The sequence below is a fragment of the Benincasa hispida genome, chromosome 1 (genome assembly GCF_027475165.1).
Source record: "Benincasa hispida cultivar pf3 chromosome 1, pf3_genome.v1.1, whole genome shotgun sequence".
Taxonomy (NCBI): domain Eukaryota; kingdom Viridiplantae; phylum Streptophyta; class Magnoliopsida; order Cucurbitales; family Cucurbitaceae; genus Benincasa; species Benincasa hispida.
Window position 1 is genome coordinate 68,135,902 of NC_143478.1, and position 72,089 is coordinate 68,207,990.

The 72,089-nt window shown below is 32.3% G+C and overlaps 5 protein-coding genes and 1 non-coding gene across 7 annotated transcripts; 5 read left to right on the plus strand and 1 right to left on the minus strand.

Moving 5' to 3' along the window:
• Positions 1 to 20,021: 20,021 nt before the first annotated feature.
• On the plus strand, positions 20,022 to 22,251 carry KUOX1 (KAR-UP oxidoreductase 1). The gene is made up of 3 exons (XM_039033569.2): positions 20,022 to 20,273; positions 20,502 to 20,749; positions 21,385 to 22,251. The coding sequence occupies exons 1-3, from the start codon at positions 20,022 to 20,024 to the stop codon at positions 21,959 to 21,961; spliced, it is 1,077 nt and encodes a 358-aa protein (XP_038889497.1). The 3' UTR covers positions 21,962 to 22,251.
• Positions 22,252 to 23,169: 918 nt separating this feature from the next.
• LOC150038659 (uncharacterized) lies at positions 23,170 to 24,740 on the plus strand. The gene is made up of 2 exons (XM_090310153.1): positions 23,170 to 23,615; positions 24,560 to 24,740. Exons 1-2 carry the CDS (start codon positions 23,351 to 23,353, stop codon positions 24,619 to 24,621), a joined length of 327 nt encoding a protein of 108 aa, XP_090166279.1. The 5' UTR covers positions 23,170 to 23,350; the 3' UTR covers positions 24,622 to 24,740.
• Positions 24,741 to 31,963: 7,223 nt separating this feature from the next.
• Positions 31,964 to 34,651, plus strand: LOC120084491 (uncharacterized). The gene is made up of 4 exons (XM_039040546.2): positions 31,964 to 32,342; positions 32,542 to 32,680; positions 32,785 to 32,949; positions 33,707 to 34,651. The coding sequence occupies exons 1-4, from the start codon at positions 32,155 to 32,157 to the stop codon at positions 34,463 to 34,465; spliced, it is 1,251 nt and encodes a 416-aa protein (XP_038896474.1). The 5' UTR covers positions 31,964 to 32,154; the 3' UTR covers positions 34,466 to 34,651.
• A 1,607-nt stretch (positions 34,652 to 36,258) lies between these two features.
• Positions 36,259 to 36,330, plus strand: TRNAH-GUG (transfer RNA histidin (anticodon GUG)). Its single transcript has one exon. It is a non-coding gene; the product is annotated as a tRNA-His (tRNA).
• A 1,890-nt stretch (positions 36,331 to 38,220) lies between these two features.
• LOC120086504 (Flavodoxin family protein) lies at positions 38,221 to 48,524 on the minus strand. 2 transcript variants are annotated; one of them, XM_039043189.2, is made up of 13 exons: positions 48,171 to 48,524; positions 47,837 to 47,983; positions 47,336 to 47,413; positions 47,143 to 47,247; positions 46,867 to 46,958; positions 46,419 to 46,597; positions 42,500 to 42,597; positions 40,619 to 40,693; positions 40,420 to 40,530; positions 39,943 to 40,071; positions 39,497 to 39,616; positions 39,068 to 39,284; positions 38,221 to 38,987 (listed from the first exon to the last, which is right to left on the minus strand). In XM_039043189.2, exons 2-13 carry the CDS (start codon positions 47,972 to 47,974, stop codon positions 38,458 to 38,460), a joined length of 1,872 nt encoding a protein of 623 aa, XP_038899117.2. In that variant the 5' UTR covers positions 47,975 to 47,983; positions 48,171 to 48,524; the 3' UTR covers positions 38,221 to 38,457. The 2 variants fall into 2 exon arrangements, with proteins under 2 accessions (XP_038899117.2, XP_038899126.2); XM_039043198.2 differs by having other exon boundaries at positions 47,336 to 47,364; positions 48,171 to 48,507.
• Positions 48,525 to 58,849: 10,325 nt separating this feature from the next.
• Positions 58,850 to 59,461, plus strand: LOC150038660 (uncharacterized). The gene has a single exon (XM_090314055.1). The coding sequence runs from the start codon at positions 58,850 to 58,852 to the stop codon at positions 59,459 to 59,461; it is 612 nt and encodes a 203-aa protein (XP_090170181.1).
• Positions 59,462 to 72,089: the final 12,628 nt, after the last annotated feature.

Consider the following 72,089-nt stretch of genomic DNA (forward strand, 5'->3'; position numbering starts at 1 on the left):
AGCGACAATATAATAATAATAATAATAATAATTGAATGGGTATTTGTCACATATATTGACTCAATTAATTTAATATATTTTTATGTAGATCATTAAAATATGTACATATAAGTGAGTAGAAATTTGAATTATCAAACTGTAAAAAGTTACGCGATTAACTAATTTAACCATATTTAAGTAGCCTGTAATTCCCAATTCAAATTACGAAAAATATTAATTTATCCTTTAAATTTTGAGAGTTAGTATCAAGTAAAATTTTAATAAGGTGTTTGAAATTCCTCCATTTTGGAGTGAGGAGTGAATTGGGTGGACTATAATAACTAACTCGGTGTTTAAAGAGTGTGGGTAAAATCATGGAAACTAAAAGTTATTTTAACCTCTATTTTACTATTTACTACTAAACGTGTGTTTGGGGCAAGAATCATCCTAAACTATAATAATCACATCTTGTTACGGTAAATACTATTTTACATTCTCCAATTAGCTACAGTCAACATTATTTCAGAACCACCACTTGCTACGGTATTTACTATTTGTTACAGTTTTTATTATTTTACATTCATCACTTTTTTTGTTACAATGTTTACTATTTCATTCTCAAACTAAAATAGTTTACACCCCAAATATATAATATTATAACCAAAATTAAAATAATCTACATCACAAACACAAACTATAATAACCTAGAATTATAATAACCAACTCCCTGCCCTAAACGCCCCCTAAGTGTTTATAATAACTTTATCCACTGATGACCAATTCCGAGTCTCCGACGGCCACCTTCACCAACCAATTCCGATGATCACTTTGACAACCAACTCCAGCAAAGACCTCACCCACCATATTTGCACCGTGGGAAAAAAAAAATATATATAGGGAAACATATTTTTATTTTGTTCTATAAAAGAAGAAAATAAATCCTAAGGTGGAATACACTTTTGAATCCTGAAACTTGAAGTTAGTACCTATTTAGTCTTTGATATTTGAAAACATACATTTTAATCTTGGATGTTTTGAAAATTGTTCTAAATAGTCCCTCATCTCAATATGATGGTTAGTTGACTAATGAAAAAATGACATAGGTCGTTGAAACGACATAGCTTTAAAATTTCTTTCAGCTTCCTCCATCCATTTCCACTCCCAATTTCTTCTCTTTTGTTTGCTTTTTTTGATTCTCCCAGTCATGAAAGGTTTGCAATTTGACTTACTAATTTTAACTTCCATCAAATTGATGAATTGCAATATTTTTGGGGTTAAGATATTATCATCAAACTTTCAATGAAGTGTGCAACAATTAATAGAAACCCTAATTGAACTAGTATATAAAGACACCTTAGGATTATGGTCCTCAATATACTAAAACAATAAGCACTCTGGATCCCACTAAGGTCATTCGGAGTTTTGGTTGAAAAAGACCATAGTTATCCATCATCATCTTGAAGCTATCATCAATTTTGCAATGGAATCCGGTATGTTATTCTTGACAATTTGGCATGAATGATTCTAAGATTTATCTATTCAATATAGATATTAAGAATTTATGCTAACAAGTGGTATCAGAGCATAAATTTCATGTTGGATTGTTAGTTTTATGCGTTTTTTTATTGGTATTGTGATTAAGTTTTAGTTTCTGTTTAAAGAATTTAAAGATTAAATAAATACACTGCACCGATTTTCCGAGCTCAATCGACGATAGTGCATTCGTGCAAAAATTAATTTGATCATGATCCAGTGCCACAATTCATAGATATGTGTTTAAGAAAAAAAATATTTCCGCACACGGCCAAAGAAATCCACTACCGGTCAATTCAATTTTGCACTATATTAAATTTAAATCTGATTTTTTGATTAATGAATTTAGGTTTAAATTTGAGTAATCACATTGTGAATTTAAGTTAAAGATTTGAATAATCATATTCTGGATTCAAGATTAATTGATCATGTTGTGGTTTAAATTTAAATATGATTGATAATGTGGTAAATTTACATTTAAATTTAATTGATATTTTGGTGAATTTAAATTTAAATTTGATTGATGATATTTGACGATATTCACAAATTTATGTTGCTTTGATTGTATTATGTGTATGCAATTATTGAGTGAATATTGGTAAAGACTATTTCGTGTTCTTCCTCCTTTATTTTTTTACAATAATATTTTTATATTATTGTGTCTTATATTTTAGATTGAATTGGTCAAAATAATATGTTACCAAAGTAGTCTCTATTATCAAGATTAATTTAGTTCTAAAATATAAAATGTGCATATTCATGAATTTATGCGGATAATTATCGGCCCAAAGGAAGATAATTATTTGGCCAAATTATGGGCATGCATGTGGTAATGAGTACGTGGTAATTATAAGGATTGCTCATGTGAAAAATAGTCGGTCTAAAAAAAGACTATTCTTTGACACAGCTAATTGTCAGTACTTTGATTACTATTGATGTTTTTATCCAAAGGTTGGACATCAATGTTGTATTAGGTATCTTGTTAAAGAGGCCCACCACATATGTGAAATAATTTTGTTATATTTTAATTGTGAGTATATGTTTTGTTGTTTATTGTTTCAGTTGGTCTTACTCAAATATCTGGAAATATGAGTTCAATCCCTAAGTTGAATGGATCGAACTTCAAGATTTGGAAGGAAAGCCTAGAGATATTTCTTGGATGTATGGATTTGGACCTTCCATTAAAGACCGATAAAATACTTACTGAGGAACAGCCAAATACGGCTAATATAGAGAAATGGAAACGGTCAAATCGCATATGTTTGATGATCATTAGACACTTCATTCCGAAGTCTTTTCGGGGTTCTATCATGGAAAGTAAAATTGTCAATAAGTTCCTTGCTCAAATTGAGAAATATTTTGCTAAAAATGAGAAAGGGGAAGCAAGTAGTCTTTTGACTTCTTTAACTTATATGAGGTATAAGGGCAATGAAAACATAAGGGAGTACATTATAGAAATGTTCAATCTCGCAGGTAAATTAAAGGCATTTGATATTGAGATAAATGAAAATTTACTCGTGCATCTAGTACTTATCTCTCTTACTGCACAATTCACATAATTTAAGATAAGCTATAATACTTAGAAGGATAAATAGAGTATTAATGAGTTTATCTCACAATGTGTGCAAGAAGAAGATAGGATTAAGAGAGAAAAAACAGAAAGTGCTCATTTGGCAATAGGCTCTTGTGATAAGAAGAAAAGGAAAATTGTGGATGTTGTAGAAGGGACATCTCAGCAGAACAAAAATAAGAAACAAGCTACTAAAATCCTTGTTTTTTCTGCAAAAGGAAAGGTCACTTCAAGAAAGATTGTCCCAAGTACGCCAAGTGGCATGTAAAGAAGGGTAAACTTCTTACTTTGGTTTGTTTTGAAGTTAATTTAGCTTCTGTACCTACAGATACTTGGTGGGTAGATTTTGGTGCTACTACTCATATAAGTATATCAATGCAGGGTTGCCTGTGGAGCCGGCCGCCAAGTGATACTAAAAGATTCATCTATGTGGAGGATGGCAAAGCAGTTCTAGTTGAAGCTATTAGAAATTTTAGATTACTTTTAAAAACTGGTTGTTATTTGGATCTGAATGAGACTTTTGTTTCTATTTCCAGTTTGGACAAATTTGGTTTTTCTTGTTCTTTTGAAAATAATAAAGTTAGTCTTTTTCAAGATTCTAAGCTTATTGGAACCAGTCTATGCTTGATTCTTTTGCTTCATTTAACAAGATCCTATTATCTAATTCATGTGGTACAAAGCGTAAATTAAATGAGAATTCCGCTATGTTATGGCACAAGCGTTTAGGTCACATCTCTAAACAGAGAATTCAGAAACTTATGTCAGATGGAATTCTTGATTCCCTTGATTTAAGTAACTTCAATGTTTGTGTGGAGTGTATTAAGGGAAAACAGACAAACATAAGAAAATTAACAGATGCTCAGACGTCTTAGAACTAATACATATAGACATTTGTGGTTCATTCCCTACGACCTCTTGGAATGGACAATAATATTTTATTACGTCCATAGACGATTATTCAAAATATGGGTACCTATATTTAATTCATGAGAAGTCTCAATCTTTGAACGTTTTCAAGTATTTCAAAGCTGAAGTTGAACTTCAACTTGGAAAGAAAATTAAGGATATCAAATTTGATCGTGGTGGTGAATATTACGGTAGATATGATGGATCGGATGAACAATGTCTAGGGCCCTTCGCCAAATACCTAGAAGAATGTGGAATCATCCTACAATACATTATGTCGAGCAAACCCATCATGAATGGTATAACGGAAAGGCGAAATAGAACACTTAAGGATATGTTAAGAAGTATGATTAGTCATTCTTCTCTATCAGAATCCCTCTGGGGTGAGGCACTAAAGACTGCAGCATATATTCTTAATAGAGTACCTAGTAAAGCAGTAGCCAAAACCCCTTATGAGTTATGGACAGGAAAGAAGCCTAGTATTAGACATATTCATATCTAGGGTTGTCCAGCTGAGACTAGGCCTTATTTGCCTAATGAAAGAAAATATTTTGAGAACTCTCGGGGTTTCAAGTTTTATGATCCAGTTCTAGATCATTGTTTGAGACAGGAAATGCAAGATTCCTTGAGGATGTTGAGTTGGGGGGGGAGAAGATAACATAAGGAAAGTTATCTTTAAAGAGGAATTAGTTTCTTTTCCTTTTGTGATTATAAATGATGTTCAAGCTCCAATTCCTGACTTCTTTATTGAATCAATTATAGAACAAGACAACATTGAAGTCCTCGTTGTTGAATCTGAAGTTCAAACTCAACTACCTCAAGAAGCGCTACTAAGAAGATCTACTAGAGAGAGAAGAAGTGTAATTCCAGATGATTATATTGTGTTTCTTCAAGAACATCAGGATGATGTGGGCGTAATAGAAGATGATCCAATCAACTTCCAACAAGCTTTACAAAGTTCTAACTCTCAAAAGTGGATAAGTACTATGGAAGAGGAAATAAAATCCATCAAAGACAATGACGTTTGGGAACTTGTCGAACTGCCATTAGGAGTGAAACCCATAGGTTGTAAATAGATATTTAAAACCACAAGGGATTCACATGGCAATATTGAAAGATATAAGGCTCATCTTGTTGCAAAGGGTTTTACTAAAAAAGAAGACATTGATTACAAAGAGACTTTCTCTCCGGTTTCATCGAAAGACTCTTTTAAGGTAATCATGGCTTTAGTAGCTCACTTTGATTTAAAGCTACACTAGATGAATGTCAAAACTGTGTTTCTCAATGGGAACATTGATGAGACGATTTATATGGTGCAACAAGAAAATTTTGTGTCTAGTAATTCAAAGTCTATGGGGTGCAAATTAAAGAAATCCATCTACAGTCTTAAGCAAGTTTCTCGTCAATGGTATCACAAATTTCATGAAGTGATAACCTCATTTGGTTTTGAGGTAAACATAATAGAAGATTATGTATATCACAAGTTCAATGAGAGTAAATCAATTTTTCTGGTGTTATATGTCGATGACATACTCATAACTAGTAATGATGTAGGTTTATTGCATGACACTAAGAGATTTCTCAAAAGAAATTTTGAGATGAAGGATCTTGGTGATTGATGCTTGATTTTATGAAGTGAATTTACGAATGATATGCGATGGTGAAATTGCGTTGAGCACTCAAGTTTCCTCAGCGGAATCCAGGTGTAGACTCCACTGAGTTTTCTGATAAGTCCAGGGTCGAACTTAGGGACTTGGAAAAACAGATTGTGATGGTAATTTTTATGAAAACTTTGCAGTAACCGGTAACTCAATTAATTGTGGGTTTGTTGTTGATTGCGTTAATGAAAAAAATAAACAAATGCGGCAGATTTGAAAAAAAAAATCATTTGTGTGATAGATGCACTGAGTATGCGGATGAATGGGTTGAGAAGGTCTTTAGCTAACGTTACTTGGGAATGCGTCAAACTATGCGATCATGCTACAACCATGCACAACAAGTCATTTTCTAATGCAAATGCGATGCTCCTAAGTCTAGGACGCACGTGTTGAATGCAAAAGTGTCCATAGAGCTTATTCCTCAATCTCTACTCTTTTCCTATGCAACGATGCAAAATGCATAAAGGCAAGGTGATCGCATACAATCATATCCTATCTCTAGGATGCATGTGATGCGTTAATAACAAACAGTGCTTATTCCTAAGCTCCTATCTCTTGATTATGCATTCTAATCTGACTCTCCCGAGCCTAGATTCTAACCTGATCTTCTCAAGTCTAGATCCTGTCCTTAGACTATCCTCCAAAGTATCTCTAATGGACGAATGAAGCATACATAATACAAGATAATCGCATAGAATGAAGATTCCATAGTTGTGCTAGCTAAATGCTTCTCAACCCATTCAACTGATTTAGCTACTCATGCGTAAATAACAGAGAGTGAACAGATATAGAGAAGTAGATTCCATTTCGATAAATGAGTGGAGTACAAAATAACAATGGAAGTTAAAAGTAGAGAGCCTGGTAGCAATTCCTTGCTAACCGAGGCTTTTACACTATAAATCTCTATTTGGTTCCCAAGATGTTCCTGTTTTCGCAGGCTCCGGCCCTCTCTCTATCCTTGAAGCTTCCGGTGCTCTCCCCAGCTTACCGAAACGATCTGTCGGCACAACCTTCTCTCTTGTGTTCGCCTTAAAATGAAAAGGAAACTATGAACAAGGATGTGCGAACCGAACGTATGAAATTTCAAACTGGTGAACCCCTTTTCTGAAAAATGCCTTTGGTATTTATAGAACACCCAGGATGAACGGTGGCTTCTTTCTCATGATTGCACAGATGGGACGACTTTAATTCCCCTGACTGATGCGCCGAATATTTGTCACCGAAAAGCTGAATGTACTTGTATCGTTAGCGGATGTTAATTTAATTCGGATTCGACTGTCATCAGCTTTCTGTTCCATCGCGATTAATTAGCTTTTCACCCAAATACGCCCACCATGTTGCGCTGACCAAGTTGCGGCAATCCTTCTTGGGCGAATGTTTGCGAACACAGTCACCACAAAGCTTTGTGGTAATGCTGCGGTCGACCAATGATTTCCTATGATCGCAATTTCCGCCTTGCGTCAATGCATATTCTGCAAACACAAAAATCAACTGTTCCTATGCGATGAACACATGCGGCCGCAATATAATAAACTTAATGTTTTTTGGACGCAATTTAACATATTTTATCAACGCAAGCCAACATTGCTTAAGAACTTAGTACTATGATAACGTGCATTTCTGCCCGTTATCAGTGATGTTTCTTTTGTATTAGAAATTGAAATACTGCGAGATCGTTCTTAAGATATTTTGAGATTGTCACAAAAGAACTACATTGAAAAGATCTTGAGTAGAATTTGCATGAAAGATTGTGTACCGGGAGATATCCTGATCGCAAAAGTTGATAAATTTCATTTAGGTCAATGCCCCAAGACCATACTTGAGACTAAGGAGATGCAGAAGGTTCCTTATGCATCGGCCATTGGAAGTCTAATGTATGCTCAAGTATGTACGCGTCCAGATATTGCGTTCATAGTTGGAGCATTAGGCAAATATTTGAGTAATTCGGGGATGGATCATTGGAAAGCAACCAAACGGGTTATGAGGTATTTACAGAGAATGAAATATTATATGCTCACTTATCGGAGATCAGAAGTTTTGGAGATTATTGGGTAGTCTGATTCTGATTATATTGGATGTCAAGACCCTTTGTGATCCACTTCAGGCTATATCTTCATGTTGGCTGGAGGAGCTATATCCTGGAAAAGTGGTAAACAAACACTTATGACTTCTTCTACCATGGTTGCGGAGTTTATAGCATGTTATGAGGCATCCAATCATGGAATATGGTTGCAAAATTTTGTCACTGGGCTGTGAACAGTGGTTGGCATAGAAAGACCACTAAAATTATTTTGGGACAATAAGTCGGCAATGATGTATTCCAACAACATAAGCAATACGAAGTCAAAGCATGTAGACATGAAGTTTCTGGTTGTTAAAGAAAGAGTTCAGAATGGTCAAATTTCGATAGAACACATAGGAACAAACTCTATGGTGGCAGATCCATTGACTAAAGGTTTACCCTAAAGTTTTTTATGAGCATGTTGCTCACATGGATGTTAGTCACTTTTCTGATTCCATGGTTTAGTGGGAGTTTGTTATTGAGAATGTTCTTTGATCTTATTTTGTTTATTTTCTATATAGAATAAAGCTGATGGTTTATGTTTTATTATCTGAACTCGTTTATCATGCATGCAGTTTAGCATAAAGTTTTTTACAATGATCTCATTAAAGAATTTGGACCAGTTGGAAACAGGCATGATCTAGATCACTTTGCATGTAGTTTCCATGTTATCCATCCATACTTGATCTATGTCATTGAATGTATTGGAATTGGTGATCAAGGAAGGTTTAGTTACAAGGGTAGTGACGAAAGCCACCTTGATTCCGTGCTAATACAAGAGATGGACCAGATTGAACTAAAGGGGAATTCTATTATTGAAATAACCTGTTTATGCACGCTTAAGGTTTATGTGATTTAATTATATCAGGTAGACAGACATAGCCCAAGTGGGAGATTGTTAGACATATTTAAATAATAATATGTTTAATTAAAGTATGGACTATGTATGCAGATTAATAATTTATCACATTGGGTTATTTTATTAGATTGACCCTATTATGTGATCTAATTAATTAAGGCCCTAGATTCCTAATTGTGTATGTACTTAATGGGTAGAAGCCTACTCCTAGTTAATTAAGGTTTAATGGGAACCCTAATTGAGCTAGTATATAAAGAGACCTTAGGGCTATGGTCCCCAATATACTAAAACAATAAGCATTCAGTCTTTCTTGAATCTCATCTATAGAAAGATCCCACTAAGGGTATTTGGAGTTTTGGATGAGGAAGAACATAGTCATTCATCATCATCTTGAAACTATCATCAATTTTGCAATGGAACCCGGTATATTATTCTTGACAATTTGGCATGAATGATCCTAAGGTTTATCTATTCAATATAGATATTAAGAATTTATGCTAACATGCCATAGTTTAGGTATTGGTGGAATTGAATTGTATGTGCAGGCATCATAATGCCTGACCACAGTGGATAAAAAGAGACAAGAAAATGGAAGGATGGAAGGGAAAAAGAGGAGGATGATTTCATTGGAGAATGAGAGGGAGAGAAGAAGTAATAGAAAAAATTAAAAGGTATCCACTTGTTTAAAATTTAATACCTCAACATATCATGTCATTTTTTCGTTAGTCAATTAACGGTCAAATTGATTGATGGATTATTTAGAACTATTTTCCAAATGTCGAGAACTCAAATATAGATTTTGAAACTCCAGGGACCAAATAGATACCAACTCAAAACCATAGGTACCAAAAATATATTTTGCCATAATAAAAATAAAAACTCATTTTATCAATGTAACTAAATAAAAGTTTAAGGGCCAAAATTCTATAACTTTGCAAGTTTTGGGGCCAATTTTAATAATTGTATATGTTTGTGTGGCGCAATTTTTTATCTCTAGTTTACAAATATGTTTAAGTTATTTACAAATTAAGAAATAAGTTGGATTAATTTATGTGGTTAACAAAACATGATATTTAATGTAATATTACTTGTATAATAAAAAAAATAGCGGAATAGCTAAAGTAGCTTGTACTCCACACACAGATTATTATAACCTAGAATAAAATAGTTTGCACTACAAATGCAAACTATTTACTATTTTACTCTACACCCAAAACACAAATTATTAAATCAAAGCTAAAATAGTTTATACCCCAAGTATAGACCATTACATCGACCCACAAACTATAATTAACCACAAATTATAATAACCAACTCAGCACCGTAACAACTCCTATGTTAATGTTGCATCAATTTAAACTCTAAATTTTCACGAGTACATCAATTTACATCATTCTTTAATATCGTTGCAAAACTATCACGTGAGACTTATAATAGTTTCAATTAACCTCCTAAATTATCGTAAGTGAATCAATTTAGATCCATTACGAATGTTACTTTTGAAAATTGTCAATCCATCCATTCTTCACATGTGTGATTGTCTTTTAACATCAAATTAAAAAAAAAATAGACGATTTCAAATAAAATTTTATCTAAAAGTACTTCAAATGAATTCGCTTATAAAAGTTTAGAAGTTTAATTGATACAATTATAAGTCCCACACTATGTTTATTCAAATGTAATGAAATGAATGGTATGAATTGATATACATATGAGTTAATTAAAGTTATTGTTAATTAGAGTTTAAATATGATTATTAGCTCAAAGTTTTTAATTAATACAACTCCCAAATTTAGAATTTTTGTTAATGGATGTCTTTCTTTTTTTTCAATGTTTAATTACATCATTGAAACTTTTCAAAATTTGTAAAAGTAAATGGTCACAAAGTTAACTTTATAATTTAACCGAATTAATTATCAGAATATTATTGTTTTTTTTTTTTTAATTATTTGTGACCTTTCTCTTCCAATTAAAAAGGAATATTTCTAAGGAAATGAAAGAAAAGAGAAGACTCAACGGTTAATTAAACATAGGCTAAATTAGTCAAAATATTCTTAAACTTTCTACCTTTAGATAAAAAAAAAAATTGTTGAAGTTTCAAAAGTTTCAAAATATTATTAAACTTCTAAAATGAGTTAAAAAATACTCTTACAGTTAGTTGAGTTAAGAAATACTCCTACGGTTAATTTTAGATAGAAGTAGTTAGTGTTTTATATAAAAAATATTCTTGAATTTTAAAAAATTACAAGAACACCCTTAAACAAAAAAGAATGTTTGTTATATGAACATAAACCATTAATATCATCCTACTTTCTTATTTTCCATCTTTTTTCTCTCATCCTTTTTTCAATACCCTCTTACTCCATTTATTTTTGTTAATCGTTTGACATTTGTTTATCCAAATAAGTAAATAAATAAAACTACACACTTTAATTAAGGTATATGGACTATAATAAAAAGAAAAAGCACTAAAAGATTTCCGGGTTTAAATGTTTTAACAAAGTTGTACGTTAGTAGTGGATTATGTGTGAATAGCCAAATATATTTTTTGTTTGACTATTTATTGTTTTGGTATATTTTAAAAGGAGATTTTGATTTTAGAATTTTGTGAGATTTTATATTTTAACTTAAATTTTTTGTTGTTGAGAAAATTGGTGTAAGCCTAAGAAATGAAAAAGATATGGGAAAAAAAATGAGAATATATGTATAATTTATTTTAAAATTTGTTCTTTTCGAACTTAAAACTTCAAACACATTGATCACCATATTAACAATAGAAGCATTTTTAAACCTTTTTTTTTTTTTTTAATTTTAATGTTATTTTTGTAACGAAATATTAACGGTTTTTGTTCATATACTAACGGTGAAGATATTTTTTAACTTTATTTTTTAAGTTAAGGGTATTTTTGAACCTTTTGATAAAATAGCAGTATTTTTTAAACAAACATATAGTTTCCATCCAAAACTCACGTGAAGGGCATTTTTGAACCATTTTTTAAAGTTTAAAGATTTTTTTGAAATTTTTGAAAATTTAAACGTATTTCTATCATAAAATATAAAGTTCATGGCCTTTTTATAATTTAGCCTTAAATATATGTATCAAAAAATAATTTAATTATATATGGTCCTTTTCTACTTATTTAATTGAAGAACTTTGTTGTTACTAAAAAAAATTATTATGAAGATCAACTTTGTATGATAGGCAGTTGAGTCATAGTTTGCTGTAAAAGGTGTATTATCAAACTTTGATATCAGATGTTTAATTCCAGGTTGTATAAGAAAATCTAATATATTTTATTTATTTATTTATTTATTATATACCATTTTATTTTTCTACATTTGGTCATCTTTCAGACATTTTTTTGGGTCTATTTTTTAAAATTAGTTTATTGTTTTGAGTATTTAGTAGGTTTGGACTTTGTCAGAGTTTCAGTGTCAGATTATACACATAAAACTAAATATATAAATCAATGAAATAACTTTATTTTTTTTATGAGTTTTGACTTTGAAAAAGTTTCAAAGTCTTGTATTAATCAAACATTGGGATTCTTTTATTGAAAAAAAAAAAGAAAATGTAAATGTTGAAACTGATTTAATGATCAAATTCAAATATTCACTTAATTTCAATAGTTAACATTTTAATTGGGAAATAATAAAGTTATTTCATTAATTTATAAATATTGTTTTTTTGTTTAAACCATAATTTTAAATTCATATCTATGTTTTTTTTTTTAAAAAAAAAAAGAATCAATATTGCATCATGTGTTCACTAGATATTGTTGCTAGTATTAAAAAGTGATGAAAATCTAATATGAAAAAATGTTTGTGGATATTACAAATTAACTTCAATTTGTCTACTTAATTTTAAAAAATAATATTAATTTACATTATTAAGTTTTTTTTTTCATCTATTGAATTCTAAGAACGAACAAATTAATGGATCCAAAAGTTTGAGATTAAGACACAAACAAATATCAACCATAAGAATGATAAGACAATAACGAAACAAAACAATCCAACTCACCAAATAAAATCTAAAAAAAAATAAGAATAAAGAAAACAAATCTTAAGAGAAAGAACTCACAAGAATCTCATCAATTAAAACGATGGAATTTAGAAGAATATATCGAATTTAACAACCTCACAAATCAATTCCATTTTGCTTTAATGACTGCTTCGAATAATATTATAAAATTCTATTGTTTGAGAATTGAAGTATCAAATATGATTTCAATTCATTGTGGCTACATGTCTAGGATTTTATATCATACGGATTTTCTTGACAATCAAATGTTGTAGGATCAAGCAATTTATCCCATGAGATTAGTTAAGGTGTGGATAAACTGGTCCAAAAAGAAAATCGATATATGTAATTAGATCTTTTACCTCTTTAAAAAGTTTCACCTATACATCATTTATTGGAATTTTATTAGTTCTCATTACTAGGTATTTAGAAATTTAATCTGCTACACATGTAATAAAAAAAATTTGTTAGGAAAAAATTAATTTCAATTGTAATAAGTAATTGTTATAGGTAGTTTTTGGACTATGTGAAAGATTAAACAGAGAAAGTCAAAGTTTGACAATAAAACTGTAAAAGTTGTCTCATCCTAAATGGATAAATTAAAAAACGAGTTGATGACAGGTACCAATGAAGAGTGGACAAGGTAATTGGGTCGTCTTAGCCCAATGCCTCGCCTCACCTCACCCCTTTCTTTGGATTGTATACTTGGTAGGCCCTTATTTTTCACCTCTGATCTAGCTTTCTCAAGTCTTGTTCATAAAAGGATTAAGGAAATTCTAAGCTTAGCTCTCATTGTATACAACATGATAATTCCACATCATGTAAGTTTATCTTCTTTTCTAAAAATTTTGATTTAACCCCTTCCTGAAAACCAACTTAGAGTTAGAATATATGTGGTAAGGATCAAACTGATGTGTGTGTCTGATTATTTTGTAGATGACATATTTTTCAAAGTAAAAATTCATTGATTGCAATATGTAAAGGTATGTGAATTTCCTTTACCACATTTCGCCATTAATATTAATTTTGCCACTAATCTTATCAACATGTATACATATATATTTTATCATAAACTCTTAACTTTATCCAATTGCATTTCAAATTAGATAAATGTTCCAAATCTTAGACCTAAATTTGAAGGGAAAAAATTGTGCAATTCCGACCATTTGATAAATTTTCGTTTGCTATCGCGAAAAAAAAAAAAAAAAAATTGTTAAAAATGAATTCTCGTATGTATTCAATTGATAATAAAACACATCATGTAAAAAGAAAAAAAATATATAGAAATTGACAGGAATTCAAAGAAAAATAATATTAGAGCTAAATTTTTGTTGAAATTTGTAAGTTTGAATAAATTATTCGATAGTTAATTTATGTATTAATCCAACTTAATTTTGTGCAATTTTTATTTAATAAATTAGTGAGTCTACCTAGATTTTACATGGTTATATTTGTTAAAATTAGTGACTTAAATAGAAAGACTAAAGAAAAGATAAAAATTGTAAAACTTATTTAAGATTATATAAAATTTGACAAAAATGGAAAGTTTAGAGTAACAATTGGTTCATGGCTTTTTGGTAATAATTTTTTTTTTTTTAACTTTTTGTTTTTGAAAATTAAGTTTATAAATATTCCTTTCTTAGGTTTCTAAGTTTTATTATTTACTTTCTATTAATATTTTTAAAACCTAAGTTAAAATTCGATGGGAAAATAGTTTTCATAAATAATTTTCAATGTTTTAGAATTTGATTTCGTATTCAAGTGTTTTTTAACTAAATTTTTAAAAATTTAGGAAATAAAAATTGAAAAATTGAAAAAAAAAAAAATCATAAATTTCAAACAGAAAACTAAAAATAAAATTCTTACCAAACAAAGCGTTAAAAATATAAATGAATTTTGATGTCTAATTTATAAAAACATAGATATTTAATTATTAATATAGTTATATTACAGGACTAAATGGATAAATATGTTAAATCCACATCATAACTTAATATAAAGTTTTCTGTTTGTAAGAAAGGGAAACAAAAAATCATATGAACTTTACTTTTTGAAAGAGTCTATTACATCACACTAAATATTAAATCTAAATTAAAAATATCCAATAATCTATGTAAATGACTCCCTTTTATGTTTAAATACTATGGTATAGTTTCTTATAACCTATGATTTTATTATTATTTTATATATATATATATATATATACACACACATATACACAATAAAGATAAGTATTGAGATTGAATGAGGACATAAAAAGTGTGTATACATATATTTCTGTATTGCATAATTATTTGTAGTTGATAATTATAAAAACTTACTCATGATGTAACAATATTCTTCAACTGAATATAATAGTATTTCAAAGAACTTATTACCAAAATAGTTTATAAATATTGAAGTATCCATGTACATAAATTACATAGGTACAAATTCATCAATAACATGTTATCTTTATATATTAATATAAGAGTTTATTTTGAATGCTTCAAACTAATAATCTGTACACAATAGAAATAAGTATTGAGATTGAATAATGACATAATAAATATATACATATATTTTTTATTTCATGATCATTTGTATCCGATAATAATATAGACAAAAGTTTATTCATGATATAACAACATTTCATGACTTAATATAATAGTATTTCAAAGAGTTGGTTATTATAATATTTTGTATATACATATGAATTATTCGTATACATAAATTATGTAGATACAGATTTATCAATGCTACGTATTAATATAAGAGTTTGTTTTGAATGCTTGAAACTAATAACTTGTCATAGATAGTCCGAGTTTGTGTGTCTATATATTTATATAATATAATAAAGTATACCAAAGTTTTCAGTGCCAAACTAAATGTTAAGAATATAATGAAGTAAGATCAAAATGGGAGAGGAAGAGGAAGCAGAAAATGGGGCATTTGCAATGAAGCCAATGAATAGGCAAAGCAAAGCCTTTCATTTTTATTATTATTATTTTTTTCACAATTAATATTCTTTTTGACTTTTTGGAAGAAGAAAGATGTTCAAGTACATGGGCTAATGTGAACAAGGACACTTTTATTTTTTTAATAAAGAAAATTATTTGGTTGGATAAGTTTTAGAAATAATATATATTTAATATATATTAGGAAACAGAGAATAGTATACACTTCTGTTGTTTTCATGTATTTTTTGGTTTTTGATTTTGTGTTTTTTTCACAATATACATGGTAGAAAATTAGTGTTCAAATTTCGAGATTGATAATATAAGTTCATGTCAATTAAATTATGTTCATGTTGGTTGGTTTTGTGGAACTACCTCCGCCAAAAAAACAAAGTTTGTGAAACTTATTATTTATATATAATGATCGATTAAAAGGTTATTTACTCTAATATTGGATATATATCTTTTATCAAATCTCTTGTGCTCTATTAAAAAATAAAATTTACTCATTTTAATATTTGAGGTGTATAATTTATCGATAGAAAGATATTTTCTATGTTTCTATAGTTGATCTTCTAATAAATAAAAGACAAATATATCGAATAAAAATAAATAAATGAGATATATTGTTAATTGTAACCACAAAAGTTTTGTTTTTTTTTTTTTTCCTTTTTTTTTTCTTTTTTGGCAAAGGAACCACAAAATGATTATATTGAAAGAAAAGATTTAATCTTATAATTTAAAAATGATTATATTTATTATCAATTTGAACATAGATTAGTCTAGTGAATAAAATAAAAAAACTAAATTTATGGATGGAAATTAGTTAACTCTTTTAATTGGATTCCTTGGATTTTGTTTCTTCTACAAAGGTAAAAAAATAGAGAGCCAGGAAATTTGAGTTGCATTATGAATGGATTGAGCTTTACCCTAGAATATCAATGTTATTGTTGGATGCTAAAATAATATCTAAGCATCATAGATTGTGGCTAGTTTTATATCATAAATTAATGCAATAATTTTTTTTAATATATCAATATCTAGATTAAATAACGACAAGTAAAGCGGCGTGAGATGTTAATATTATTTTCTTTCTATTTTGGCACTTGACATAAACAGACATACGAATACTTTTCAATTTGATTCATCAAATAATCTCTCGCTATAAATCCATTAACATTTATTGCAACACTATTCTCATCTAGTCAGAAATCGTGTTCGTCTCGACAAAAATTTATATATGATTTCTTACGACACTTTATTTATTATAGATGTCGGAGAGACAATAATATTCTTCTTAGATATGTTCCTGGATTCAAGTGGAGAGAATTCTAGAAGGTTTATATTAAGCAAAAGATATTTTTTAATTATCTAAATAAATATTCATCCTAACTTTTTTCCTTTTTGCAAAATAATTTAGATTAATGATAGTATTAAGTAAAACATTTTGGATCTTGACATTATAATTACAAAAGAATGATAATATTATTAAGAAAAGAGAAACTCATTTGTTTTCAATATTTATATATACATACATATATAAGTATCTCATTTTCTTGTTACAATGTTGAGGAAGCACTTTTAAAAATAATGTCAAAGTGATGGTTTTCGTCTCTCGAATTCAAAGCTTCGATCCCTATCCCTCCAACTGTTATATTAAAAAAGTTAAAAATAATATATATATATATATTGCATATCTGCATTCCATGTCCTCCACGCCTCACCCTCAACCATAACTAACATAGGAGATCTTTAACGATCATCGTCTACCTCAAGATATACTTCTTTTAATTTTCTCAAACCGTCCATTGTTCAACTTCTCACCTAACATCTTTGGACTCAAATAATAATAAAAATAAAAGAATTTGGCTAGTTAAACCACTTTGAAATAGATTAATTTTCTTAACCTCGAATTATATCCATATAGTTCAAAAACTATTAACTCGATTCAATAATATGAGATTAATTTCAACTTAATTTCTTTAGTTTTAAATTTTTCAATTTTGTTAAGGATTGAATTAAGTGAAAAGTCCATTCGAAGTTTGACAAGCCCAAGAGTCGAAGGAGAAAAAGGTAGTTCTCAAAGCTTTGATAGTCGAGTTGAGAAGTGATTGACTCCAAAAAGAGGTAATAAACCATAGTTGTAAGTCAGGTTAAACGATTGACCTGGACATTCTATTTGTTGACACCAACAAAACTCACATACAAACGCGTTAGGCTAGATCAATATCAAGAACCTCAAAGATATAAATAAGGAAACACTACCCCTAGTCACAAGAAGATATAAATAGGTACACTTGACTTCTCCACAATCCAACCACTTTGAACCAAAATTACTCATCAACAAATTTAGTCCTATAATTTAATCTATCAAATTGTTCATACAATATCAAGTCAATACCATAAATAAATAACATAATTTATATTTAAATAACAATGTACTAATGTTTCTTATTTGGTTGGTTGGTTCTTAACTTCTATTTAAATAACAATGTACTGATGTTTCTTATTTGGTTGGTTGTATTAAAAGTTAAAAGGAGAGGGAAAAGGAGAGAAAAAAAATTATAAATTACTGATGGGGGAAAGAAAATAGACCATATAACCAAAACTATCAAACTATGGAGACCACGTTAAAAAAAAAAAAAAGTAAAAAACAAAAAACAAAAGAGAGATCAAACTAAAACCAAACCCAAAGCAAAGAAATCAAATCAAAATTTTCAAAATGAAATCACAAGTACCAATTTGGTGATCTAACCATGAGATCATTTATACTCATAAAGATAATAGAAGCAAAGATGTCGATTTACAGGTCCTAGAAAGATTTGCCTCGAAAAAAAAGTAAGAAATCTCTAATTAAACGAAAAATGGAGAAGGGAGTAGAAAAAAATTTCTTCTTGTTGATTAAAGAGGAACAGGGACGGTTTTATTAAAATTTTTTATAGTTTTTTTAATAAAAAAAATGATTGAAAATATCATTTTAATATATAAATTTTATCAAGGAGGATAATAAAATTAAAAATTTTAAAAATGAATAAATTAAAAAAACAAACAAAGATTTTTTTCCTAAGAAATATTCAATTTGTACAGAGAATCCCTACTCCAATCCCATAGAAATGAAATAAGAGGGAGGGGCATCCCTAAGTAGAAGATGAAAACTTTTGAACCCAAAATATCTATCAAATATCGATTTATTTATTTATATAACACAAAAGGAAAATATAAAGAGGAGAGAAATTTTAAAATAGTTTCAGGCGCACCTGGACACAGACATCAAGGTGCACAAAAACGGGTTCAATAATTCATACAACGTACCAAAATCCGTTTCTCTTACGCCTAAATCTTTTTGCATTTTAAATTCCGAATAATAATAATAATTATTATAATAATAATAATTTTTATTCTCTTATCTCATTCCTTTTTCTTTATCTATGAAACACATATACAGCTACACAATACGAATATCATTGGATACGAAAATCCATCCATTTTTAAAAAATTAAGATATGAATACGTTGAAAGATACACATTTTTTTTTATATATTTCTAAAAAACGAGGATACTTATACATTGAAGGTACCTTTTCTCTTGCTTAAAAAAATAGGTTGCCTAGTTTTAGATTGAAAAAAAATTAGATGAGTTATTTACTTTTTTTCTTTAAAAAAATAAGCATAAAAATAAATATATCAAATTATTCATCGGATACATATATGAGAAATATCAGTATCTAATACGTATATGATACGGATTCTTTTCCTTACATAAAATATCTGCGCCTCATAGCTCTCTTCTCTCTCCTTCCTCTTTTTACTCTCAACTTGCTGCTTTCCTAAGCGGTGCCTCCCATATTTATAGCTTATTATTAATATTATGACATAATTATTTTTTTACTTAAATATTTCCCCAACTCTCACCCCATAAATGTTCTCCAGTTTTATTCCCATATACTACTTGACCAAAACCATCAAATCATTCGACTCCTTTACAGCTTCATTATATTAATACAAACCTGTTCTTTTATAGTTTTATCATATTTTTATAATTCAGTTTTTATTTAACAAAAATAAAAAATAATAATAAATACATTATCGATCCATTATAATAATTGTTTGATGTGAATTCAAAATTTTACGTACTAATAAAAAAAAAACAAAAATAAATTCAAAATACTCGTTAAAGAGTTAAATAATCTTAGTACAAGTTTTTAATAAACAGATTACGGCAAAGAAGAGAATTAGTACCCTTCCTTTTGTTTTTGGTTCCCATCTATAAAGTAGAATACAATTTATATGCTAAAAGTAATGTTTTGGAGTGTAGTTCAAAGCTTAATTCAGAGACCTCCTTTTCACTGGATATCCATTCTGGTCTCCATTCAAAGCAACAAAAGATACAACGATTCCTATATAAACCCAACTATGTGTGTGAAACTCCACAAACCACAATATTAGTCTTTCTTCTACTCCATTCCTACTTATTTCCAAATTCAATCTTTAATACATGGAGTTCAATGGTCAGAGTTCAGGCACAGGCACAGGCTCATTTCCCACAGGAAAGACTGCACAAGAGAAAGGTTTCAGCTATGTCCCTAATGCTTATGTAATTCCTGCCCCACACCGCGCCAGTTTGTCCCCGGAGATCGCCACTGTTCCTATCATTGACATGGCTTCTCTAAGATCAAATGATTCCGCTCAAAGGTCCCTAGCCATTCAAGAGCTCAGAAAAGCTTGCATTAGCCTAGGCTTCTTTCAAGTAAGTAATTTCAAGCTACCAACCTACCCTATCTAGCATTGTTAATACTTCTACCTAGTTCCATTATTCGTATTTCTTAAATCTAATAGACCCAAAAATTTAAACTAGTGGGTGAAGACAAATTTAATTATATATCATTTAACAATCTCTCACTTCTGGGCGTCTAGAAAGATATATATATATATGTCAATTAGCTCTATTAACTAATTAAATCTTTTTCTTCTTCAGATAATCAATCATGGAATCAGTGAAACAGTAATGGAGGAAGCACTCAACCAAGCCAATGAGTTCTTCAACTTACCACTAAAGGAGAAGATGAAGTATAAGTCAGATGATGTTCGCAAAGCAGTCAGGTATGGGACAAGCTTGAAAGATGGAGTAGATAAAATAAAGTTTTGGAGAGTCTTCCTCAAACACTATGCTCATCCATTGGAAGATTGGATAGACTCCTGGCCCACCAATCCACGTAATTATAGGTAACTAAATATATTTTAGTTCTCCTATCTTCACTTATTTTTCTCTTCCAGATTATCATATGCAAAATTTAGCACTACACGAGGAGGCTGTTCAAAGAAATTCAACCCAAAAATACAGTGAAACAATTGAACCGCCAAAAGAAAGCACCGCATATATGCTGCCGCCTTTGAGCCAGATTTCCAGCTAACAATGTTGCTTTTAATTTATATAATATGCTAACGCGTAATATGGTCTAAAAGTTTGGATTTTTTAATGCACATACGCAACATAATATTGAGGCACTCTTCTTCGATGAATCATAAATATAGGAGTCAAATACACACCAATAAATGACAATCAAAACATGACAATTTATGAAAGCACTTTTTACTTGTAGACAAGGAGTGATACCGAAGAAAATATTGAAATCTTGGATGAAAACATCAATATCAACAAGTATCTAAAAATAAATAAAAAAATATCACTGACCCACCACCCTAAGCTTCCAAAAAAAACTATTATTTAATCTTTTGCTATAAGAAAAACCACATATAAATTGAAATTTTATAAGAATCCTAGGTGCATATTTTCTTCAGAGATATGTCCTTGTTATTATATGTATGTATATATACATATATATGTACAACCGTTTCAGGGAAAAGATGGGACAATACACGAAGGTGGTGAGAAAAGTGAGCCTAGAGATAATGGAAGCAATAACTGAAAGCTTGAGTTTAAGTCCAACGTACCTCAGCAGCAAAATGGCTGAAGGAGTCCAAGTAGTGGCAGTAAACTGCTACCCGCCATGTCCACAGCCAGGGGTGGCACTTGGGTTGCCACCACATACAGACTACAGTTGCATAACCACAGTTCTTCAAAGCAACCAGGGCCTTGAAATCATGGACCCGGCTGATGGGACATGGAAGATGGTCCCAAAAATTGCTGGTGCTCTGCAGGTCCATTTGGGCGATCATGTGGAGGTTCTGAGCAATGGTCTTTATAAGGGAGTCGTCCACAGAGCTACTGTCAATTCTGAGAGAGCAAGAATCTCCATTACCAGTCTGCACAGTTTGGGAATGGACGAGAAAATGAAGCCTGCAGAAGAACTTGTGGATGAACAAAATCCTATAAAGTATAAAGACAGCAGCTTCGACGATTTTCTCAAATTCCTCTCCAGCAATGATCTTGCTGAAGGAAAGAGCTTCATCAACACACTCAAAATCGAGGATTAATGTTCAGGTTTTAAAGTGATGTTTGAATTTAGTTTATCTTATTATGAAGGTGATAAAATTTAATTACTTACAATAAAACTAGAATGCATATGGTAGAAATGAAGAAAAAGACAAGAACGAGTGTTTCTCTTTAGCCATGGTGTTATGTAGGATTAAACGTTTTCTCCTCCCTTTTCTTGTGTTGCCTCAACAACACTATATTTTTAATGGGGGTCTTAAATTTGTATTGGGATTGTCTCAAGGGTTGAGATGATTTTTTTAATGCTTCTGTTTTCACCACATGTGGAATGTTTGTTCTCTTTCTTAATTTATATACTAGTGTATTTTTCACATGCATTTGCACGTGACTTATTCAATTTATTCTTTTCTATTTTCATTTTCAATTTCATATCAAATAAATGTTGTTGTTACAGGAGATGTTAAGATGTACTTAATATGGGATGTGTGAAATCACATTGATTTGGATATAAATTGAATAGTTAGACATCTATACTCAACTTTTATGAGTGGTAGATGTGAATCTACTCCCTATGTATACTTTGAATCATATAAGATGATTCAATAAAAAATTGAAATAGTAAAAAACAAATATCTTTATGGAAACATTAATTAAATTGTACAAACAAACATTTAAATATAACTTAGTGGATAAGACATCTATTATAATTTCAAAGGTTCATGGTTTGTTATCCCCATCCTGCAACTTTTGAATATAACAAGGAAAAAGATATTAAAATGTATAAATAAGTTCGGATCACGTAGGACCTATATAGAATGAGTATCTAAGAGTTTTTCAGTAGAAAAAAAAATATTTGTAAGCACCTAGAGCATGTTTGACACAAGGAATAGGAGTTGGAATGACTCCAATACTTGTTTGACTCAAGGACCGCAACAAGTTAGAAAAACATCAATTTCATGACTTATTAACTTTTTAGGCCTCACGATTAAACAACTCCCTAGTTTTAATAATTCCGGACTACCTTAGTCATTCTAAACATACCATTAATTAATATTATAAATGTATCCCGATTTCAAGGAAGAAAAAAAAATTCATCCACATGTTTCTCATATATTTCTTCTTCGCAAGGCAGTATATGTATAGATTATATAATTTTATGATGAGTACACGAATGGAAAACATATACAAAGTTAGATTCGAGAAAAGTCAAGTTAATTTACCAATTGACGTGCACGGCCGTCAGTCAGGTCATATATCAAACAGATTAGTTGCAATTCAAAAGCCGATTCTTCTTGCTTCGGCTACATTTTCTCCCTGCCGTTACCACCATATCTCACGCACCGACACACATTCAGTCTCACTTCTCGGCCTCTTCCATGTCCTTCTGATCTCCTCATCGCCAAAGAGAATTTTACAGAAAAGAAAAGAAAATGTACCGATCGGTGAGCTGGAACCGATTCTCCGATGAATACTACTCGCATTCGTCCCCGTCGCCGGCCCCGTCCTCGAAGGCAGGGCAGTCTTTGCGATTTTCATCGTCATTTGATAACGGGAGTGAGCTCCCAATGAACGATCCGGTCGTGGAAATGGTGAAGCGAGAGAAAGCGCGAGTGAAGTTCGCGGAAACTGCCGTTCATGTGATTCCGCTCGTTTTGCTTCTCTGCGCCATTGTTTTGTGGTTCTTCTCCAATCCAGGTAAGTGTTTCTGATTCTTTGAATCTTTCCTTCCCGCCATTGACTGAGTTTCTTGAAAATTGAAAAGAAATTTCCTCGTTTCTGTAACTAAAACTTGTTCATAAATAATGCTTAGACTATAATTTAACCGGCATGTAATATGTGTTTATGATTAAATAGTCTATGTTTGGAATTTGCTTGCAATTGACATTAGAATGTGCTGTAATCAAAATATTTATGATCCGAATCCTAAAATTCTTTATTCCAAAAAATAAAATACTTAATTTACACATTCCAAAGTTTAGGAAATATATTTTTTTACCTAAGTTTATAATGTGATGTCGACGAAAATATGAAGTTTTTCAAATTTTGATAGAAATATCGATAAAATGTCTCTTATTTGTGGACAAAATTATGAAAACAAAAAATTCAAAAAAATAAATTTAAATTATTAAATAAATATTTTATAATTTTCAACTATCATGAGTTGATCTAGTTGTAAATAAGGGAACATTTGCAGAAGTTATAGAGTCAATGGTCATCTACTACTAGTTTCCTTTCATACCTAAATATTATAGGGTTAGACAGATACAAATTTGAGTGTTTATACACAAAATCTATAATTTAACTTGTTTCTTAACATCATTATTATTATTTGTGAAGCTAAAATTTTGATTTTATTATTTGCAAAGGTTATGTCCAGTTGGTTGAGTATAGACGAATTTCGAAGTGATTTTATTATTTGCAAATTTTCTTAAATTATATATTTATTTATTTTGTTATGTGTTTATTATTAGATTAGTTTTGAATAGGTATAGACTTATTTCGAAGTGATTTTTAAATATAACAAATGTAATTTTAATAATCTTAAAATAACTTACAACAAACATGCCATTAAAGAAGTCAGACACATTTTCTTATAAAGTGCTTTTATTTGTTTGAGTAATGGTTTTTTTTGTATGCAGAAATAGATGTGGGGATGAGAGGAGAAACAATGGTGGGAAGAATAGAAGGACTTACACTTTGAGGGAGAAATTGAGAGTGAATTTGATGGTTCCCAAAAGGGACTCTCCCCGGTCTTTTTCCGACTCTTTAAAACAATTTCTTGATATCTCTAACTCCAAAATTAAAAGATCTATATGACGTTTTCTATCGGGATCGAATTTATTATAGACTTCGAAACTCGAGTCTCCCTCAATTTTATTGTGTTTTTATATTAGTATAAAATAAAGTCATTTTAATTATCAAATTCACTGTCTAACATAATAGACCCAAATTCAATTTTTTCTACATGCAATTTTCTTTAGTTATTATATTATTTTTCTGTTCTACTGTTATATTGGCCATGCTAACACATTTAAATATTAATATATTAAAATATATTGAACACTTTTTGACTTCAAGAAGATGCCAAAGAAATCACATCGAAACCCAAATAATTAACCTTTGTGATGTCATCATCAACTTGAATATTAACGGCTAGTAGATGTCAACGAGTCAGATTCAACCTTTGTTGATCTTTCTTGAAATTTGATACTACCATACTACACATCAATTGTTTCTAATAAAATATACAGGTTGCAATTAGAGTTTGATTGACGACTTAGATTATGTTTTATGTTTTTAGATTCAGATTTGATAAAAAAATATTTTGACCGATAATTTAGATTCTTTTTTTGAAAACTGGTTTCATTGCAAATTCTAAAAGTCACATTTTTTATGTTTTCGATATATTCAAATTTTAAATTTTAAATTTAAAAATGCAAATGATGTTAAATAAAGATAATAACATTTGGAACCGAATATGTTATGTTATAAACTCAATTTATTTTTAAAAAATTAAACCTATATTATGTAATGCAGTATAAATTATATAATATTACAAAATAATAATTTTACAACAAACAATTAACATATATATATTCCAAAAATTATGTCGGTCATCTGCCTAGATTGCCATGTAGCTCAATCAATCTTGGGTGAGCGTGGCATATTTAACCCAGCAGACCCTTTATATGTTTATAAATCAATTAATAATAGTTTATAGTTAACCTGATATTTAGTGTTTAACTACGACTAGTTTTATGGTTTATCAATATAATATGAAATAGATTTAGAATGATGATTTAAATTAGAATATAAAATCTAAATATGCACTATCAAACACATATTTGAAAAATGATATTTTTTCAAATTTTGTTTTCAGATTTTCTACTAGACAATACCTTAGTTACTAAAATATTTTTTTCAAATCTTTGTTTACTTTAGTTACCATAAATAACCATTTTTAATATAGAACATTTTGACGAGAATAGGGATGGAGTCAAAACATTTGTTCTCCCTAGATGCAGAATTTTACTACTATAAAACTGATCTTTATTGTCGATTAAAAATTGACTTTATAGGGTTACAATGCCGGTTGAAAACCAACATCGAAGATTGTGTTATAAAAGTTCTTCAATGTCGATTGTCTTTAATGTCAGTTTTCAACTGACATTATACATGACCAACATTTGAATGCTAGCTACCTTCAATGTTGGTTTTCAACCGAATTAGAATACCATCTTTAATGTTGGTTTTCAACCAACATTGAACATCCATCTTCAATGTTGGCTTTTCACCTATTTTTTGTCGATAATTGTCTTATATTAAATGTATGTTTTTGGTTGGCCATGTATCTTTGCTTTTGCACGTGAAAAATCAATAATACTTTTTTTTATGCAGTGGGAAATCATAAGATACATGGCCAACCAAAAATAAGATCAAACAATCTACCTGATATATCATATGCTACTACACCAGTGATTACAATTTCAATTCTCTTTTGAATGTAATTTTTATATTTTAAACCAAAATCTATAGAATTCATAAAAAGGAAAAAAAAAAAAAAAAACATAAGCTTGATCAATATTGCACTCAACGAATATCTAATAAGTTTTAAGTTAAATTGTTCCAGAACAAGGATGCAGACAACAAAGCTACAAAAGAAATAGATTCTGACTAGTAGCTACTACAATGTCAAAAGGTTCATAATGTTAAGTACTATACATTACTAAATTGAAAATTTAAATAAGTTGAAGGAACAATTTCACATATCTGCTCATTTAGCTCAATTTGTAACGTTTGACAAAGAAGAATGGAGCTTAGATGACGGTATAGTTTTGAATTTGATACTTCTTTTTGTCTGGATGTATAAAATGACAATTCAATTGTGCAGCTCTACCAACGCTCACCGATTGAAGACAATGTTATACTAGCTCTTGTTTTGTGGAAGAAACAAAAACATTGGATGTTTACTACACCAAATTATTTCATAAGTTGGAGCTTAGTTTCAAACAATTAAAAAGCCCCCTAAACAACTAAAAAACACACCAAAAAGAATATTTGTCCCATCCATTAATCTATTCACAGACAATAGATTAGATATTGACTTTATAATCTCTAAAAAAAAAATGTTAAGTTTACAAGGAAGCATTTGGATCGAGGGAACTAGAATGGAAAAAGATTGAAAATGGATAAGGATAAATATCCCTATTTAGTACAAGTTTTGTAACTTTTGACATGAGAATAAGGTTGAAAATGGATGCATGGGAATAAGCTATTCCCTACATCGATTATACCCATGAATGATTCCCATCTAACGGTGAGTTTTTTTTTTCATTCACAATCTCTCTCTCCTCTTACAGTACATTTCTTTATTCTTTTATTTTATACATCAAATTTAATTAATTTAAATTATTTATTATATGAAAATTAAATTTATATTTTATAAAATTATATTAAATTTTAAATTATAGTGTATGAATTTAACTACTCCTATATATATATATATATCCATACATATTTTTCAATAAACTTTAAAGAATTGATATAATAAAACTATCACTTAATTAATTAGTCATATTTGTAATTAGTTAATATAATATAAATTTATTTTTTAAATAAATATAATTAGTTTATCATTGATTAATTAAAATTCATTAGCTGTCTTATTAATTAATACATCATAATTATATAAAATCATTAAATTGATCCATCAAATTATGTTATCAAATAACTTTAACTATAAATTTCTCATTTTACAAATACTTGTAATTAATGATTTAATTAATATTATTATTTGATTGTTAAATAATTAATTTTTTTTCCAAAACTTTGAATTGAATTTATTGTTTATTAATTAATGTATTAAAATTTTATAAAATTTTCATGATTCATTTTACAAATTAAATACAAAAACAATTTATTTTTATAAAATCCTAATAACATTTTCATGGCATAACCAAAGTCATTTTGGATTTTCATCATCTTATTCTCAAACTTATTATTCTCACGTATCCTTAATTTTCGAGTATTTATAAAACTTTGGACCAAACCATCCTAGGGATTCATAAATATGTTAAATAATTAATGAAAATTAACCATAAGAAAGAAAAACGAGGATGCTAAAGTAAAGGTGGAAATAAAATATTTAAAAGTTGGATGATGCAAGAGAGCGTTTAAATTTCATTTCGATCATAGTCAATAATTTCCATTTTAATCTTGAATTTTATAAGTAAAAGAAAAATAGTCACAGTGTCTTTACCATTGCTGTTTACTATATGTGCTTGTTTTCTATCTCTTCATTGTTTTATTTCTAGTGGAGATTTGGAACTTCTATCTCTTATTTGAAGGTACATGGTTATGTTCGTGTTGGCTCGCTAGAAAGCTTCAAATTTCATCAATTACTATACATAAATAGAATAAATCAAGAGTTTGAGATAAATTTTGATTTTTTAAAATGACTTGTTTTAAAAATTAGATTTTTTTATTTTTTATTTTTAATTCGAGGAACCGATATGAATTTAAAATAAAATCTGTGATGAATTAAACTATGATTTCTAAGCATTTATATGGCGAAAACAAAAATAAAACTTTCAAAAGTGTGTAACAGGTTCTTAAACGTTTCATTTTGTGTCTAATAGTACGGTATGATTTTCGACTTCTACAGATGCACAAAATCATGGCATAATTTTTTGCCTTGTTAAAAACCATGATATGCATATGCAAATCATTGCATCAAGAAAAAAGTATTGGCATATCTCAAAATTCTTCTAGTGTAATTCTATTAGGTTATTATTATTATTATTTAATTGAAGCTCGTGCTTTCAATTTTGTGTCTAGTAAATCTATAAATTAAAAAAAAAAAATTGAAAGCTTAGGATAATTTTTAATTTTGAAAGTTAAGTGATTAAATAGACACAAACATTGAACTTCATACTAAATTTTGTAATTAAACCCAAAGGAAAGGAAAGAAAAGGAAAAATGAAATTAAAGAAAAACTACGTTTTTAAATCCTTGGATCTAGTTTTTATTTAGTTTCTAAATTTCAAAATGTTTGTTGAGTTTGATTTGAATCTAGTCCGTAAGTTTTAAAATGGTAGAATTTTATATTGAGATTTGAGTTTTATTTCAATTTGGTCTCTATATTTCGAGATATACACTTTTAACCTTGATTTTTATTAAATATTCAATTTCAATCTTTAATATTAATTTTTATTAGTTAATTTTGTAGAATTAAAATAGTTATATTAATTAAGTTTTATTATATTTTCATTGCTATAAAATTAATTTAAAAATTTTATTGCATAATTATTTTAAATTAATTAACCGATATTAGTGTTTGAAAAGTTGAAAGAGCTTTGTTGAAGTCACAAATGTCACACAAGACGTCCTATTAATTTCAGAGACAATGGCAGAATAATAAATAGTAAATCAAGAATGAACACACACAGATTGGTAACCCAATCGGTGATATGTCACCTATATCTAGAGGAAGTGTGACCATAAAAGAATAATTCACTAATATTTAAAAGTCAAACATTTACAACGTTTTACTTATCTGTAAATAATGACGATTGCAGCGACACATGTAGAACCTAACTTATTTAATCACCTAGACTTCCCTGGATGTGAGACCCGTTTTCACTCGAACTTAGAGGATCCCTCTAAGTATGTGAATATTAGTGATGCAACACTCAGACTCTCCCTAATGTGTGAGACTCTCTCTCAATGTGAAGATATCTTTTCTCCTTCTTGTGAACTCCCTTCATGTGAGAACTTACCTTAAGTCTTAAGAACTCCTTTTTGATGAATGATACCTTAGGGTCCCCCTAAGGTTGAGAATCCCTTCTCAATCAACTTTGCTTTAGACTCCCCTAACGACCAAATAACATTTTGCAAAATTGAAATGTTTGTTATAAGAATAACATAAAAAATACGTTGCCACAAGCTATGCTTAATTCTTTCTTCTTCGAATATACACACCGTATAGGAATTAGTCTGTCAAAACTCAATGAATAATCTTACTCATTGATACATGTGACAATCTTAGTAAAGATACATCCTTGGGCTTAAATAGTAGAGATGGAAGATATCCCAACACAATATCGACAAATCACCAAAAAAAAAAAAAAAAAAAAAACAGCTCAGAGAAAATAATCTGCATAATAGTTTAAATAAGAAAAGAAATATTCTGCAGAGTTAGTATCTTGAGAAACAACCTCTAAAAAAAGTTTCCTCGGAGACATAATCTGAGACAACCAAAAAATGCCCAAGGAGCAAATGCTAGGAACTTAAACAAATATATATAACTAATAACACAGACCTAACTATGCTAAAGACCGATGTGAGTAATTAGTAAAAAATTGAGGTTAAAAATATAAATTTTGAAACTTAAAAGAACCAAATTGAAACAGAATTCAAATCTCAAGGAAAAAATTGAAGCACTTTGAAATTCAGAGTCTAAATTGAAATAAAACTTGGAATATAATGATGATTAATAGCATGTTTAGGAAAATGGAATGGAATGAGTTTTTAATGAGTATTAATTTCAAGCTCATGTTTGGATGGAGTATTTTGAACCCGATTTGTAATATTAAACTCATTCTTTTCCAATATTTTTCAACACAACCCTCTTTCCCACCGTTTTCACGCTTCGCAATCTCATTCTTGTTCTACCCTCGATTTTTTACTCATTTCAATACCTTTTAAATTTTTAGTAATCCTAAATCTCCCAAACAACCTCAAAATGTAACACCAATGGAAGATCTAGGGATGAAAAAGGTATTAAAAATGGATTACATTAAAAGTAGACCCTCTCAAAACTTATTTATCTTATTTTCATAAATGTCTAAAATTTTAGATATTTTCATTTCAAGGGTTTATTTGAAAAATAGGATGGAGATACCTTTTTCCATGGGTAGCCGGCATGTATTTATGGCTATTGGTTAGGCAAAATATTTTCATATTTTCCCAGCATCCAGAATGTGAATTTGACAAAAGCATTTATTATAAATTATTAATTAGTTGAGATTTTTTTTTTCCATTTGTAATTAATGTAATTTCCATTTTTACGTATGAAACATTTTTTTTTGCTTCTTCATTTTTCCGACGGATTCATGGCTATATTTTATATATACCTCAGGATATTCTTTGAAGCATTTGAAAATATTCTAACAAATATATGAAACAATTTATAAATCATAAGTGGACTAAGTTCAACATAAATCATAATATATATCATAATTTATATCACAATATATATCATACATTCAATTTAAGTAGGTAGAAATCCCAATAAATCAAAATTTAACAACATTTAAAATTAATTTAACAATTTCAAATTAATTTTCAAATAAACAAAGATATATACCACGCTATATATAATCACATATGGATCAATATTAAACGTAAAACACACACACACATATATATATAAGCATATATATCATAAAATAGGAAGTTTAATTAAAAAAACATCTTTCACACCTCATTTATGTTAAATAAACAAATACATATATCACAATATATATCTAAATTCATATAAAAGCTCCGAGTACATATATCATAGTATATATCAAAAATCATATAGAAGTTCAAAAAAAAAAATTTGAAGAAAAGAAGTAATATATCAATGAATTGGACCGAACCGAACTAGGCAAACTGAACTGACTAGACCAACCTAACTGAATTAAGTTGGTCCAATCAGATCGACTTGTTTGTAAATAAACCATATCTGGGTATCAGAGGTTTCTTTGGCACCGGATTTGGGTGTCAAGGATTTCTTTTACAGTGAGACGGCGACGCGAGTGGACGTGCGATAAATCTAAAATATTTAAAAAGATAAATGAGCCATATAGCATATAATATTGGGACTATTTTAAATAAAATATTTAAAAATATTTATACTTTGTAGTGGTAGTTTTGTAATTTTTTGCTATAAAGTATATATATATATATGGAGTCTTTTTGTGTGATTAAGAAATCCACCTGATCGTAAAAAAAATGGAAAAATTGAACATAAAAATAATAAAGAACGTTATTAGGATGTGTTTAAAAAAAAATCATTCTTTCCTTTTTATCACTTGGGCCTTGGTCAGATTACTAGTGGGCCAAAAATTGGCGGGCTAGCAGCGGAGGGGGCGGCGACAGTCCGATTCTCAATCTGAAAATCGGATTCTTCCTCACAAAACCACAGCGCCGGTTGCTGAAAATCCGATCCCCAATCTCGGTTATAGACATGGCGTTGAAGTTCTTGAACAAGAAAGGATGGCACACTGGCAGTCTCCGGAACATAGAGAACGTGTGGAAGGCAGAGCAAAAGCATGAGGCCGAGCAGAAGAAGTTGGACGAGCTTCGCAAGCAGATCCAGGAGGAGAAGGAGCGCCAAGAGTTTCGTCTTCTCCAAGAACAGGCCGGCCTTGTTCCGTATGTTTCATATTTCTATCTTGTTGTTAACAAATTTAATTATGTATTTGATTCGTATTCTGTGAACAAGTCCAATTCGATCTCTAAATACATGAGCATTGAAAACGTTGCGTAGATTAGGGTTAGGATCTAATTAGTTCGATTGATTTGACCAATATTCGGTTTTTTTTTTTTTTTTTTTTACTATATGGCGTTCCAGTAAGCAGGAGAGATTGGATTTTCTTTACGAATCGGGTTTGGCGGTCGGGAAAGCTAGTAGTTCCGATGGATTTAAGAGCCTCGAAACCCTACCTAGTTCATCTACTGCTGCGGCTGCCACTGAACCATCTAGTTCCAAGGTACTGTTGCCTTCGTTGTCTTTATTCTGTTAATTTGCGTGCTTTGGCTATCTCCTCGTTGTGCTTAACTATGATGTTGTTGGATTCTTTTGTTGTTTCTACAGGAAGCCGCTGTCCCCGGAGCTCTGTTTGAGGATAAACCTCATTCTGCCAATGACGCATGGAGGAAGCTCCATTCTGATCCTTTGCTCATCATTCGGCAGCGTGAGCAACAAGCTCTTGCACGCGTAAAAAACAATCCTATTCAGATGGCTATGATTCGCAAAACTGTAAGTGTTTTTTCATCTCCTTGTATTGCTTTAACCCTACTGAGTTTTACAACTTTGATACTTATAACATGGGCTGTGGAAATTATGTGGAAACATCCTTCTTCCATTCATTATCTTCTTGAGAAATTTTTTGAACTTCTCTGTTAGCTTGTCCATGGACACTTTGTGGTAGAGAGATCTGGTGGCATATCTAAATTCTAAGTTATCCTTTTAAGTCACTGTGATGTGTTAACTTAGTTGAGATAGCTGGGTGTGCCCACTGCTCTAAGTACTCTATGATCTAAGTACTCTATGATTTTTCTGTCTCTTGTCATTTGAGCAATAGTCTCTTTTCATTACATCAATGAAAAGTTTTGTTTCTGTTCTAAAAAACAAAATGTTGATGTGATGGGTACCTCTGCGTTTCTCTCCACCCTTTTGATAGGAGCTAAAGATGAATCTATAATCAGAAAGGTTCTTTCTATATATCTTCTTAACTAGTCAATTGTGGCAAAAATTGAAGCTTGTGTTAAAGAATTCCTATGACAAATGATGAACTGCTATATTAAAGAATGTTCCACTACAATAATTATCATTGTTGTGATAGAATCTCTCTATACTTCATTAATTTATTATGCTGGAAGCTCTATCCCTTGTTTGATTTGAAGAATAGATTTGGTTTCTAGAATTTGGCTAAGATTTCAAATGTTTACTTCCGAAATATTTGAAGAATAGATCTGAGGGTTTTTTTTTGTTCTCTTTGGATATATATTTATAGGTTGAAGTGGAAAAACACAAGGAAAAAAATCCTGATGGCAAAAGAGAACGGAAGAAGCACCGCCATAGTAAATCTAAACGCCATAAAGATTCTTCTTCAGAACGAGATTATGATTCTGAAGATGCAAGCCCTGAGAGGCAGAGAAGGAAACATGATCATGAAAACAGTTCAAAACATGATGCCCATTCTCATTTAGAAGATAGAAGAAGCAAAGCAGATTCTAAGAACGAGAGGGATCGTGATAGAGGTTCAAAATATGCTGCACGAACGACCTATGATCAGTCAGATCGAAGGACATCCAAAAGCAATCCTCATGATTCTGCAGCAGAGAGACATCATGACAGATCGAGGAGAGACAGAGATTCTTATGCTAACAATGAGAAGAACAGCAGAAGAGTGGGGGAACCGAGATCTTATGGATCCAATGCTTCTGAAACTCACGAGTCACGCCACAAGCATCGTAGGCCTGCTACAAAGCTTTCAGAAGAAGAGCGTGTAGCTAGATTGCATGAAATGCAGCAGGATGCCGAGTTACATGAAGAGCAACGATGGAGGCGTTTGAAGAAGGCAGCTGAGGATGATGCACTGGAAGCCAAACAAAATGCAGCGCCCTCGAGCCGAAATTTCTTGGACACTGCTCAGAAACGCATGTATGGTGCTGAGAAGGGAGGAAGCTCAACAATCGAGGAGAGTATTCGCCGTAGGACATATTATTCACAGGGTAAATCTGAAATTGAAGCCAATGCTTTTAGACGGTAATGTACATCACTTGTATACTTTGCTTCTGGTTATTGTATAATTTGTCTTCATAAGAAGTGCTTCTTCATTTATCAATGTGATCAGATTTGATTCATGTTGATTAGATTCATATATGGTTTGTTTAAATTAAATTGTTGTATTTTCTATTGATATTGTGAATATCAACTTATCTTGCCTTGCTTTGCTTCTTCTCTAGTATATGAAAGTTGGGATCTTGTATTCACATGCAAATATTATCTCTTTCGACATATTCAAAATCGCTATGAAACATATTTATATTTAAAGTTGATTTATGATTTGATTTCACTTTTAAATACGATTTTTATGCCATCAAAATTGATTTTGAATTATTAAAAATCATGTTTTTGGAATTTTTGAACCTGATAAATGTGATTTTAAACTTTTTCAAATTCACTAACCTGCTTTCAATGAACAAAATGGTACTACTGCAATTTATTATCCTCACACAATTTAAATGCAATAATATAACTGATTGCAAGTCACTAATATCAAGAGAATTTACTATATGGTTGTAGTATTGATAATTTTTTCTTCATTTCTTTAATAAAAAAATTTAGCAATAATAAAGAAATGAAGAAAATTGTTAGGAGTTTGGTTCAATGGTCAATAAGGGTCACTGTATAATAAAACAATTTAGGAATTGAGAGGAAGTGAGTTCAATTTATGGTGACTACTCGAAATTCAATATCTGAATAGTTTTTTTGGGTAATACTTAAATGTTATAAGATCGAGCGAGTCGTCCAATGAATTGCATGTGTTTCGGTATCACTTCATCGAATCTCATATTTGATTATAATGAGTTAAATGTAAATTACTCTTATTAAGATGGTTAATCTAACTGGACTGCAACACTTGCAAAAAGCTAGGTTAGCCCCAAATGCTCCACCATTAGTGTTACTTAGCAATTTTCATAAAAATAAATAAAAATCTTTCACGTCATAAACACAAAGATTTCAAATTTGTATCTATTTAGTCGTTAAACTTTAGAAGACGTGTAATAGGTCATGAAAGTTTTAATTTTGTGTATATCAGGCTTCTTAAACTTTAAAAAGTATCTACTACCTAATAAGTTCTTGAGTCGTTAATTTTATTTTCAACGGGTCCCTAAAGTCCCAACATTTTCTAAATTTGTAGATTGATTATTTTTCTTTTCTTTTTTTGCTTGAAATTAGTGATTCCAGTTTTTTCTTTTTGGATAAATTTTATGAACCTGATAAAACATTGCAACACTTGCAAAAACGTATAGAATGAAAATTAGTTTTGGGGTAATATTTGATTTTGCTTGAAAACTTTAGCATGTTTAAAGAAAGTTATAGTATATTTTAACTCATAACTGATAAGTGACATATTTAGAGTTTATCAGTTTTTTAAAAAAGAAACTTCATACAATCAAAGAAAAAACCTTTTGGGAGAGCACCAGGAACAAAATGTGACTATTAATTACATCACGAATCCAGTTAGGGAATTAGAAACCCAATTCTCTCTAAATATTTTGAATTGGAAAAAAAAAAAAAAAAAAAAAAAAAAAATCCGAAAAACGAGCAACATAAAGAACAACACAATAGGTAATCTGATTCGTAGCACGAAGATAAAAGGAGGGACAAATCTCATATGCTATTTAGAATTTTATGGCATGGTATTGTATGAAATAATCATGACCCCACTAATATATATTTACATTTGTTTATATATTTGATACAGTATGTTCAATAGAAAGTAATTCACATCTTAAAAATATAAATATTTAAAAACTTGCGCTATTAAACAATCATGTGGCTGTAGTTTAGTGGTAAGAATTCTACGTTGTGGCCGTAGAGACCTGGGCTCGAATCCCAGCAGCCACAGTTGTTATCATTTTTTATTTTTTAAACTTCTTATTTTTCCTATCCTAATTTGGGATATTTGTATTTAATTCATATTGGTCAGTTTGATGTCTATCTCTTCCCCTTTTCTTATTATATTAAAAATACAAAGGTTGATTCCAATAAAGAAAAAGGAGAGTTTGTAAAAGCCTTCGTTTCAAACAATTTACATGTTTGTTAGGGTATCTAATAACAGAAATCTAAAAAAATAATAATTCAATAAAAATACGAGTAGATTTAGATATTGAATTCTAATTTAAATAAATTATTTTATACATGTTTTATACTATATTTATAAACTACGAAATTAATTGTGGTGTCCCACTAAATATTAGGATGATTATTGTTGAACGTTGTCCAAGGCATGGCCCAACCCAATAGGGTATCGGGAAAGGGCATAGGGAAGTATGCATCCCAAAAGGAAAATATTAATCTCAAGGTTTGAGCCAACCAGCTAAGCCGACGAATATATACCAATCGAAAAATAATCGAGTTGAGTTCGAACTAACACCCTACAATTACAAGTGTCAAAAACATCTCTAACACTGCTACCGTTACACATAATTGACTAACTATAGATGTGTGTCAGAGGACTAACATATAAATAGTCTTATTTGACCATCCCAAAGGGGAAGTAAGCAATCTCCAAAAATAATCTCTAAAGGAGAGACCAAAACCTTCTTTTCATGCTTAGTTGAATTAGTCACTCATCGTATTAACTTAAGCATCAGAGTGCAATAGGCTCGACATCACACCGATGCCTGAAAAAATATTGAGACCATACCAAACAAGAGAGGGCTGAAGGTCAAGGTCACTGGGAGCCCACGATGAAGCCCAATGCAAACAAGATTCGAGCGTCAACAATGATCAACTATAATTAATTAATTTATGAACACGTTTTATGTTAATAATTTTTGTATAATTATTATTTTATAATATTATACATAATTTATGAATGAGTTTATAGAATAATAATTATACAATAGATAACACATAATTTAATTAAAAAAAATTAATTGAATTTATAACACTACATACCATATTCCTAACCGTTTGTATCCTTATTTAATATAATTCTATATTTTAAAATTTAAAATTCAAAATCTGGATAAACTAAAAACATAAAAATATTATTTTTAGAATTTGCGTTGTTTGGATCTCATAATCCAAAAATATTTTTCAAAAACATAATTTAGATCGTTTGCCAAACACATATTTTCTGAACTTAATAAATCTAAAAAACACAAAATAGAATTCGAGTGACTAACAAGATAGACCCTTATTTTCTCGACATTACAAGTTTATTCTCTTATATGTAAGATTTACATGTATATTTCAAGTGGTCAAATTTTACCTCTTCAAACATACGAGAGATGATTGAGGAACTACTCCATACGCCCCTATTGTGAGAAAGATATGTTTTTTAGAGTAGACTAGGATGAAGGATGGAGTGTTCCACTAGCAATGTTTATTCTCCTAGATTTTTTTTCTTTTTAGGCCGCAGACTCCTAAGTTTCACTTTGAATATTTCTTGTAGTTGACTCCTCTTTTATAGGCTTTTCCTTTCTTTTTGTATATTCGTGTATTCTTTAATCACTTTTTAATGAAAGACTAAATGACTTGATTATAAAAATATACATTTAACCCAAATTGGAAAAGACAATACTTTTCAATGAAAGACTAAGTGACTTGATTATAAAAATATACATTTAACCCAAATTGGAAAAGACAAAATAGATATGTGATTATTCTTTTAAAAATTTACATGAAACATGTCAAGCTTTGTTCCTTTTCTTTAGAGTGAAAATATCTATCTACATGTTGATATATCCGTAAAGTGAAAAGTTCGACATTGATATGAAATATCCATTATACTTCAAACATTTTTTTATAAATGCTCGTAAAACATAAGAAATATCATCTATTTAGTCTAATATGAATAGGAATACTAATAACAATATCTATATCTTAGTTTAAGAGGAAAAACAACTTAATTATTAAATCTAATTTCGTGACTTACTATTTTATCGATATATCCATAAAATTTAATTCTCACTTTGTTTCTCTTCCAAGTTGAATTATCAGCTATCAAACAATAGAGAAGTAAGGTCAAGACCAAGCTTCAACATGGTATTTACCAGCCTTCTCCAATGCCCTTAGCCACCTTACAGCAGATTCCCTTGGAAGCTGAGTTTCTTTCGATATAATTTCTTCAAAAGTTGACCATACATCAGCAGGCATTTTTGTTGAAGAGCCTGCAACATATACAGCAGCACCCTCCCTAAGCATGTTCCAGATCCTTTGACTCTGTTCTAGCATCTTATGTTGCACATAAACCTTCTGCGGTTGATCTCGGGAAAATGCGACGTAAAAGCCTCCGCCTTTTTCCTCCGATAGTACTCCGTGATTTTTTGAATGAGATAACCAGAAATCTCGGTATAGGAAGTCGTTGTCCTGATTTCGACAACCAAAGAAGAACAAAACTGGAGCAGTTGGCATAGAGGCATTCTCCATGGACCTTTCCTCTACAAATCCTCTGAAGGGTGCACAACCTGTTCCAGGTCCAACAAGAATCAAGGGAAGGGATGGGGCTGGAGCTGGAAGCAAACCCTTGTGGAACCACACCGGAATACGAACGCCTGTGTCAAATACATCCAAATATATCAAGAAAATCAAACTTAGCACTAATATTAATGGATGCCGAGTTATATTCACATACATTGTTCAGGATCAAGTCCGGCAAGCCAACTTGAGCAGAGACCCAATCGATTCCTTTTATACGGTGTGGTCCAAGATACTACATTTACAGTTAAGTGCACCTGATTTGGGTGAGCTAAAGGGGAAGAAGATATGGAGAATGATCTTGTTTTCAATGGAGGAACCAACTGCACCAACCAATCAAATGGCATTTTGACAGAAGGAAAATCTTCTAATACCTGTAGTACATACAAAGACATGTAAATGGGATAGTTTCACCAACTCTCAATTGGGTATATTTTAAGCTACAGAATAAGGCCTGTTGCTAAATGAAAAATGCAGCACAAATATTTGGGGAATGCAAGATTACTATCAAATTGAATTTCCAATAAAAGCTTATTAAGTTATGTCAATGATTGCAGCATGCATTTATTAAAATATTCGGAATCACCTCAAGGACGCTTCTTCGTTCCTTTTGGTTGTACTGATATAAATCATCTCTTCCTTCAGGTGAGGCAAAATATTGAAGTCTTTCCTTCTCGTGTGGAGCTGTTGCATAATAACTCATAACCTGGAAGAAAAAATAAGTTTAAACATAGTGGGGAATTAAAAAGAAAAAACATGAGTGAAGATGGCATAATTTAACTTGAGAAAGTAGATGATAGTGATCACTTGGGCTTTATTATTTTCTTTCTCATTCTCGAAATTGGTGGCTACATCTACTCTCTTTACCGTTAACTTCTGTTTCTAAATTTGGCATGTACAACAGGATTGTATTGAATGCAAAATACATGATTAACAAAATATTGTTCTATTAACTCTCTCTTCTCTGTTAAACAATAGTAGTCATCAATTAACCATCTCATAAAATAATTGAAAAAGGCTCAAAGGACTTGCCTCAAAAAAATAGCGTCTAGGAGAAGCGGACGCAATATCCATTGTCAGTTCAATGAAAGTTTTCAATTTGATAGGGGTCATTTTGTCAGTTAGAACGGGATCCTGTTTTCGCCTATTTCTGGGAGAAATCTGAAATAAGAAGTGTTATTTGGTATGGAGAAAATTTAATACAGCAATAACTTCATATGAAGATGAACTTGAAGATAGTTGAACTCATTATTTTAGGAATAAAATAATAAATAAATAACTTCTTCAACACTTAATAAGACCAGGAAAGAAAATTTTGGAATATCAACAAAAGAGACCATAGAATTTCAATTTTGTACATACTCAATTGAGAGATGAAATATAATTAATTAATCAATCTAGCACGTGTACATCACACACAATGGAAAGAGAAGCTTTGAGAAGTATTTACCAAAAAAAACTGAAATAAGATGATTCAAGAATTTACAAGCTGATAAACCAAACTCTTACTGTGATGAATGATTCAGGGTCCAAATCGCATCGTTGTATGAAGGCATTTACTGCAGCAGATTTCTGACTAGGAAGAACCTCGAGGACATCGCCAACTTCATATTCTATTGCCTAAAGTTAGTTCAAAATGTGGTCATTGCGTCATATTAAAAAAACAACGAAAATATAAGTAATGAAAAAGTGGAAATTACCAACTTACAGAAGAAACAAATTCAAATTCAAAGTGGCGCACATCCTTTCCAGAGCCTACTTTACTCAAACGCTGATTTTTTATCTACAATGAAAAAAGAAAATTGAGAATTTAGTATATGATAAGGATATATTGCTAATAACTCTCAAGATAAAAATAATTCTACTCCCCAGAACTGAGATAAAGGAAATACGAGATGTAACGTTCCTTGCAACAAAAAGTAATCATATGGCAGTATGTAAAAAATACAAGACTTTTTCTTTTAATGTAAAGTTATTCCTAGTCAATCAGTTCAACAATCCACCCCTAATTCCTTTGTGTTGTAATGTGATCTAGGGTAAAACTGTATTTTAGTTTTACATGCTGTTAGTTCTTGTTAGTCAATCACAGCTATCAACCAGTGTCTATTAGTTCTGGGGGGGTTGTGTGTAATGAGGTTTCCCCCCTTATTATGTCTTCCAAGTTGCCCCCATTGGACTGCCTTCACCATTTGCATTAGGCCCAGGGGTTCAAACTTCAAAGCACAGCACTTCCACTTGAATGTTTAGCGTCTAATCTGTTGAGGAACATGCTCTCCAGTACTTCTTTCAGATGGGGCAGATGCGCTGCCTGTGTCTCATTTCTTCCTGATGAGACAATGCACGCAAGAAGACCCCCCTGACAGTTGGAATCAATCTAGCATTCTTTTCTTCAGGCCTTTCAATCCTTCAAACGACGTCCATCCCTCCTCCCAGCAGAACCAATGCAGCACCACCCCACTAAAGCTTATCATTGTAATGTAACCTTCTCCAAGTTGGAGTTGATGAACGTTGAAATATCTTTCTGCTCTAAATAGCCACACATCTAGCTTGTCCCTATTTTAAAATGGGAGAGGCTGAATGAACACAGGCCCCCACTGGAACAAATTATGACGTAGGCTCTGCCACGTGGGCAGACCTTTAGCGGGCACCGCTCCAAAGTGCAATGGAAGTCACCAGCGTAGCACTTGGGCCTTATTGATCGCCGATAGCATTTTTCACTTACTCAAACTTATTGAGTTCTGTCCGTAAGGCTCTTGTCTGTCCTCGCTCCTACCTCGTATGTCTTCTAACCTTATTCTCTCTTCCATTTGGCAACCCACAGTCGTTCTCAGGTGCCTCTCTACTGACCGCCTTCTATATCATTTTGAAATTGGTTGTGCACGGCAATTGTGAGAAGGTTGGCCAAAGCCTTTGGGTTATCTTCTGTTGGTTGTCGTTGGTATTCCATGCTATGGAATATTTTCTCAATGTTTTTGAACATCTTAGCCATGGATTTTTCTAACTTCAGCAATCTCGAATGTTCTCTCATAGCTCCCATGTTTTCTTCCAATTCCTCTATCCTGTCCTCAAGATGTCGTTGAGACATCTTCCTTAGCCTTGCAAGACGATTGATGAGCCTTGCAAGACGATTGCTCTGATACCACTTTGTAAGGTTTCCCCCTCGCTATGATAGTGGTATTACTGATCGTTCCAAAAGGCACAATACACAAAAACACCCATGAATTCGAAAATTGAGAGGGTGGCTAACTCTCCTTACCATCGTGGCTCCTAAGCTAATGACACAAAACATAACGTAACCAAGCATCAGACATCGCTAAATATATTTATACTTCCATACACAAACTAGTGACTAAGGGCAATTGTGAATTTCCTTCTCTACACATCCTAAAATATAGGTATTTGCAAATAAGTTTAGATAATCTGAATATTGACCATTAGGAAGATATTGACAATGTGACCTCTATAGGGGAAATGAAAAACCAGTGCACCAAGGTTCAATACGGAATTCAGCTTCCATCCCACGATTATACCTCATCGCCTTTGTATCACTACAAAATCTATATATATTGAGTGATGTCAGGTTTAATACCATATCAAGAAAGCAATCAGGTTTTTTCTTCCCATGAGAAAATTTTCCAGGAGACATCAAGCGAGCTCTCTCAATTTGCATCTCCATGTATTTCAAATCTGAGAGACACAAGGAATGTCAATTGGTCAATAAATTGTATGAAGTCTACCAAAGAAAAGGTTAAAATATTTAGTCCATGTACTTTCAATTGTCCAATTTTAGTCCCAATATCGGATGTCCCCGAAGGGACCCAATTTTAGTCCTATACTTCAAATAAACCTTAAATTTAGTCAATGCATTTTCAATAAATCTTAAATTTAGTCCTTAAAGTTAAAATTTGTTAAATAATAATAACAATAGTTCTCGTGCAAAAATAAAAAACATTATGTAAATTTATTTTTAAATTTTAAGAAGGGAATCTTGATAGGGACTACATTTACTAAAAAAATCAATAATAAACTAATTGCATGAACTAGTTTTAAGATACAAAGACTAAAATTGAACATTTGAAAGTATAAGAACGAAAATGAAATGGGACCCAAAGAACAAAGACCAAACTGGTATTTTAAACAACTTAGTAACACATCAATCGTGCAAACAATTGGAAGAATATCATTCATAGAATAAAGGAGAAAATACAATTTTAGTCCCTAAGGTTTGACTTAGGTTGAATTTGGGTCATGAAGCTTCAAATACCTATTTTGGTCCCTATCATCAGCTTTCTGTTCATAATTTAAGAACGATCTGATCATCTTTCTGTTAAGCTAACAGAAAGATGATCAGATCGTTCTTAAATTATGATTTTAAGCTAGTCTGATGTGGCATTAGTGTATTATTTATTACAAACCAAAAAATAAATCACATTCGGTACAACAAAACAAATAAATAACACAAAAAACGCCTTCTTTGATGTAATTCATCTACTTCATTTCTCCACCAATTTCGTTGATCTCATTACTGGATTTCCAGATTGATTCCATAAAATAAGAACCCACAAATAATTTAACCCAAAACCTTCTCTTCCTCCTTGTCCACCAATTCCTTTTATCTTTTGAACAAATTTCTATATTCATTCATAAAACAAAAATACACAAAAAAATTTCTACACCAAATTAACTTGATGAGAACAAAACCAAAATGATCTTATTCTTCTTCCTTCTTCATCCTCTTCTTTGCTCTTTTTCTTCCTCTTTCTTCTCCTCTTCCCTCTTCGTACCTCAATCCTTGACCAAGCAGATTTGGACTCACCACCGACACCTTCTCCTCCTCCTCTCCTATCAGCACCTTTCTCTCCTCGCACAGGTTTGGACCACTTGCCACACCTTCCCATTCTTTGCACCTCTCTCTCCCACAGACCTGTCGTCAACCTGCAAAAACCATCCCCTCCTTCTTCCCTTTACACACACCCCATATAGATCTGGTTTACTGGTGCTAATGTCATTGGCAAGTGTTTCGTTCTAAACTTGGCCATGGAATGAGTTCAGTAGAACTTGAAGTTCCATATTTAAATTTATGGAACTCATCATTCAGATCCATCGAGAAAGGAAAAAAAACAAATAATCAAACAACGAACCTTAGCTCCCCCTCTAAAGATTATTGCCTCGTGCAAGCAAATGAGGAAGAAACCTATGTTGAAACTCCATTTTTGGAAATCATGGAGAGATTAAAGGAAAGGAAGGCACGACTCATCATGGAGGAAATCCATGACAGCATTTTTTTTTTTTGAACAAGAAACAAGCCACTTCATTAAGATAATGAAAGCTGATACAAGTGAAAGAAAGGAAACAAAAGCTAAAGCAAAACACTAAAACATAACATAACAAGGATCAGCAAGTGCACCAGGACATCTCAACTAAGTTGACACCTCCTTAGCACTCTCATCATCTCCTAACTCTTAAAGCAACGAGGCTTAAACTTAGAACTAAGCTAGAAATCATGCCTGATACACAGGCTTACATCAGATGCGAAACTGAAAGATAAACTTAAAGCCAAAAACTAAGCTATTACAAAATCATGAAAGTGGGAAAATGAAGGCATTCCAATTGAGATTGATGTCTTGAATGGAGAAATCTTTAAATTCTTTTGCAAGGGATCACCAAGAAGAGGCGTTGAGATGAGCAATATCAAATTTGAGGGAGCTAAGAGATACTTTATCATGAAATACTCTTTGATTCCTTTCAAACCATAATTCTGATAACAAAGCTTTTAATCCATGACGGTATTTATCGTGCCCTTTTGGACCAAAGACCCTTGAAGAATCTTTTCTCGTCTTCAATTATGTGTGGAAAGATATGACTATCATGTTGGGTATTCGCTTTCTTTTGTTAGATATAGCATGTAGGTGCCTTTCTTCTAGTATTCAAAATTCTTTATTTTGGGGGCATACATGATACCTGGACTTTAAAGGGAGGGAGAAGATATACGAAAATTTACCACCTTTTTTTTTGACAATTTGTAAGGACTAGGATGTCATGGAGAAAAAATGAAAGAATGTAAGAGCATTCAAAAAACCAAGCCTAGAAAAAACCCCATTAAAGAAAAGGAGGCCAACTAAGTAAAATGTTTCCTAATGAGTAGTTACAACCAGGCCTTCAAAATTGAAGCCCAAAGGGAAACACGAAACTTGAGCAAAGACCAAACGTCGCTAGGGACCCTCCCCATCCATCTGAACACTATATTATTTCTCTCCCCCCAGAAAACCCTTAACAAACCGCACACCCCAACATGTCAAAGAAAGCGGCCCTTTCCCCTACAAGGCGAATGGAGGAAGAACTTCCCAATTGAGCCATTGACACTCCTCTGAGGAGCCAATATGAAACCAAACTCCTGAAAGAAGCAACTCCACAACAACCTAGTAAACTCACAACTCCAGAGAAGATGATCCAATTGAACACTTAAAAATATATATCATTTTTATGCCAAAAGAAATTCAAAAGTAAATGGGTCGATGCATTTATATGTTTAAAACACATGGTTTTATGTATTTCACACTCAAAATTTATTATTATTATCATATATTTGTCTTTTTAGTCTACTCAATAAGTGTTCTATGCATGTCTAACATATTTGTTGTTAACACATGTTGGTCACCAACACCTAGCCAAACTATTGTGTATGTGATTCTTAGGCATTTCTTATCATTATATTATACCAATGAAAAGGTTGTCTCCTTTCACAAAAAATTTAATACATTTATGTCATGTCAACCTCAAAGTTATTGATGTAGCGTTGGTTAGTTACTTTTCGGTATTTTCTTTAAAGCTTGCCTTGTAGTACTATTGTTAGTTTTCCTTTGGTACCGTGTGGTAACTTAAGTTTAGTTGTTGGGCTGTTATTTTGGTTCACCTTTATAAGCTGAACCCTTTGATGAATAAATACAACTGAGGTAATTTTGAAAACTCTTCACCTTTTTTACACTAGTTATTTTGAAAGTTTATGATCCAAAGTTGATGGCAAATACCAAAACTGTTAATGACATGGACCAAAAAAGAGACTATGCCAAATCTCAAGGGTAAAAATGTTGAGTTTGAAATCTCAAAAGACCCAAATTTAACCTAAATCCAACCTTAGGGATGTATTCATCTCAAAATAAACGAGAAACACGAGTAGATGCTAAATTGAAGACTGATCAAATAGCTGTAGATTTTTGTTATTGTAAAAGAAGTGCAGAAATCTGTAGCCATCTTTTTCTCCACTATTTGTTCACTTACAAAGGTTGGAATTTTAGGGAAGTTCAAATTTGCCATTAAAGCCAACATCTGAATTCTCCATTTTTATATAGCATGTTAACTGAACAAGGATAGAGGACCAGAAGTAGAAAAACACCTTCATCAATTGTCATTTCGTTCATTTCTTTTGGTAAAAAATCGAGCTTTGAATGAGAAAAATGACTGTTATTCCATTGCATTATCAATTAAGAATATTCAAGAAACCAGTGTACCTGAGTTTAATGGTGAATCCAACTTCCCCACATTGCAATATGCCACTTGAATGCTTGGTTGATCAATTATTGTGTCACTTGAAAACACAAAATCAGTGCCCTTCAAAAAAAACATTGGATTAATATCATTCAACGAGCTCCACAATGATAACATCCAAGGATCTAGAGCAGCTTCATACCTGTCAGAGAGCATCGATCTTTCAGTTCACTTGACTTTCTATTGTCAAAAAATGCTAGCTTAGAAAGACATACAAAAATCATACAAGTGACTATTGTTGTAATTTGCAAAATGATGTCACCAACAAAATCAAAACCAACAAATGAAACTTGCTATTTCTTTGAGAATCACAACTAGATTTGTTTAAGGGGGAGGTAGATCAAACGGAAAGAAGCAGAAATAGCTTTTCCTAAGAATCATTCAACTAAATTAGTATTAAAGGAGGCCTACCCTGAATGGTGTTGATCATCACCTAAGCCTCTTTCAAGAATAGCTCTTGCTCCCAAATCAGAAAGTCTTTTGTCGAGCTTTTTTGCAACAAACTGTAGCATACATTAGCAGGTACCTTAACATGTAATACCTCAAACTCATAATGCAATCAATTTCTAATCATCAAATCCTGGCCTAGCACATCTGAGATGCATGAGTGAAATAAACTTCATAGTGTAGAATATATGGAATGCATAAATTAATTTTACTTCCAAAGAAAAGCAGAAGAAATATTACATTATATTTTTGATAACTAGAATCACCTAATCCAAATACAGCATAAGGTACTCCTTTCAGCCAATACTGATTTAAACTTCTTTGTAAAAGGAACCTCCAAAAGGCCTGATACAGAGAAAATGACGGAAAAAAAGGTATCACAAGATAATAGAAAGAATATCTTCTGTACCCAAAAAAATTATAATTCACTAACCCTCATGGAATCTGGTGTTTCACCCTGGCCTGTGGTAGAGACAACAAAAATTATAGCATCTTCATGAGGTAAAGAACTCTGAAACATTAAATACAAATAAATAAGGGCAGATTACTTTCACACCATGATGGTAAAAAGAAAATTACTAGACCAGGCAAAGTATTGATTTGAAAAAAGATATACAAAAGATTCGATACATAAGGTTGTACCAAATACAATACAACTCCTAGTTTTTTTTTTTTTTTTTTTTTTTTTTTTTTTTGCCGGAAGATGGATCAGATAAGAAGTGACTGTGCCTATGTGGGAAAATATATAACAACGAAAGTTGTATCAAGAAGGATATAATGATACACAAGATTAGACGACATCACGACAATGGTTTCAATTTTTGTGAATAAATAACGATTTGAGGAGATTGCATATATAATTGGTTATGAATTCATGATTCTAATATCTCGTTAGAGACAAAACAAAGGGGATAATAGAAAGATGAAAACTTACAGCGTCATATTCATCCATTGAAAGAAGCTTCACAACACAACCTCTATGCTCAGCTTCTCGGCCTAGCCTCTCTGCAGCATCTTCTGCATTGCCAGTTTGAGTTGCATACAGTATCAATAACTCAGGTTGGTCTTTCATGTCTTTCACCTGATAACAAAGTAAAACAATTTAAACACATAATCAAGAAATTCATAGAAAATTAAGGAAAAGGTTACCCACGATACTGAATTGACAAGATCAAAGACTCAAACTGGATTAACTTCAGACAAAACACAACAATTTTCGAGATGGATTTCTAACTTCTTCTAGGTTTGAGAACATATAGCTGCATCACCTAAATTTTCTGAAGAGAGCTTGGGCAGAAGCTTTGAAGAGGTGGAACCGAGGGATGTTCGGGGTCTGGATGGCAATGAACGATCTGAAAATTAATATGATTCTGGTCTTCTGGTCTTCTAACCTTCAAAAGAATTCTGGTCTTCCCCGTGCCGGCGACAACGGAGAAATAGACAAAATGGACTGCGGAGGCTTGCCGGCAACCGACAATGGCAGCGGTGGAGAGGGAGAATGGAGAAGAAAGCTAAGAAGTTAAAGATGGTTGTGGAGTTAGCTGCTGCAGGGAGCGAGGGAGGAGAAAGAAACCCGTCTGTGGTTTGGTTAGCCGAAAATTTCGTAAAATGATCACAAACCCAAAAACTTTTTATTCACATTTTGTTCAACTTCCTCTAGTGTTAGTCCAACATTCTCATTGTTGATCGTTTTCATTTTTATTCATTTCATTGTGTCTTTGATTATAGAGCAAGATTCGTTTATCAGAGAGAGAATGTAAATGATATTTTACAGTATTTCTTGTCCCAAATCGCTTTCATAATAAGTGTCATTTAGTATTAAATGAACAATCTTATAGTAATATATAGACAATCGTTCATTACAATATAAACGCTTGTTTAGTATTATATAAACGACCAAGTATTATATAAACGACCATTTATATAATATATAAATAATTTTTTAGTAATATATACACGATCGCGTATATAATACTAAGCGAACACTTATAAATAGTTGGACAATCACTTATCAATTACTGGACGATTTCTTAAATTTTTATGGGATATTGCTTAAATTTTGCTAATCTGATTGCATATCAATGACGCTACTTCGCATCTTTAAACGATTTGGTGGGAAACGGGACCAGCTTAGAAACAATTATGTTAGAGGACATATGAAAGGTCTGAAGGTCATAAATGATATAACGGTTAGTGAATTAGTGAGTATTATGCTCCAACAACTAAATATCGATTCAGATATGTTTGATATATACATCAAATGTTGTTACAATCTATTGGCCCAAGGTCCCTCGATTGACATAATCGGTAATGAAGACCTTATCTTTTTTTAGAAGGTAGTGATGCATCCCAGACGTTGTAATTTGTATCAATTACACATTGCAAAAGTCATGGAATACACACATAGAATATATACCAACAATGCAATCCAACGAATTAACCTATTCCAACTAGTCAAAACTTTGGGTTGCAACCATTCCAACACGTAATATTCTCACCATGTCTTCACTGCATGATCATATTGAGTCATGTAACTTGGGGGATGACCGAAGTGAAGCTTGGTTTGATCACAAAAATGAACCCAGATGTACTCCATAGTTTGAGGTTAACCATGAATATGGATAATCTTCAGGACCACAAACTTCTCCAACACCTTACAATCATGTTCCAACCTCACCTAATCCCTTCCCACCAGTGGTAATTCCTTCGGTTCAAATGCATTCTACCGTTCCAACCCCAACCATTTATAGATATATCCAAACCATCAAAGGACCCATCGTATGATGACCTCATCACAATGCCTCATGACTATCTGAATGACGAGGATATAAAGGTTCATTTTTTTTTTTCAAAATATGACTTGTTAATTAAATTGTCAATACTTGCAATAACAAGGAACTTCGACTACCGTGTAGATAAGTCAACAAAGAGCTTATTAACTATATGGTATTTAGTGGAGGAATGCAAGTGGAGGGTTCGTGCAAAAAAATTGAAAGAAAATGATTTCTTTAAAGTGACAAAATGTCCAAGCAAACATACATGTTCTCTTGAAATGAGAATGGGTAATCATCAATAGACAAAAAAGTTGGGTTATTGGACACTTAATCAAGTCCAAATACGAACAAGTTGGTCAAACATACTGCCCGAGGGATATAATTGAAGACGTCTGGCGAGATTATGGAGTAAATATAAGTTACGGTGGGCTTATCGTGCTAGAGAGTGTGGATTGGTGTTCACACGAGGATCGTTGGAAGGATCATATGCTATTGTTGGGGCATATGGCGAGACACCAAGCTTGCAAATTCGGGTACTATCTTTGAGATTGAAGTAGAGGATGAACAATATATTAAGTAATTTTTATGGCATGGATTGAAGTAGATCATATACTTCTGTATTCTCTTGGGATTGAGAACCTTCCAATTCTATTGTTCAAATTTTGAAGGCATCAAGATCCTTATTTTTGAAATGGAGGTATGAGATAGCCTTAGAAAAATTTTGTAAAAGATGTTTGAGGCAAAGTTCGCACGCATGCTAAATTCAAGAAATGTTTCGAAAGGATAAGATCCTAAAACTGAGTTCTAAATGCCTAACATAACAAATCCAAATGTTGGTTAACACAAGTATTATCATTGAGGTCATAATGTAAATGCATCAAAATAAGGATGAATACTAAGAAGACAATAAATATAAGCAACAAACATAAGGAAAAGTTATGAAGAAAGGGAATAAACTTGATAATTCATTCAAAGTAATTAATTCATACAATGCGCACAAGGACCACAAAACTTTGAATGAAAAAAAAAAAAAAAAAAAACTAAAAACACCCCCAAATTTAGTTTCCTCGAGGGTTTGTATCATTGTTGGGTGCAAGAGGAAGATTTTTTTTTTCGTTTGTGAATTGTAGGGTTGTTGAAGATGTAGTGGGTGAAGGAACCTGTGAAGGCTTCACAGTGGAAGATAGAGACAAGAAAAATTATGCATTAAACATTAAATTTACAACAAACTTGGGAGGGAATTAGGAAAGAAAATAGGACTTACCCTTGAAGCCAATCTTCTTCGTGTAGTCTCTCGATCCGGTCACGAATGTTTCCATCTTCCAATTCGATCTCCAAGAACTGAGATTCCAAATAAAGACACTACCACTTGAGAACCTTCTATATTCTCCTGGGATTGAGAATATGATAAGAGTGGTGACTCTGCTTCTTTTGAAAGAGAGAAGAGAAGATAAGAGGAAGAAGAAAGAAGAATTTTTCTTCTACGTGTTAGATATTCCCAGGAGAATCTCTCTGATCATCAGAGAGTTGAGGAAGAAGATGACCAAACCAACCCATAAGTTAATCAATAATTATGTATATATAATAACTAACTTATTATATATATATATATATATATATATATATATATATATATATATCAAATATAACACATAACCTATAGTTTTTATATCGTATAAAAAACAATATAACCTATAGTTCTATTTTCTCACAACAATACATGGTATTTAATATAAATCACATTTATAGTAAATTCAATTATATGAATCTTATCCACATAATTAATATTTGAATCATATTCAAATATTTAATTTCTCTCCATCATTTATGATATTTAACATAAAAAATATTTATATTAAAATTTTAATTATATGAATCTCATTCATATAATTAGTATTTGAATTATATTCAAATATTTAATTTCTCTCAAAATAAATTTTATATTATAATGTATCAAATACATTATATTAATTATATCACATATAATTAATTTCCTAAATTAATCAAACAATAATCCTTGTTGAGCTACAGAGGGGACCTCATGGACCTGTAGACTGAAGCTTCAATGGTGCTTGGATAATTAATTAAACTCTAATTAAGTTACCCAACATTCATTAACTGACAGTCACTCCACTAAAGATCGACAGTTGCACTATTTGCACTATAAATATAATTATGTGTCCATTGGATATAACCAGTCAATTGTGTGATGACTCTTCACAAATTGCTCGTGAGTACACTTGGGCCAAAATTACCATTTTTCCCTTATAGTTACATCTAACTCCTTAAGTACCACTGATCCCTCTAATGAACAATAAGTCATAGTCCAACTATGTCCAAAACCCTCTCGGGCCAAGGGTGGATGTGCCTACATTGTTCAAGCCTCGGAATCAACCCTTAAGGGAGCAAGCAATTTATCTACTTACCCCGACATTATGGAATGAGTGAATTTTGTCTTGCGTAGCTATGTTCCCAGTTTCCCAATTGGATGATTTTCCAAAATAATAGGCATATTGAGTTAGCAATCTGGTCACTCTCACCCATACAAATCAAAGGTATATCTTTATAGGCAAGAGTTCACAACTCACTCAGGATTTAAGTCAAGTCACCTATGGTCATTCTGGTGAAATGTAAGTCTCTATTATTAACGATATTATATAATAAGACTGGTCATTTTGTGGTCCAGTCTTATACAAACTATTTGTATAAGATGTCCCTGCTCACATGTTTCCACATGAATGATCAGGATCAGGTCATTTGTAGCACTTTAAAACACTTGTAACATCTACAAAGCGGATCGTATCTGTAGTGTCACCAGGATAAGGTACCCAACCTTATCCATCTACTATAAACCATTTAGGTTATCATTTAAACATGATCCACCCGTATGTCTCTACATGCATGTTTAAATTACATAAAATAACCTAGGATCTTAGTTTATTGGATTGAGTGTATGCTCATAAAATAACAATTTGTTTATACAATGTTTACAAACTATGAGAATACAAGAGTGATTTAGGACACCAATCCCAACAATATCCCACTAGTCCTAAAGATTAGAGAGCCTAATGTACAATACAAATAAAGTACAAAACATAATAAACTAGGGCATACACTGTACCATAGTAACATTTCCCACTTTCCCTAAATAATATGTCGTATGTCCTGTAGACCTAGACTTTCCAGATGACCCTAGAACACTTCAGCCATGAGAGCCTTTGTAAACGGATCAACAACATTGTGCTCCTGAGCAATCTTCATGACAATCACGTCACGGATCAACAACATGTATCTATATACATTATATTAAATGTGTCATATACAATTAATATTATTCCCTTAATTAATTTGATCAGTTCAAGTTCTTTCAAAACTATTAGTTCTTATTTATCTGTTGTGAGCTAGCAGGGGGACCAATAGACCTACAGCTATAAGTTCCAATGATCCGAGGTTAATTAATTAAACTTTTTAATTAAATTAACTAATATTCATAAATTATGCATTACTCCACTAACGACTCATAGTTGCACTTTTAGCACTATAATACAAGTTGCATCCATTGATTTAACCATTACAAGTAAGTTAATCCTTCACGAATTGTTCATAATTACAGTTGGATCAAATTACCCTTTTACCCCTGTAATTACTTCTTACCCTTTAAGTACCACTAATCCCTCTAATGAACAATCTATTTATGGTCCTTCCATAAACCAAGTCCCTGTTGGGCTTATGAGAGGGAATGTATCCTTTGTTCAAGACCTGAAATCTAAGAGAACTACTCATCTACTTACCTAAAGGTGGGAAGGATAAATTTCATCTTGTGTAGTTATGTTCCCAACACCACACTCCGTCTTGTCTCCAAAATGTTAGGTTTATTGAGTTAGCGACTTGGGCCACTCTCACCCATACAAATCGATGAGTTAACCCTCATAAGCAGGAGTTCATAACTTACCCAGGACTGAGATCGAGTTACATAAGGATATCTTATAAAAGATTAATCTCTCGAGTCAATCGCATTACAAAGAAAAATTAATGATTTCACAGTCTGGTCTTATACAAACTCATTGTATAAGATACTCCCACTCGCATATCTCCACACAAATAATTTGGATCATGTAGTTTGTAACTCTTATAAAGTGGGTCGTACGCATAGTATTATCAGGCCAATAAGGCACCCAATCTTATTCATATATTATAGACCATTTAGATTATTACTTGAAAATTATCCACCGGTACGTCAACTACATACTGTTTAAGTCTCATGAAATAACCTTGGATTTTTACAGTAATGGATAATTTATTATTGTAGATTTCAAATAATCAACTATCATGTTAGATAACTAATTAACTACAAGGTTTTAGGGTATAGATCCCAATAATTTCCCACTTGCACTAAAGCTTGTGAGACATGTATCCTAGGATATACCCTATACCCAACATGTTCTCCCACTTGCCCTAGCAAAATAGAGACATGTCTCGTAATCCTAGACATTCTAGGTAACCCTCACACATTTTAGCTTAGAGAATCATTTTTTATAAATTAAACGTATGTCATAAAATGTCATCTTTATCAATACCATGATGTTTTCTCTCAATACGCCTTTATCCTAAGTTTTTGGTGTTTTTTAATATCCTTAGTTTAAGTCTTTTGCATCACTATTATCTAATAAAGTGTGATAGATCAATTCATAGCTAAAATAACTTTCAGATTTTAAGGATATACTATGGCTACGCATATTATTGCTTCACAAGCAAAACATTGTCTTACAGTACATGCTACACCATCCGGGATAAATCTTAACATGAATTTCTCTAAATTCCTGAAAAATCTAGTGTATCTTGTTAAAGATCAAATCTTAAACTCCATACATGCAAAATTTTCATTATCCATAGATATTTTAAGAAAGCTTTAATTTTTATACCCAATGGCCATACCATTCATTTAACCGATATAACTAACTAATTGTATATTAAATGTTAACTAATTCTCATGTATTAATTATCATACGTCCTCAACACTTAAGGTTTCTTAAGAGACTTTTCCTTAGACTTTATTAATCTCACTTTAGAAATTACCGATTTAACCTGCAATGGACTGAGAGCGAATGTGGATTTTGCTTCTCGCTTCTTCAATTTTTCCTTCATTGGCACTTTCCTTTAGATTCTTGCTCTTGCTCCGATGTCTTGATCTCTCTTTTTGATCTCGCTCTTTAAGAAGAAAAAGAAGCCTGAAGAAAAAAGGAAGAAGAAGTCGCATTCTTACTCTTGTTTCTTGCTCTCACCCTCTCTTTTTGATATCGCTCACTAGGCAGAAAAAGAAAGCAGACGAAAAAAAGCATAAAAAAAGAAGAAGAAAAAGAAGAAAAACACAGGAAAAAAGGGAAGGAAAAGAAGAAAAATGGAATAATATGTTAAACCCTCGATTCTTCACACTTATAAAAGGAGTAGAATAAGAGGAATTACACCAAAGATTACAAATGATGAGGATAATAAATGGGAAGATGTGATGTGAAGAAGGGACCATTGGAATTGCTAGAAACAGAATGGTTGGTAATCAGTGATAGGGGTGGACATTTTAGGTAAAGGCTGGAATAGCTTTTTGGAAGAGGATTACCAACTCTCTCAAATATGCTGGTTTTGCTTGCTTTTCTTTACTCATTATTTCTCTTTGAGTATATTGTGGCTGAGTACTTATTTTTTTTTCTTAGACATTGTATTAATGGGTTTACTTCATCTCTTTTATCATCAATATGTCTCAGAGCTCTATTGCTATGTTCTATTTGTCCTATTTTTGTTGGGATTTACTGAATGCAAGGAGTAGATACCTAAAAAATTGGTATCAGAGTCGTTCAATCTGGGGTAGACATGGCAAATGGTGGAAAAGCAGATCAAAGGAATGAAGGAATCAACAGAGAAAGAAATTTCTAGATGAAGGATATGATCTTAGGCCTCTGTAAGAGTATAGAGAAATTGTCGGAAGAAGTCCAAGAGAAAGCTCGATAGGGAAGAATGAAGAGTTTGGAGTGGCTGATGGCTCCCAACTTAAGCTTAAAGGGAAGATGGATGAAGTAAACCTGACCCAAAGTCAAGGAATCGATGAAGTTGATAAGAGAAAATATAAATGGCTTGAGATGTTGATCTTCATTGGAGAAAATCCTGAGTCGTGGATCTATAGAGCTGAACATTATTTTGAGATTCATGAGCTAAATGATGCAGAAAAAATGAAAGTGGCAATGGTGTTTTTTGCTCAGGACAAAGTGGACTGATTCAGATGGAGTCATAATCTGAAGGCAATACTTACTTAAGAAGAATTGAATAAGCGAATGTTTGAACACTTTCGATTGTTCGGTGAGGGTAGCCTCGGAGCAAAACTGCTGAAAATTAAGCAGGATGGAAGCTATGCCGATTATGTGAAGAAATTTGTTACCTATTCGGTGCCATTGTCAAATATGGCGGAGAGCATTTTAACAAATGTGTTTTTTAATGGACTTGAACTGTCACTACAAGCTAAGGTCATCAGCTAACATCTGACAAGCTTGGATGAATGTATGAAGGAGGTTCAACTCGTCAACGACCATTACCTAGCTCTCATATTGGCCCTTAATGAATTGGGTCTTGGGTAGAGCAAGGGGGAAGCCCAAAGTGGAAACAAATCAAATGTCGCAACTTGGAAGGTGAATCCTAAAGGGGCTGAGATAGAGACGACTTGGAAAATTTCACACGTCCATCATTGCAAGGTGAGAGAAAACACAATTAATGTTTCTCATTTGATAAGGAAGAAATCGAGGAAACGGAGGTGATCGAAATGGAAGAAATTCTAGAGTTAAATTTGTTAAATTTTATAGAGAATGCTGAAATTTTGCTTTGTTCCATGCTGGGATTTTCGAAAAAATGGACGATGAAGCTTAAAGGAACAATGAAGGGAAAGGAAGTCGTGGTGCTGATCGATTGTGGGTGACTCACAATTTCATTCACTAGAATTGGTTGAAGGATTGGAACTACAAATATCAGATACTGTGAAGTATTAGGTGGTAATAGGCAACAACTCATCTATAAAAGGGATGAAATATACAAATCGATAATCGTCACCTTACCGAAGTTAGTAGTGAAGGTCGATTTTTTTTTCGATAGACTGGGGAGAAATAGATGTGGTTCTGAGCATGTAGTGGTTATTTACGATGGGCTTCATAGGAGTACACTGTCCGTTAATGACCATGTGCTTCACTAAGGGAGAAAGAATAATTATGTTGTGAGGAGATCCATCATTAACTAAATCATAAGTTTCTCTAAAAGCCTTAGCCAAAGTTTGAAAAGAAGATGATCACGGGTTTTTGGTTAAATTCCAGAATGTAGAAATAGCTTATTATCAAGAAGTTCTTCTAGATGTTGAAGGGAAAGAAGAGAAAGTCCTACCTGGCATGATTTAAATGTTATTGATAAAGAATGAGTATATTTTCAAAATTCCAACAACACTACCCTCAAAAAGCGAGATTGACTATCAAAATTGTAGTTTAGGAAGGTCAATCTTCAATCAATGTGAGGTCGTATAAGTATAGGCATAATTAGAAGGAAAAAAAATGTGAAACTGGTAAGTGAGATGTTGCAAGTTGAAATTATCAGACCAAGTCACAACCGGTATTCGAGTCATGTTCTATTTGTAAAGAAGAAAGATGGAGGATGGAGGTTTTGTGTGGATTACAGGAAGTTGAATCAAGTTATGATTTCGGATAAATTTTTTATCCTAGTAATAGAAGAGTTGATAGATGAGCTCCATGGGTTAACGATGTATTCGAAATTGGATCTATGATCGGGGTATCACCAAATCTAAATGAAAGAGAGGATGTTGAAAAGACGCTTTCCAATCTCATGAGGACATTATGAGTTTTAAGTGATACCCTTCGGTTTGACTAATGCCCCAACCACCTTCCAAACATTAATGAACCAAATATTCTTGTCATTCTTACAAAGGTTTATATTGGTATTCTTCGATGATATCCTTATTTATAGTTCAGATATTACTACTCATGAGATGCATTTAGCAGTGGTTTTTAACATTCTTCTGATCATAAGTTCTACGCTAACAAGAATAAATGCACTTTTTGTCAAGCAAGAATACAATAATTGGGTCATTGGGTTCTATGGAAATGGTGGAAGCCGATGAGAAAAGGTGAAGATGATGATTCAATAACCTCAACTGAAAAATGTAACAGAACTCAGGGGATTGCTTGGCCTTACCAATTAATATAGAAGATTCATTCAAAGATACAACCAGATTGTAACACCTCTAACTTAGTTGATTCAGAAGAATGCCTTTAGTTGGAATGAGCAAGTTACGCAAGCTTTTAAAGAGCTTAAATTAGCTATGATGACCATACTCGTTTTAGCTCTACCTGATTTTTTACTGCCATTTATGATAGAAACTAATGCGTTAGGATATGGATGAGGGGTTGTCCTCACTCAAAACTCAAGGTGGATTGCTTATTTTAGTTAGAATTTATCCTCTCCCACTCAAGGGAAGTCGATCTATGAAAAAGAATTGATGGTTGTAGTGCTAGCAGTGCAAAAATGGTGTCATTGTTTGTTGGGTAACAAATTTATTGTTATTCGAATCATAAGGTGCTCAAATTTTGTATTGAACAAAGAGAGGTGCAACTTTCGTTTCAGAGGTGGTTAAACAAGTTGATAGGGTACGGTTTTGAGATCTTATATCAACTGAGACTTCAAAATAAAGCAGTTGATTACCACCAGCAACAAAAGTATTCATGTTGACTACACCAGCCTTGTTAGATGTGGACCTAGTCTTTCAAAAAGTTGAGAAGAATGAAGAGCTACAAAACATTATCTCCATATTGAAGGAGAATCCTGAAGGAAAACCAAAGTACCAAGGGGAACATGGAAGACTTTTATACAAAAGAAGGTTAGTTCTATTGAAAACCTCTTCATTAATTCCTTCTATTCTCCATATTTTCGATGATTTGGTTTTGGTGGGTCATTTAGGTTTCCTTCACTCTTACAAGAGAATGTCAGAGGAGTTATTTTGGCAAGAAATGAAGTATGATATAAAGAAGTATGTTGAACAATGTGAGATTTGCCATAGAAATAAAATAAAATCATTCTCCTGCGAGACTTTTTCAACCTCTTCCAATTCCAGACCAAATTAGGGACGATTGACCATGGATTTTGTTGAAGGATTGCAAAAGTCAGAGGGTTATGATTTGATTATGGTGGTGGTGGATAGGTTGAACAAATATTCTCATTTTATTCACTTGCAAAAGTCAAAGGGTTGTGATTTGATTAAGGAGTCGAAGTGTCTATCCAAGAGGTCGTACACCCTCATGGGGTTCCAAAAATTGATTGTAACAGTCCGAGACAAATTTTCTCAACCATTTCTAGAAGGAGCTATTCTTGATGATGGAGACAGTTATGAAGAGAAGCACAACTTTCCATCCCCAAACCAATGGACAAACAGAAAGAGTAAATCGTTGTCTCGAGATTTATTTACCATGTTTTTAATGAGTAACCTTCCAAGTGGAGTAAGTGGATTCCTTAGGCTGAATTTGGTATGGTATAAACTTCATACTTCAATCAAGATGACACTGTACCAAGCAATATTTGGCCGAAAACCTTCACATATAGTATCTTATGGGGAGAAGAAAATGGCGAACAATTTATTGGTACAACAATTGATGGCCAAGGATGCTGCCCTGAACGCTTTAAATGAGCATTTGGTGATTACTCAAAATTTGATGAAGAAACAAACCAACTTGCATCAGAGGGAATTATAGTTTGAAATAGGGGATGAGGTTTTTTTGAAACTTCACCTTCACAAGCAGCAGTCTCTGGCCCAAAAGAGGTGTGAGAAGTTGGCTCCCAAATTCTATGGCCCCTATAAAATTATAGACTGGATAGGAGAGGTGGATATAAACTAGATTGGTTGGGATTGATGCCCTAACACTCGTGGGTTTCGTAGTTTGTAAATTATTTGTACACAAATTATTTATTTAATGAAATAAAGTGTTGTTTTATTCGACATTTAGTTTGCATTAACCCAATCCAATAAACTAAGATCCAACATTATTTAATGTAACTTAAACATGTTTGTGGTTGACATACAAATCGATCATGTTTAAGCAATAACCTAAACGGTCTATAGTATATGGATAAAATTGGGTACCTTATCTTGGTGACACTATGGATACGACCCACTTTGTAATTATTACAATAGTTGTAATGTGTTATAAATGATCTAATTACGATCGTTCATGTGGAGACATGTGAGTGGAGGTATCTTATCCAAAGATTTTATATAAGAATAAACCGTGAAATGATTATTCTTTTTTTTATAACGTTGTTACTTGAAAAGACTTACATTTCACTAGGATGATTATAGGTAACTTGACCTTACTTCTGAATGACTTGTGAACTCTTGCCTATGAGGGCAATCCTTTAATCTATATGGGTGAGAGTGGCCAGATTCATCGACTTAATATGCCTACTATTTTGGTGATTTGTTTGAGTAAGGAGTTGAGAACACAGCTATACAAGATTGAATTCACTCTTTCCCGTCTTGAGGGTAAGTAGATAAATTACTAAGGGCTGATTCTGAGTCTTGAATAATGAGGTATCTCACCCTCTCTTCCATTTTTTGATAATTGGTCTAAATTGAAAAATATAGACAAAGATGAGATAACGTGGAAATTTTGACAGAAGTACTCTCTCCCTGTTTCACAAATCTTATGCTTTTATTTACTACCAAAAAGAAGCACAAGGAGACCAAACTTCCTTATTCTCTTGTCCTGAGAATAGTAGAGGTTCCAAGTGGTAGTTCATTGGTTTATATCTAATGTTCATGTAGAAGATTTGACATTCATGATTTTGGAGAGGATTTACATGAAGAAGGAAAATCTTCAAGGATATGTAATTTTCTTCTTTCCTTCCTCTTAGTAAAGCATGCTTAATTTTGATGTTTATCTTGTTGCAATTTTGTATGTATGTCTCTGTCATTTACATGGTTTCAAATTGAGTTACGATTGCATAACGTTCACACGCTTTCGTAAAAGAATTTCATTCCTTCAATTAGTATCAGAGCAAAACCATACAATTTGTTCTTCATTTTGAGAAATCATAGAAAATGTGGGTTCATTGCATTATGAATGTTAGTTTGCAAAAATAAATAATTTTAAGTTTTGGCACTTAGATTTACAACTTTAATATTGATTAAAGTTGTAAGCGCTCGTTATTTTGGGCATTTAATTTCACTATCAAGTTTATATTAGTCCGTGTTGTTCATGGTGAAGCATTTGCCATGACGAGGTCGGAAATTAGAATTGGAATTGATGAAAACTAAAGTGGACAGAAGGTTTCTGGACCACAGCACCGTGGCGCCCTGTTGCAGTGTAGCGGCGCTTGGGAAAAATTGCATGGAGCACCACGTTGCTCTCAATGAGCACAGTAGCGCTGCGTGCACTTGTTTGCCAAGAGCCGCTGCGCCTTGTCACAGCATTGGGTTGTGCTCCAAAAAGAAAACCAGAGCGCAATAGTGCTCTTCAACATCGCAACTACGCTTTGATGCTACACGTACGTGTTCCAAACAGTTGGAAGTCGTGGGTTCGATCCTTGGAGTAGTTTTTTGCATTTTTTTTTAATTATGCAATTTTTAAATCAACGAAGTTAATATAATTGTTATATTGATCTAATTAATTTTAGGAGTGCCAAAACTTTGTCTATTTTTGCTGCTCATTTAATTTTACATGTGATGTAAGATTAAATTTATATGTTGGATAATGTATGTCATATAGTTTTAAGATCCCACCTTAGGATAAACATTAATCATGCATCATATTTAATATAAATGTTATATTATACATTTGCATGATATTATAAGTATGTACATGCATCACATTTAATATAATTATTATATTATATGATTGCATGCTTTATTAAGCATATCCATGTATCATACTTTAGTATAAATGTTATACATGTATGATGGATATGTTTTATTTTCATTAATGAATAATATAAAGGTTGTATTATATGATGAAAATGAAATTGCATTGAGCATGACACTACTTAGTAAATATAAATGTTAAATTTAATTAATGTCATTAGATGCATGATTATAGGTTTTAAATTTCGTTATTTTATAATTGTTATAAGTTTAATGGATTAGTTTAAAATATATAATTAAGAGTTGTATACAACCATAGGTCTTAGTTAATTGTAAATGGTTTAAAAGTAATTCACCTAGACTTACGTTACAATATTTCTAATATGATTAGAAATAGGTTAATCTTTTATTTTTTTTTAATATGATTAATTGAAAATAATAAAAATTTAAATTTATATAATAATTATCTATAAGGGACCTTTAGTGGATGGAAATTTGATATATATGATATGTCAATTTCTTTTCTCGCTCTCCGTCAAAGTTCACACTGTGAGATTTATGCTTGGCCTCGTGGCACTGTTTGTTTGTGTTCACCTGTGTCGGTTTCGGGCACAGGTATCCTTTTGTTGAAGGTCGTTCGTCAGCACATCTCCCGATCTCTTTCATTAATTTGTTGTGAAGTTTCATGCTCGGCTTCATGGCACTGTTTGCTTGTGTCCTCCTTCAGAAAGTGTTTGCATGAAATTTATCACAAACTCTAAAAATGGATAGAATTTCTTTAGTTTTTGCTCCAGTCGATTTTTCCCTTCAGTTGGCTCATAGGGGCGGAACTTTAAAGTCTAAAATGAAGAATTACACTATAACCAATTTTAAACAAGTTAATAATCTATTGACCAAACAATATTGACTAATATGAAGGAACTGTGAAGTTTCGTAGCGGAAGCGGGAATCGGCCCAATTTTCAATTTTATAGAACAACGAAATTACAAAACACAAACCTTATGCATTAACACAAAAATACAACATGCTTTAGATAAAGATGAAGAAAGGTTAGGAATGGTTAGGAATTTAACTTACCCTTGAAAATCACAAGAGTCTGCATGATATTCCTCCTCCCCGGTCACAATCAACCACGATTCAAGAAGCCAAGACACTACCACAAAATCGTCCTCTGTATTCTCTTTAGGGTAGAATGAGAATATGCAAGAGCTGTAGACTTTGCATATTTTTGGAAGAGGGAGAGAGATTGAGAGAAAGGGGGGATTCTTTTTTCTTAGGGAAAAGAGCCAACAAAATTCTCACACTTCCTCTGTAAAGAAGAAGATGGAACAAAACAAAAAACTACTGCGTGAAAACCATTTCCACCAACTTCCCACTTTCTACGTGAGATCAAGAGAGAATTAAGGGGAGGGAGGTGTTAGTTTCTAAAACGTGCAGCGGAAGAAAATAGAATCATTAAGCATTTTAATTCCTTAATTTTGGTTACAAATTAAGCATGTTCATTAAATAATAAGAGGGTTTCATGAGTACTTGTGTAGATCTTCTTCAAGCTTGAAAATCAACTGCAATCTTCTCCTCTTTTGGTCGTGAACCACCATTAGGACTTCCCTACTATCCTTTAGAGCCGTAGATTGAGTTGTGGAACTCAAAACAAGCTGAATTATAGGGAATTCTGAGGAGAAGTTCTGGTTTACTACTTAGCTAAAGAACTCTTCTTCTTTCTCTAAGCTTCAGCAAAATCTCAGGTTTTGTATGCCTTTTTCTCAACATTAAGAGTTCCTTTTGTAATAAAACTTCATGCAATCAAATTGCACACATAAACAACAGCTCCTCCTTAGAGATTTGAATGGAATTTAAAGTGGATGGTGAATGAGGTGCGTGGAAAAATTGAGTGGAAAAATCCCACTTTGTGGGATTTTCAATTTCCAAATTTTTCCTTTTCAATTTTAAACAATTTTCAAAATCAAAAGTAATTTTTCAATTTTAATTCAAATAAACTGAAAAAATTATTAATTTAACAAAATTAATTCTATTAATTAATTTTTCAAATAAAATTAATATTTAATTAAATAATTTAATTAATTCTATTAATTTAATATCAAATATTAAATTAATCAAATACCAATTCCACTACCATGAATCCCTTTTCATGAAATTAATATTTAAATTATATTTAAATATTAATTGATTCTCCAATTTCGTTTAATTCCATAATTAAACATGTAATTATATCACATATAATTATTAATTCTCTTAATTCAAATTTGAATGATTCAAATTAACTTATCACGCTATTCTAAGACTAATTTCGTTTATGAGCTAGTAGGGGATCTAATGGACCTACAGATCATGGGTTCCAATGATCCGAGATTAATTGGCTAAACTCTTTACACTGAATTAACACACATTTGTTAACTACCGGGTCACTTCACTAAAACTCAATAGTTGCATTCCCCTCATTATAGATATATTGTGTCCACTCGATGTAAACATAATTAGTAAGTAAAGCCCTTCACGGGTTGTTTGTAATAACGACTGGATCAAAGGACTGTTTTACTCCCAAGATTACCTCTTGTTCCTTAAGTCTTTTTGATCCTTTAATGAACAATTGGTTTGTGATCCGATCATCAAACTGAGTCCCTCTCGGGGCAATGAGAGGGTGGGGTCCCTTATTCAAGACCTAGAGGTAGCATTTGAGGGAACGACCTCTCTACTAACCCTGAAAGCGGGTAGGAGTGAATTCCTTCTTGCACCTTATGTCTCCAGCTATCTACCCGGTCTTACCCCTGAAATGGGGGGCTTATTGAGCCGGCGTTATTGAGCCAACCCTCACCTATGTAAATCTAAGGATAATCCCATATAAACAGGAGTTCATAGTTAGCTCAAAATTAAGGTCAAGTTACTTAGGTCATCGCTATAAAATAGTCATTCTTAAACAGTAAACAATGTTATAAAGTAAGAGTGACTTATTTCTTGGCCCGATCTTATACAAACTCATTGCACACGATGCCCCCACTCCTCATGTCACCACATGAACGAATCAGGATCACTTCATTTGTAGTACTTTACATCTCATTATAACAACTACAGAGTGGGTCGCATATGATAGTGTTACCAGAATAAAGCACCCAACCGTATTCGTATACTATAGATCATTTTGACTATTTACTCGAACCTGATCTACTCTTATGTCTCCACATATAGTTCAAGTACTCATGTAATAATCATGGATCTTTTATTTTATTAGATTTATTTCTAAAACAAAATAAGCAATTCATATATTCAATAATAAATTTATTGAATCAAAACTTCAATAACAACTTTATTGATTTATAGAATAAGTTTATTGTTCATAAACCACGAGTTTCAGGACATAAAACCCAACAAGAAGTTATTTCTCTTCCTTTAAATTTAAAACTAAAATTAAATTAAATTAATTTTAATATATATATATACACATATATGTTATATCATATATAACACATAACCTATAGTTTTATATTGTATCAAATACATTATATTAATTATATCACATATAATTAATTTCCTAAATTAATTTGAACAATTCAAATTAATTTAAAATTAATTCTCAATAATTCCCGTTGAGCTACAGGGAACCTTATGGACATGTAGATTGAAGCTCCAATGGTACTTGGATATAGGGTATACATGGGGTGGGTTGGGTTGGGTTGAGAGTATTTTCTAGACCAAATTTTTGGTTAGGTTGGCAACCCAAAAAACCTAAATAAAGTCTCTAACCCAACCCAACCTTTAAAATTCGGGTTGGGTTGTTGGGTTATAATTTTTTTTTCTTTTTAATTAAAAATATGTAAATTTACATATAACACATGACTAATAACTAAAATCTCGTAGAATTCAAATGCTAAATACCAAGTATCTAAGATATTTATAGCAAACCTCAAGTAAAGATAAATATCATAACAATTTTAAAAGAAAAAATATTTAAAATGCATAAATTAATCAATACAAAGTAGTCAAATTTTAAGTAAAGAGAAATATATATATAGTATATTTTATTTTTATATATAAAATTCGGGAACGTTGAGGTCAACCCAATTATTTTTATCCAACCCATGACCTAGCTCAACCCAACAAAAATAAAAAAAAGTTTAACCCAACCCAATCCAAAAACAAAACTAACCCAACCCAACCCTTATATTTTGGGTTGGGTTGTTCGGGTTGTCGGGTTATTTGAACACCACTACTTGGATAATTAATCAATCTCTTTAATTAAATTACCCAACATCCATTAACTACCGGTTACTCCACTAAAGACCGATAATTTCATTCCTCATATTACAGATATATTTCTATGTCTAATGGATATAATCAATCAACGATGCGATAACCCTTCACAAATTGCTCGTAAGTACAACTGGACCAAAATTGTCATTTTGCCCATTTAGTTACATCTAACTCCTTAAGTACCACTGGTACCTCTAATGAACAATAAGTCATAGTCCAACTATGACCAAACCCCTTTCGGGTAAAAAAAGGGTGTGGTGCCACATTGTTCAAGCCGCGTAATTAGCCCTTAAGGGAGCAATTTATCTACTTACCTAGACGTTAGGGAATGAGTGAACTTTGTCTTATGTAGCTGTATTCCCAACTCCCTAATCAGACGAATCCCCAAAATGGTAAGCTTATTGAGCCGGAAATCTAGCCACTCTCACTTATACAAATCAAAGGACTGTCTTCATAGGCAGGAGTTCACAACTCACTCAAGATTCAGCTCATGTCACCTGTGGTCATCCAGGTGAAATGTAAGTCTCTATTATGAACAATGTTATATAATGAGACAATTCATTTTGTGGTTCAGTCTTATACAAACTCCTTTATATAGAACACCTCCGCTCGCATACCTTTACATGAATGATTAGGAACAGATCATTTATAGCACTTTACAACAATTTTAACATCTACAAAGCATGCCATATTCGTAGTGTCACCAGGATAAGGTATCCAGCCTTATACATCTACTACAACCCATTTGGGTTATCATTTAAACATGATTCATCTGTATGTCCATACATACATGTTTAAGCTACAGAAGATAACCTTGGATGTTAATTTATTGGTTTGTAGTTAATGCTAATAAATGTCGAATAAAACATCTCATATTTTATTAAATAAATACAATGTTTTTATATTACAATTATAAACTATAGTGAAGGAACTCTTATTCAAGAGTACCTACGAGCGGAAGCAGATCTTTCCAATTCGTTGTAATAGAATTTCCACATATACATTCAAACATACTAATATGCATTCATAATGCTAAATTATTGACTGAATGATCTCTTAAACAAGAGTATCCATGAGCATGTTCAGATATTTCCTATTTCATTGTGATCGAATTACCACGCACACATTCTAAAAAATAGTTATGCAATTTACACTAATTAACGACATGCTTTCATAAATAAAAAATAAGAGATTGAGTTCGCATACCAGTTGAAGATTGTCTTCACAACGAACTCAACCCAACGGAAGTAAACCTCTACTTTCTTTATCGCCCACCAAACAATCGGCTACCAGCAGCACGATTGTCTACACGAACGGCAGCAAACGAATAAGCACGAGCAAGCAGGAGTGGAGACGACACCACCACATAGAGCCCTTGGTATTCTCAGAGTGAGAATCCAAAGAGTGGTCTTTGTTGAATTTGGTAGAGGAAGGAGGAAAGGGCTGATCGTATAAAACAATAAGCAAGTGGGAGAAGGCTATCATATAGTGGATGCTTATCGTTTAGAGAAAGCTACAAGATCGTGTAGGTTTTACTAAGCGATCGTTTAGTAATTGGTAAGTGATCGTTTAGAAAACTCAGCACGTTAGGCGATTGTTTAGAAAAGCTAAGCGATCGTTTAGAGACTGCGTGTGCTCGTTTAGATGCGGGGTATGCGATCGTTTAAGCGATAGGGCACTATCGTATAGGCTCTCAGTTAAGCGATTGAAACGTTTTCACACCTTTTGCGATTTTTTCGATCTCTTTGCAAAATGAAACAAATTTTCATTTTATTCTTTAGTTACAATAACCGAATACTGAATTTCCCACTAACACATGATTGAGGAGAAGATTTCAGCCAATTATCACATAATTAACCAATTAATTAATAAATGAATATAATCATATTATATTCTTATCCTATAGTTTGATATCATATATCTACTATTGTAATTACTCCTCCACTTGATACAAATCATATTTATATCTAATTTCCTCCAAAATAATGTATCTCATACATTTAGTCAATTATATCATATATAATTAACTAGTTCAATTATATCATATATAATCAAACTCCCTCTTGTCAATTTGAACATTTTAAACTGACCCAAAAACTGATTCTCGACTTTATCTAAGCTACCTAGGAGACCTTATGACCTGTGGCTTGAAACTCCAACGGTACGTGAATAGCTGACTAAACTCTTTAACCATGAGATCCACCATCCGTTAACTGCCAAGCATTCCACTAAAGACCAACCGCTGAACTCTTTTTACCACAGATATATTTATGCGTCCATCGGATATAACCAATCATGAGTACGATAACCCTTCATAGATGCTCGTAAGTACAACTGGGCCAATTTACCGTTTTGCCCCTGTAGTTATATCTCACTTCTTAAGTACCACTGATTCCTCTAATCAACAATACAACATAGTCCAACTATGTGTGAACCCCTCTCAGGCCAAGAGAAGATGTGTGGCACCACATCGTTCAAGCCCTGGAATCAGCTCTGAAGGGAGTTATATATCTACTTGCCCCTACTTCGGGGAAGAAGTGAATTCCATCTTGTGAAGTTGAGTTCCCAGCTCTCAAATTAGATGAATCCCCAAAGTGGTAGGTTTGAGTCGGCACTCTGGCCACTCGCACCCATGCAAATCGAAGGACCACCCTCAATGGTAGAAGTTCTTAACTCACTCAGGATTGAGGTTATGTTACCTATGGTCATCCTAGTGAAGTGAAGTCTCAGTAATGAACGGAGTAATATGACGAGATGTTAACCTTCGAGGTCAGGTTTTATACAAACTCTTTGATTATCTATGATATAATCAGAGTGATGTATGAGATACATCAAGTGGAGGATTAATATAAATGAGATTTACATTAAGGATCATGAAATAGAAAATGATCTATGGTTTATATGTTTCATGAGATGAAATATTAAAACTATAGGTTATAAATATAGTATGGTAAGGTGGTTATCATATATATTTATAATAATATTAATTATTTGATAATTATATCTTTTTCTCTAATAACCAATTGAGCGGGAGGTTATTAGTAGTTTTATGGTAACCGTGAGATAAAAAAGGAAAAATGTTTTCCTAAATTTAGATGATTTGAGAAAGTTGCTATTCTTGGCAAGTTACTCACGGTGGCTGTCAAGTGAATGGGATTTACTAAACAACAGTTGAAGAGAGACTAGACGATCATGGAATGACTCTACACGACAGTCACTCAGCTGGCCGATAGCTAAACGATCGCGGAGCTTTTACTAAACGATCACATAGCTTTTGTTAAACGATTGGACATCGTCTATACGATAGACCTTATCATCTCCCAATTGCTCAATCGTTTACACTATTGTTCTTCCTCCGGTCTCGTCCTCTAACCAAGTCCACACAGAGCCCGCACTTCTGGATTCTCATACCGAGAATACCAAGGTAGCCATTGTGGTGGTGTCGTACTCAACTTGACATAATCGAGGTTTTTGGAGGTTGTTCATTGTGTTCGTGATCTTAGAGATTGTCGTGTGCGTGGTCGCATTGATCTTGCAGTGTACCAGTTGTAGTGTTCGAGCGTTTGGGTTTGTAGTCTTGCTGATTGTTTGAGCATTCGTGATCGAGGGTGTTGAAGATGAGTCTTCAAAGGTATGTGTATTCTTTCCCTTGATCGTATTGTAAAGCATGCTGTAATTTTGGTTTTGTGCATAACTTGTATGTTTCCGTTTCTTGATTGTAACTATTAATGTTCATATACGAATGAAATTTGGAACGATAATTCTGTTGCTCATGAAAATTCTCATGTCCGATTTCTTTTAAAAGCAAGGCTGCATTGCTTAATGTACTATGAAGGTAGAAAATGTTGCAACTTGTGAAGCTGCCAAGGAGACTGTATGGCTCAAAAAATTTCTTACAGATCTAGAAGTTGTTCCTGACATGTCAAAATCCATCACCTTTTATTGTGATAATAGTGGTGCTATTGCAAATTCCATGGAGCCTAGGAGCTACAAGAGAGGAAAACACATTGAGCACAAATATCATCTGATCCAGAAAATTGTGTATCGAGGGGGCGTGCTCGTCATGAAGATCGCTTCAGAGCACAATGTTGCCGATCCATTTACAAAAGTTATCACGGCTAAATTTTTGTAGGGTCACCTGAAGAGTCTGAGTCTACGAGACATGCATCATCTTGTCTAGTGCAAGTGGGAGATGTTACTAGATGTAGTGTATGCCTAGTTTATTGTTTTGTGTACCTTACTTTGTATTATGCTTTGTATTGTACACCTCACTTGTAAGGCCCGCACCTCACTTTCCCTTTTTTCATGATGTCTATGGTTTAAGTAAGCAAAATGTTGGGTTCAATGTTTAAGTTAGATTGGATTTGTGCGTTTGAGGTAAAGGATAAGTTGAAAGAGGAAAAATGTTTAAGTATGGGAACTTAACTCTCGGTTACTTACTGATCTAGCCTTTCAAAGAGAAATTCTGGCTAAGTGTTGCTTGTGCTGAAGGGTGTTTGAGCATTGAGTAAATGCTGCCGAGGGTCGAGTATAAGTAATCAAGAAGGGTTGAACATCGAGTAAAGTTTGTTGAGCATCGAGCAGAGGTTGCCGAGTGTCGAGTATAAGTGAGTGAGGAAAGAGGCGAGCGTCGAGATAAACGAGGAAGAATTTATGTCAAGTTTGAGCATTGAGTGGGGAGCGAGCTCCCAGCACCAAGTTTCCCATCGAGTATTTGATAGAGAGCCGGGAAAACTTCCATCAAGTAAAGACTTCTTCCATCGAGTTTTCCCAACGAGAATTGAGTTGCTTAAAATGCTTAGATTTAAACGCTCAGTTTTAGACTTCTCTTTTAGTTACCTGGACAGATGGCTTAACTTCAGCCCTTAATCTCCACTAATGGGTAAGGTGGCTTAAGGAGATTTCGAGCAAAGAAGTGGACGGTAGTATAAAAAGGAAGGAGAACTTCTAGGGCTTGTTTTGGGATGATTTGCTCGAGAAAGTCGCAAATAAAACTTTATATTATAATGTATCAAATAAATTATATTAATTATATCATATATAATTAAGTTATATTAATTATATCATATATAATTAATTCTCTTAATTAATTTGAACAATTCAAATTAATCCAAAATTAATTTAAATTTCAATAATCTCAGTTGAGCTACTGAGGAGACCTTATGGACCTATAGATTGACGCTCCAATGGTACTTGGTTAATTAATTAAACTCTTTAATTAAATTAACTAACTTTCATTAACTGTCGGTCACTCCACTAAGGATCGACAACTATACTCTTTGTACTACAAATATATTTCTATGTCCATTGGATATAGCTAATCAACGGTGCATTGACACATCACAAATTGCTCGTAAGTATAACTGTCAAAATTACCATTTTGCCCCTATAGTTACATCTAATTCCTTAAGTACCACTGATTCTTCTAATGAACAATAAGTCATAGTTCAACTATGACCAAACCCCTCTCGAGCAAGGAGAAGGTGTGGCGCCACATTGTTTAAGCCTCGTAATCAGCCCTTAAAGGAATAATTTCTCTACTTACTCTAACTATAGAGAATGAGTAAATTATTTATTATGAAACTACATTCCCAGCTCCACAATCAAACGAATCCCCAAAATGGAAGACATATTGAGTCAGCGATACAGGCCACTCTTACCTATGCAAATCAAAGGACCATCTTCATAGGCAGGATTTCACAACTCACACAAGATTCAGGTGAAGCCATCTATAGTCATCCTGGTGAAATGTAAGTCTTTTCTATCAACTGTGTCATATAGCGAGACTATTAATTTCTTGGTCTGGTCTTATATAAACTCTTTGTATAGAACACTCTCGCTCATTTGTCTCCACATGAATGATTAGGATTGAAGGAATCGAATTCCTGCGGAAGCATGTAAATGCCTTGCATTTAAACATTCGATTTTTATGGGAACAAAAACAGTAAAATAAAACTCACATTTGTAGGTTAAACATTCAAACAAAACTATAAGTATGCTAGAAAAGAGGAAAAAGAGAATAAATCAAAACTGATTTTTGTTGAGAGCCTTTGAAAGGGAGATCTCACCGAAAAGAGGGCCTGAGAAGGAAGGAAGAGTCAAAGGTTCATTTTTTCGGGCATTCCGGGCACTCAACGAAGAAACGTTGATCTAGACCGAACCACATATAATTTCAAGCTGAAAATTTAAGGTAACATTGTTATCACCCTTATGAGTAAGTTTTTAGAAGAAACTTTTGCAAGTTAAGGCCTAGAGTT

Coding starts and splice junctions, on each gene's coding strand:
- KUOX1 (XM_039033569.2), top strand. CDS start 20,022: ATGGAGTTCAATGGTCAGAGTTCAGGCACAGGCACAGGCTCATTTCCC. Junction 20,274..20,501: donor TTAGCCTAGGCTTCTTTCAA/GTAAGTAATTTC, acceptor TTTCTTCTTCAG/ATAATCAATCATGGAATCAG. Junction 20,750..21,384: donor ACCAATCCACGTAATTATAG/GTAACTAAATAT, acceptor CAACCGTTTCAG/GGAAAAGATGGGACAATACA.
- LOC150038659 (XM_090310153.1), top strand. CDS start 23,351: ATGTACCGATCGGTGAGCTGGAACCGATTCTCCGATGAATACTACTCG. Junction 23,616..24,559: donor GTGGTTCTTCTCCAATCCAG/GTAAGTGTTTCT, acceptor TTTTGTATGCAG/AAATAGATGTGGGGATGAGA.
- LOC120084491 (XM_039040546.2), top strand. CDS start 32,155: ATGGCGTTGAAGTTCTTGAACAAGAAAGGATGGCACACTGGCAGTCTC. Junction 32,343..32,541: donor GAACAGGCCGGCCTTGTTCC/GTATGTTTCATA, acceptor ATGGCGTTCCAG/TAAGCAGGAGAGATTGGATT. Junction 32,950..33,706: donor TGGCTATGATTCGCAAAACT/GTAAGTGTTTTT, acceptor ATATATTTATAG/GTTGAAGTGGAAAAACACAA.
- LOC120086504 (XM_039043189.2), bottom strand. CDS start 47,974: ATGAAAGACCAACCTGAGTTATTGATACTGTATGCAACTCAAACTGGC. Junction 46,598..46,866: donor GATGATCAACACCATTCAGG/GTAGGCCTCCTT, acceptor GCTCTCTGACAG/GTATGAAGCTGCTCTAGATC. Junction 40,072..40,419: donor ACCCTGAATCATTCATCACA/GTAAGAGTTTGG, acceptor TTCTTATTTCAG/ATTTCTCCCAGAAATAGGCG.
- LOC150038660 (XM_090314055.1), top strand. CDS start 58,850: ATGGATTTTGTTGAAGGATTGCAAAAGTCAGAGGGTTATGATTTGATT.